The following is a 72,089-nucleotide window of genomic DNA, read 5'->3' as shown; positions in this document are numbered from 1 at the left end:
CATTATACTTGCTATTTCCATGCTTTTTGGTATCAAGAAAACATTTTCCAAAGTAGTTAGGTTTTCTTCCTTGAAGGCTTTTAAGCATTCAATTTCTTTTCACCTCAAAACCGTCTCTAATCTTTCTTTTTCTTCATTTTTCTTTGTCACACTTCAAAATTGGGATTAGGAGTTTTGGGGGTATTTTAGGGATTTGTTAGAGTATGCCCAAAGATCAATCATGAGATGGTTGTAAAAACATATTTGATTTATCATGTTTATTAATATAAGGCGTTACCATTATTATTTCAGTTTCTTTTCTGTGTGTATAAATAAACTGTTTTATAATAATGTCCTGATAATAATATGATTATTCTCAAAAGGTCCTTAGTCAAGTATTAATGTTGGAAAGGACGACAATAATGCATTAAGACTAACATGTAGTTGATTGATGATAAAGAGTTGTCATTGATATGAAATGTCAAAATCAATGCATGAATATGTTTGTTAGAGAACAACATATTGGACTGGCCCGTTATGAGTATGTTTCTTGGATTATTATCTAATTGTCACAACATTACTCATAGTGATTAATATGTATATGATCCTCAGACTTGAGATCATCATAATCTCAACATCGTGAGTTTATATTTTGATACAGTCAAACATACACCGTAACTGGTTGTTCCATAAAGGCTGATGTTGGATATACCACGATCTATGTAAAGGGATATGGTTGATCGAGATAGGATAAGCCCCTCCTACATAATGGGAGTAATATCTTAGGCCACTTGATTGAGTGAGATTAGAAATGCATGGCCATGCTCAAATAAGTTGATATGAGATGTCATACTTATTTGTATATCATAGTCTACTTAAGATATCAAGGAACATGGAATGGACTATGCAAGTGTGACTATTCCATAACTTGTGTCCAATCCAGATATAAAGGACTTAAGGATTATTACATAAAAGGTTAATCATAAAAGGTTATGTCGAATCATGATTTCTTGTGACTTAGGTAACAATGATGCATTGCTAGATGTCACTCATTGTTTGTAACATTGGAATCGTTCTAGTATTACTGCTAACGTTATAGGAACCTATAGGGTCACACCCTATAGTTGAAATGGACGGAATAAAATATAGTTGGTGTTGTTTTTGGTTGTCGCTTGAATTAAATTAATTGTAGAATTAATTTAATTGGGTAATCAAATATCGAACACATTATGTACAAGGTTGTTGTACACATAATGAGAACATGAATTTGGGTAGTATATAAATTCAAATAAATATATGGTTTACCGAAATTATATTATAATTAATGTAATTATAATTTTCGATTTAAAATATTATTATATTTATTTAATTTATAGAAACCCTTAAAAAAGTGATATAAGTATCCCGTTTTTCTTTAATTTAGGTCTAGCAGCCGTCAAAGAAAACTTCCTTTCAAAACTGTTTTGGGGATTCCTTCCGTTCATAACCAACTGGGTGGATTACATAGAGGCTGGGGTCAAATAGATTGCGGCTAGGTTCGACAGCAAAATATACTACTCGTTGTTAAGACGTCATTGTTTACTCAGAATAAATATTAGGTAATTTCGTAACCTTTTTCACCCCGATTTGTTCCTCACACATGGATTCGTGGTTAGGGTCGCCGAATTTTTAATTTTTTTCGTTGCGCCGTAGGGGTGCCGGCGATCCAATAGGATTTTAGCTCTAGTGTACTTGGGAATTTCGTAGCATGGTAAATCGAAAATGATTTAGTTTATGGCTTTTTGAAAATCAAATCAACTTTTGAAAATGATACTGAAAAGACTTTCAATTTTGAAATAAGGACTGATTTGTAAAATGGGCTAAATTTTTAGTGTTTATACGGCAGTTACACCAAAACTGTAATACCCGAAAGTTACTACAGTAAGAAAGTAAGATAATATCCTTGATATAGTAAAATAAGGAAATAAAGTGATAAAAAGGGTACTATTGAGTTATGTCAACATTGGGAAGTATATTATGACATATTAATTCAAGAAAGGATTAAATTGCAAAAGTGAGAAAAGTTTTGTTGCCCAAGAGCAAATACTCAAAATTTGAGGGGTTAAAGTGTAAATACAAAAAAGTTGAAGGACCAATAGTGTAAATATTTTAAAGGTGGAATAATCTGGAAACTAAGGAAAAAGGGATAAATTAGGACCAAATTGAAAAGGTGAAAAACTTTAAGGGACTAAATTATAATTTTACCAAATTAAGTGATGACTTAAGGATGAAATTTCAAAATATTATAAAGGGCAAAATGGTCAAATAGATAGAGAGAATTCTAGAAGGTAATGATGATGTTTGTGATATTTTTAATTAATTAATTAGATCAATGTTATTAAATTAATATTTTATTAAGATTTTTAGTATTATTTTATTATTAAATGATTAATATAAAAGGGAGGAAAGATGATGAAAAATAATCATCATCTTTCCATGCAACCAATGTTAGAAGAGAAGAGAAGAAGGAAAGTTTTGATTTCTTTACAATTTGGTCCTTTCACCAAAAATTCACTATTTTCACCTAGAAATCAAAAGAATTTCCATAGCTTCCAAGAGAGAAAAATAATAAGGAGACAATAGGGAGCTAGAATTTCAAGTTAGATTCAAGAAATAGAAGCTTGAGGAGAGATGAAATCAAGTTAAAGATTGAAATCAATAGCACAAGGTAAGAACATCAAGATTTCAATATAATTTTTCAGTTTGTTCTTGTTGAAACAGCAAGGAAATGATGTTATAGTAGAGTTTTTTTAAAAATAAATTCTTATGTTCTTGATATATTAGTGAAGGGAAATAAGAGAAAATGATGGGAAATATTATAGAGAAAGGGAATTAGGGAGTTATAAACTTAGTAATCAACATCTTGCACTAAAATTGTTTTGGACAGCAGCAGTAGGTTAACTTTGAAAAATCACCACAAATTGTGGAAATCGAATTAGAGGATGAAAAAAATATGGAATTAAATCTTATTAAGTCTAGTTTCTCATAGAAGAAATGGTGTAAGTAATTGAATTGTAAATCATGAGATATAATAAATTTTGCGAGATAAGGTCAGAATGAATTTGGGTTCCCCTGTTCTGACTTTGAAAATTCATCAAAAATTTAATTTAAATAATTAGAGGCCTAAATTTATATGTTTAAAATGATGAATGAGTCTATTTCCAATAGAAACAAACAAAAACATCATTAAAATTCTGTAAAAAGAGATAATTAATTTTTAGTAAAGAGGGGTCTGAACTGTCAAACAGTGAAACAGGAGAAGTTTAAAGAATAAAATGTACTTATTGGCTAAACAAAAAATTTTGAAAATTTTATGGTAAGAAGATATGTGAGTCTAGTTTTAGAAAAAAATCTTGGACCTGAATTCGGAGTTCTGTAGCTTAAGATATAATTGATTTTGTGACTGTGACTCAAGTGGACAACTTTGAATGAACAAATAAATAAATAGTGAAATTATAGATAATGTTACATATAAGAATGTTATAAACATTAAGGATGTGAAATGGAGAGGAGGAGGAGGAAAATATATGATTATTCAACTAGCATGATGTTTTCATTAAAAATGGCTAATTTGCATGTTTTAGGTTCAGGGACTAAATTGAATAAAAGTAAAATTTTAAGGGTAATTTTGTAAAAATGTCAAAATGACCGAATTGCATGAAATGAATTTTTTTATTATTTAAATTAATAAATTGAATGAAATATTAATTTATATTAAGATTGGGTGGAAATTCGAGGAAAATAGAAAAATTACCAAAATGTTCCTAAATTTTAGTATTTCTGTAATTTAGCCTGGTAAGTTCGTGTAACTTGAATTATATTCTTAGATGATTAAAATATATATATTGGATTGAGAAATTGATTTGAATTGTGAACATGAGAAATTGTGAATTGAATGAAATGGAAATGAAGCTTTGAATTACATGAGTAAATATCGAGTCTTGTAGGCCTTATTTGTTATGAATATAATATTTCGAGGATATGTTGTAAATAATTATAAAAGCACGTTAATAATTTAAAAGTTTTAATTCGGATGAAATTTGTAACTCGGTTTAATACGTATACAAATGTATGTCTTCTAGTAATGCCTCGCACGCTATTCCGGCGTCGAATACGGGTAAGGGGTGTTACAATGTGACATCGCCAGATCTAGTCATAACGTTTAGACAAAAACTTTAAAATCAACCAAATATCTTCCCCCCACCTACCGGTTTCATGATAGTTTTCTCCATTTTCTTTTGATTGTCGTCCCTTGTTCTCTATAGCTTTTCCCACCCAAATTTTGATTCCTAAACTCCATTCCTTGATTTCTTTCATTCTCAAAACATTAAACCTTCATAGAATTTTAAGAAAAACATCTAAGACACCATTGAATTTATAATCTCTCAATCTTGTGGGATTTTCAGATTTTCAACTAAAGCTTTGTTTTTCTTTCATCGAAGGTAACAATTCATCTTTCTCTTAGTTTTAGATGTTATCTAGTCTTTTAAATTGAGTTTTTAGCCATTAAATCGCATGTTTTGAATAAAAGCCAAAAATTAGGTCGTTAATACTGGATTTTAGGATTTTGGATAAAAATGTGGTTTCAAAGTGTTTTTTAATTAGTTTTGATATGAATAGAAGGTTTCTAAACCAAGTTTAAAGTTTCATTAAAGATTTCTTGAATTTTAATGAATTTTCATGAAAATTTTCATAACATGTCAAAAACTTTTGATACCATGAATTGGGTAGTTTTGCATAGTTTAAAAGTTGAGAATTAGTCGTAGGTGAATAATTAGATGAATGGAATTAATTTTAGGCAAAAAGATTAAGTATAGATCGAGATAATTGAGTTTTAATTTTGCAACGTCGAAGGTTTCTATTCCAAGAGAATCTAACTTAAGCTTGTGTTTTTTTTTATTTAATAGAGTCTTTGAATGTATGTTGATTGTGATTTTTGTGTGATTTACTTGTTGAAATTTTAGAATCATTGGAACCTTCTTCGAGTTAAGAAAAAGCTAGTTTGAGTTTTTGACAATTAGGTGAAAGCATGATCAGTAAGTGTTTGGAATCGCTACTTGTAGACACGATTCATTTTGTTAATTGAGAATTTAGAAGTAGCCTAAACCCTACTTTAAATTCCGAGTGTAAGTTTTCTCATACCCATGTTTAATTTGTGAAATATGTGCTTATGTGATTATGAAAATGAGAACAAAGATGTGATGATATGACATGTGCTATATGCTTGTGATGACTATTGTGAAAGTGTAAATGTGGGTATAATATGCATGTCGAATGACAATGATAATGTTGTGCTAATTATGCTAATATGCAGTGATAGTGAGTGGAAAATTGGTAAGTAAATGTGTGTTATAATGTGGATATTTTGGCCTTGTGACTTTATGAGACTATTTGATATAGTTGGTATGTCATAGAATTGTGAGTACGCACCTTTGCGTTGTGTTTTTGGGGCATTGAGCCCCGGGACAAATTTGGAGAGATAAGGGAATATGAGATAATCTCCATTCACTGGGACATGCTTGGTGTGTTGGAGAGTGCTAGCTATATGCTACACTTTTGGGATATGTTTGACTCTACGAGTCACTTGGTGTGCTGGAGATCCATGTATCTAATATGTGGTGGTAGATCTCACTTTTATGTTTCATAGCTCAAGTGCCAAATTATCAATAAATGTGATTATGTAGAATGTGATATATGCTTAAACGATTATGTGATTATAATGTAAATGAACCAATAAATAATGCATGAATAAGTATAATATGACACTAAAGTTGAAAATGTTGTAAATGTGCTAATGGTTGCTTCGTTAATGCATGATGACATGTTTGTATGGTAGTTATTCTGATCATTCCTTGAGCTTGTTAAGCTCCCTCATTCCTTTTTAAAACCATTGCAGATTAGTTGTGTTCCGGTGTGAGCGGTGTGGTTCCGAGGGAGTGATCGAATCAAGACTTTAGCATTATTTTGTAGGTGCTTATTTATTCGTTTATGTTTTAGGGAAATAAAGACAACGTGGTAGACTTTTTGCTGATTTTTGCCATGATATTTAGGATGTCTTCATGACTTTATTGCTCTAGATTTTATGGACACTGGTTTTGATATTTTGATTTCTTGCTCGATCTTATTTATGATGTTATGAACTACTATTATGGACATTTTGACGATGGTTTGATGAGTTATTAGTTATTAGTTATATGTTGATTAGTTTATGGTTAGAATGGATTATATGCCTTATTATGTTATATTTTTGTTGTCTGGCGCAGATATATTGATATTCAGGTTTTAAAAATGATACCTCCATGATTTTTGAAAGTGCAGGAAGTCAGTAACGTAATTTGATATTGATACCATAGCACGAGCATCAATACTTGGGGTAAATTGATATTCAGGTTTTAAAAATGATACCTTCATGATTTTTGAAAGTGCAGGAAGTCAGTATCATAATTTGATATTGATACCATAGCACGAGTATCAATACTTGGGGTAAAATAATCGATACTTTATGAAAGGCACTGATAATTTCTGAGATTTTGATTTTAAACAAGAAACAAAATGTTGTTTTAGTATCGATTTTCCAAGTAATATTAATACCATTTGAGAGAAATATCGATACCTTTGATTCAGTATCGATACTTGAATGAATAATTCAAAATTTTTGTTTGGTGGTCTAAAAGCATGTCTAACTCTCATTTTAAGTTCGCTAGATGAATTTTTAGCATGTTTTAATTATATTCAGAAATGTATTTCTTGAAAATTCTTGCAAATGCTAAAATGGAAGGTGTTTGCTTAATAATGAGATCAATTTTAATGAGTGTGATGTGTGACGATGGTGTGGCATCCTAATATTCGAGCTCGGTGACCAGGCCAAGTATAGGATAGTAAATTCTTAGTCTTTTCTTTGCTTCATTGTTGTTATTAATTCACCTTTTTCCATTTGTTATTTCAGGCATAAAACTCCCTTGCTTGCTTCCCCGCAAACCATAGGAATCGATTTTGAGCCTCTTGAATAAAAAATGAGTCCTATAAATCTGGAAACAACTTCTAATCATCTTGGGACTTTTGGGCCTTCGTGAACGCTACCCTAATATCACTCTTCATTCTAGTTTATGAATTTCAATTTTTTTATTCTTCCAGTTTGTGAAATCTAATTGATTTTCCTACTTCGTTCTTTGATATTTACTAATACGTGGGTTTGTTGATGGTAGGTATCATGTTCAATAGCTTAGAATTTTTTTCATATAAATTACAATTCTTAAATATGTCATTATTTAATTAGTTTAAACTTGTGACGAGCTAACATGATTAGGTATAAGCTATGCAGGTAATTCATGTTTCGTGGATATCTAAACCCCGCTTATGTGTGCTATTTGGCTAGAATTGGGATTCTTTAGATTTTGTTGACACTAACAAATTAAATCTGAGGTACATAACTTTAAGGTTGTTTGTTAATAAGTGAAACAATTTCAACGAGCTTCTTTTAGGGGAGACTTGTTGCTAGCAGTTTTGTTGGTAACTATAACAAATTTATTAAAGAATATTGAATTTATCTTTGCATTGTTGACCGAACTAGTGAATCAAAATTGAGATTTCGCCTTTCACTAGATTCTGATCGTATTGATTTCACAATTTTATTTTGCGATATTTCTTTTACTAGTTTAATTTTTAATTTTTAATTTCAAAACCCTTGTTATTTTAATTTTAATTTATCTTGGATCAGTTCTTTTTGTTTGGACCAAATTTTAGTTTGTTTTGGTTCTGCTTCAGTTTATTTCGACTTATCCTAGCACATAAGATTTTCACACTTTCAATAAAAATTTTACGTTATTTTGTCTTAAAAAGTAAGATTTTTATTTTATAGTTGCATTTAGAAATAAAATATAATCATTGGATGCAATTAATATTTTTAAAAATATATACTTTTCAATAAATTGTTCAAATGTATATTGTTATGGTATATGTGCATATATAATATATTTTATCAAGAAACTAAGAATTAGACTATATATAAAAACAAGAAAATATATTTAAGAAACAACAATAAGCTTGAAACAAAAACTTAAAATACACTAGTACAGTTACCTATTAGTACCAAAACAAAAACGTTGCCTCCAAAGAAGTTGGTAAAAGAAAAAGTATTTAAGCTTTGAGCAAGAGATGGGAAGTTGAGCTATTGACAAATCAAGAAAAAATAAGTTACTGACATATTTTGATAATCGTTTAAGCACATGGATTGGGAAATTGTGTAATTTTAACAAACGAAAAGAAACTTTCATTAAAGTAAAAGTTGTTGCATAAGCATTTGACAAGGTGCTAGAATGCATCGAAAATCCAACAAAATAACTCTAGGAAACATAAGTTTTCCTTTACTAATTTATTGAAAGCTGAATTGGTTCACAAGCCTTTCTCTTGCATGCAACGTGATCGTATTTCTTGACTACAACCCAAGGGCTAAAGCAAAACTAAAATTTAAAAGAGAAGGGAATCACAGAGACGCTAGAGTCGAACAAAAGAACTAGGACAAAGAAAGGCCAAGACACAACAAACTTGAAGGCCATTTGTTGTCCACCCCAGTGTGCCATAAAAGCACACTCATCTTCTTCTGTGATGTTTCCACGAGATAGCCAAATTTGTAATGAAAACAAGCACCCTAATGCAGGAGATGAGACAGCAACTATGAAACAAGCTCAATCGTGTTGCTTCCCGAAATTGTTGCTCCAAAACCACCCCGAGGGAGGCCTTTATATTTTTCAAAGACAAGGGGTAACGAAGGAAATCAAAAAATGTAAAATAAAGAGAGAAGTAATAGAAGGGAGAAGGTGCTGGCCAATCACACAGTAATGCAAATCTAAGGTTAAGTTTTCTTTTGTAGGAGAGTTAAAGGAAAAAGGGTTTTGCGTACATATTGTGATCGTCTTTTATAATAAGCACTACGCAAATGTACTACTCCATCTTTTTTTCTTAATTATTTATATAATACACTTATGATCAAGAAACTATAAGAAATTGCTATTGACATTGTTTTAGAGTATGTATCTAATATATTCAAATATACAAAATGCATATAAAAAATTACAAAAGGTGTTTGAAAAGGTTCAAGCAAACCCTAACATTAGAAAACAAAATCTTGTTTCAAATGGATCAATAAAAAATTGTTACACATATTGGGTTGAGTTCTCTTTATTTGTTAATTTCATGTATGAAATTTGAAAAAAAAATTGATTCATGATTTTATTAAAATAATAATTATTTGTTAAATATTAAATTATTTAAATAATTATATTATTGCATAATAGAAAATTTTATGATGTCCATGCATCATAAAATAATACATATCAGCACAATAAATTATTACAACAACAAGTCTTATTATGGTGAATGATGGATTCAACATGAATCATGATTGTCTGCTCCATAAGTTTCATCACCAATCCTCAATGCATCCAATTAATTGTGAAATTTGAGAAAATAGAAAAAGCTTGTGATGGTCGAGAAGATGAAACATGATGATTACCTCCCTTCACCGTCTAGAATTTTAGTAAGTCTCCAAATTCATACTTCAACCCTCCTTCCTGTTAAATTTATAAATATAAATAGTGTTATATCAGGAAAAAAACCGATTTCATCATTCAATATATATGAAATAGTGCAAAATTATTTTCTTCTAATTTTTTTATTTTTTTATGATTAAGTTTTAAAAAAAATTCAAGTACTACATCTTAGCTCGAGCCAATCTATTGGCTCGACTAACTATTTAGTAAATATAAAATATTTTTACATTAATAATTTCATATTTAAATAAAAATTCAGGACGAGTTGCCTAAAATTTGTGAAAAATCTTGTTCACGGCCTAGCACATATTGGTCAAGCCCATTAAACTAGGTAAGTAGTGTGAGCTTGACTTGAATGTGCTAATCAAGCCAATCGAGTCAACACTTAAAATTTCTTGTTCAAGTTTAGATCCAAATTGGTAATCATATCGGACGGATAATTTGATGCTTAAATATATCTAATCATAATATAAAAAAAGCTAATATATAACTAAATGTGTAAACATAAAACCTTGGTTCTAAAACTCCATGTTTCCTCTGTTGTTAACTTGATGTTCAACTCCTCAACTAACTTTTTCAAATGTTGTAATAAGGTTCCCTCTATCGGTAGTATACCATCTTGATCTCCACTATAACATTGTAATCATATTAATAAAACAAAAAATCAGTCAAATGGCATAATTTCTTTTCAAAATCGCTCACTTTGATTCTTCATACTTATTTAACTTATTTCAAGAAAGTATTGGAAAAAAAAGTATGGCATACAAATACAATACCAACCTGAATATTGTAATGGGAACGGATTGTTGAAGAAGGTTTTTAAGTGCAGGAAGCATGTCAAGGTCCTTATCATCTTCGTTGTATTTAAAATTAGCTCTAAATAAATAAGAGTGACATATAATGAAAATTTTAAGGTTAACAATTTTTACACAACATTCACATCAATAAATAAGTAATTTATTTATTTTACCTAAACAATAGACGACAACATGGAGATAGAAAATTTGACCGCGAGTCTTAAAACTTGAATTTAAAATAATTTCTAAAAAGTAATTATATGAACATATTAGGAAAAAAATCAATTATTTTCAAATTTTAAAGGAGAACTTACGTGAAACAACCCTTCCATCTATATGACAAGTTTGTTTGATTTCCATGGAAAGCTTTTTGAACTTCCGGGAGATTAAAGTAAAATTGCACCCTTAATGGATGGCACATGTCTACTTCTGTGCTAACTATAGGAACCTGGTCCAAAAAATAAAGTTTTATGCTTTTGATTTGACCAATAAAAGAAAAATAACACAAATTAGTTCTACTCAGTTGATCAATTAATTCGATTCTATACAAACATATGTTATTTGTAGTCTCGAATTGAAGTAAAGTAAGAGGAATGTAAAGAAATAAATGAAAACCTGTTTTCCTAAGTTCAAATCTTGCTCAGTTTCAGGACAAGGAGGGGGAAAGACATCAAATAGCTTCTGTGGGGAGTAATTATGAGCATCGGTGTTAAAAGCAGCCAAATCGGCCTCAAACACAAAGTTTTTACATTTTGCGCTCCAAGTGGTTTTGATGCTAGAAAAGTAATTATTTTCATCAATGGCATTGCATTCTTTCTTGATTTTGTTATACAACGAGCTGTTTATCATCTCCCGAGAGAAAAAGAAATCAATTTTTGCAATATTGTCTAGCTTTTTACGAAACATTGGGTTTCCCAGCTGTTCAAAATAGTTACAATTAAAAAAATAAAATAAAATTCACAATAAAATATTTAAATTAACGTTGAATTGAACCAAACCATGTTGAATTGAAGTACCATGATTGAACTCCTTATTGTATACTCTTTACGAAAGTAATTCATCCAACTGATTTGCCCAATGACCTCGTCATGTGTGTTACCCTCATATGATATCCTTGATTCCTTTGAGTTAAATTCGTTCACTCAATACAATCCTATTTTATCTCATTGCTACCTTTGTCTCCTCTTAATTATAAGTATGATCACCATTAACAAATAACTATGATAAAATGCTCGTTTGAGAACAAGCAACTTGTGGCCACGTTCTATATTTATCAATTTACACAATGCTAATGAGAAGACATCATTAACTCTTTAGTTGAGCTATGAATTCTAATGTTGCTAGTAAAGCCATGCCATACACAAGTTATGTACCCAACATATCAGCTATAAGCTCGATCATCTTTAGAGCATAAGTCTTCACTTATATCAAAGCATATGAGTTACATACGCATGATCAGTGACTAACTCAGGATTTAGGTAAACCACACCATGAATGTCACAAGTGAATTAATTCACAAACGAATTTAGAATTAATTCATCTTAGGTCCAATCCAATGTATCATTCTGCTAATGAATACATCTATGTCTTTACTCGTCGAGTCAATTGTTCTGATAGCCAAGACTAACCATCTCCTCAATTGAAATTGTAGACGACATAATAATCCTTCTCAGTATTTGAATCAAATGCTCGCTTTGATTGTTTTACGGGATTACAGACTCGTTTAGATTATTTACTAAAGTAAGTTGTTTTTCTCGTAATGTAAACGTTTTTACAATGCCACTTATCATCATTTTGAACTTAGACAATCAATGAGCTCATATTTTCTTGTCACAAATTCGCTATGCATGCAAAATATGAAAGATAGAAATAAAAAAGACATAATGGTGAAATGTGAAATTTATATATTTATCATTCAAATACATAGAACACAATTACATGTTTACTATAATATGGACACATTTCCCAAAAATAACCTTAAAAAATTTCTCCATCCGTCTTTCATCCTTTGACACACCCCCAACTTTTTTATTAGCATACAAGATTTCGTTAAAATCACCACACACCATCCAAGCCAGATCTTGATTTCTACCAAGTCCTCTCAATAAGTTCCAAGTATTGATTTTATCCTGTGAAATTGGAGAATCGTAAAAACCAATCATACTCCATTTTTGCTTATCTCCCTTCTCACTAATCTCAACATCAATATGATTTATCAAGAAGCTACGAAGTTGAATAGTAACATCACCTATCCAAGCAAGACATAAACCTCCTCTTGTCTCATTAGCAAGAACATCAATACCATTATGAAAACCCCACCTTCTCCGAACATTCTCCATCCTCTTAGCATTCTATTTCATCTTCATTAAGAAGACAATTTGGAGAATCTATTTCAGGATATGCTAAATTCTATGGACTATCCATAGATTCCTTAAACCATGAATATTTCAACTTAAATTTTTCATTACTTCCGGTCGGCTTGTCTACTGGCAACCGTCGATATCTGTTTGAAACAAGAACTTTCACGCTTATCATTATATTCTAATAAATTAGAAATTCTATAAAAATTGGAACCCGACCTAACCAAACGAGATCTTTTCTTCCCATCAATATTTTCCAATGGGCTTTCCTCCAAATCATGTTCCATTTGAACTTGGGCTGGCCCACCTGAAGATCCCGTCACTCCCACCTCATTTTTATTTGAAGATCCCTCCAAATTAAAACCCAAGATTGGATTTATGGTTTGCCGCGATTCTCACATTTTTTCAGCCTATAGATTCCTCTCAATTGCTTGTTGCCCCTGATTTGCACCTGGAAATTCTGAATCACCTCCGTCTTGGAGCCACATATTGGTAGGGGTGTGCATAATTCGGGTAAAATCGAAAAAATTCGGTTAACCGACCGAATTCGGTTAATCAGTCGGTTAACCGAATTTTTTCGGTCGGGGGTCGGTTAATTTTTTTATGATTTTTTGGTTAACGGTTAATTCGGTTCGAAACCGGTCGGTTAACCGAAAAAATTAATAAATAAAATTATCCAACCCAGCCCAAACTCAATTACCCAACCCAATAAAACTAAAACTAAAGTTTACCCAATTACCCAATCCAATAAAACTAAAACTAAAATACAACCCAATTTACTAAAGTCTAAAACCCAATTTACTTTAATAATTTATAATTTTTTTTAAATTTTAAAAATAAAAAATAAAAAAAATTTGGGTAATTCGGGTATTTTTTGGTAATTCGGTTAATTCGGTCAATTCGGGTAATTCGAGTAATTTGGGTAATTAGGGTAATTTTTAACAAAAAATAAAAAATACATAATTTTCGGTTAATTCGGTTAACCGACCTTATTAACCGAAAAAATTTTGGTTCGGTTACTTTTTTTAAAAAAAAATCGGTTCGGTTAACGGTTAAAATTTTTGGAAGGTCGATTAATTCGGTTATAGTAATTTCGGGTCGGTTAACCGAATGAACACCCCTACATATTGGTCATTGTAGTGGCCCTTCGCGGTTGCGCCTTCAACAAGAGATCCCATCCACACTCTAATTCCTTACTACTTTAATTCAAACGAATAGGACAAAAACTATCACCAGGGCCTAAACAGTCGCACAAAAAGCAAAAGAGAGTGAGTTTTTCATAACAAAAACTTGCATAAAAGAATTTAAACTGATAAATCATAAATTTTTCCTCCTTTTCAACGGTTTACGAATATCCAACTGTACTCAAATACACAAATAATTCTGAAAACCTTTACTCGCTTGCTTTTGCATCATACTCAATGAAATTTCCAATGAAATCCCCAAACTACTTTGCCACATTCTCTAAAAAATAATCTGGTGGTGAATCATGGATTTGAACCCAGAAGAAAGAGTAAACTAATGGGATCTACATTGGATCCTCATTTTCTTGTAAACGATGAATAACCAAGAGATGGTTATTAAACGTCCACGGGGCTCCATTAACCACTCGTTCCACATCAATTTCATGATAAAACTTAAACATATAATGTTTCCCCCCTAGATCTGTAATCTGAACCCCCCAAGAGGGTGCCATAAATTCGAGATCGTATTTCTCATGGCTGGGAAGTGGACAATACTCGCTGTTAAAAAACATCCTACTAAACAGAATTCATACATCAAGCGTTGAGTATTCACATCACTCGGGAGGCTCCAGGCCTCATCTTCACCATCGTAAATATTCAGATTTGCCATTCCTCTCTCCATAGGCTTCAAAAACAAATCCAAACACCTAGAACAAGCGAATCCCAATAAGAATGAAACAGAATATTAGATCAAACACCAACGACTAAAAAAACAAGAAAAAGAACCAAAGATGTGCCACAAGAGCAGACTAAATTTACTTATTTATAAATTTTAATTGGTGTATAATTTTAATATTAATAAAGCGATAATTGAGATAATTGGAAATCTATTCAAAGAATAATTCTATTTTACATTAATAAAATTAATAAAATTAAAAAGAAAAGAGTAAAATTAACATAACTCATTCATGTCAAAGTTTTATTAACTAATAATTATAAATTATAATTATCATAATTTTTTTATCATTTTAAAATTAAAATATAATTAATTAATTGAATAATATGAAGGAAAATAAAAGAGGTTGTGCTGAGACATGATGTAAATAGTGTTGATTTAATTGACATGTCCTTCTTCTGACTTTCATTATTTATGCTTGTTTAGATATCCAAACTCGTTTTCAACAAGAAAATAGAAACACGTAATAATAATTACTACTTTCTGCTGTTCTCACTTCAACCATCCAACTTCTCCTTCTACAATTTTCAAATTTAAAGTCAAACTCGCCAATTCTTGCATCAATACGGATTAACCCCGCAACCTACAGCGTGGCTCCATCATTGCATCACTGCCAACCAAAATGGATTAATACATATTATGGGAACAACACACAAATGACAGCACTACAAATTAGGTTCCTTGGTAGGTTTCCAATGGAAGGACGAGGTGGGAGACTAGCTTCCTTGGTAGGTTTCCAACGAAACACAAGTTGACTTTTTTTTTAATTATATACCATACTTGTAAACCCTAACTTTAGAGTTTAAAATTTTATTTGATAATTTATCAAATATTTTTTTTAAGAGTGAGTATTTAATCGGGTCGAATGAAAAATTTCCGAGTTAACGAGTCATATTTTATAATTCTAACTCGATTTGAATTTTTTTCAAATTGAGTAAAATTATTTGAATTAAAAAATTAAACATGTCAAATTAAAATCTTATTACAGTATAACTAATTAAAATAATTCAATTTTTTGGGGTTAAATCTAAATTTTTTTGAATCTGTGAAGATTCGAATGGTGTTATCAATTATCATAGAAAATTAAAAATAATAATTAAAATTTTGGATGATCTAATCATTGAAATATTTCACATATTTTTAGAGAGGACAATCAAGAGACCGACAGTCTGATTAAACTGGCACATGGGGAAAGCCATGGATTGCGAATTTTTGAAGTGTCCCTGTTTGGGGGATTGAACTAGATTATGTAATCTCTACTTATTTTCTTTTTATCAACTTTATAGGTTAGTTACCCTTTAATTTAGCAATTTTATAATAATTTTTTTATTAAATTCCGCGACTTAACCACATTATAGGAAACACCAACCTATTAACATACAAGTACTGGAAATAAGAATAGTGTGAACTTGAAATCAATAACATTGAAATCATCAAATTGTTCAACGATGCAGAAAATAAAGTCCCAAATCACATCCAGCTCTTAGAGACAAATATATACACACGACACAATGTGAACACAAAAAGAGTTACAAGCACCACACCATATTACAAGCTCATAGAAGTATGCAGCATAAAGGTGTGCCTCTAGGCAATTGTAATGGAAGCATGGTAAGGACTCGGAACTAGGACAAGATCATTTTCCCTCTTCATAGATACGCCGAACTTCTCAGTCATGTCCATATCTTCTTGCTTCATTCCCCCCGGAAATTTCCAATCAAAATGGAACAACAGTTGGGCAAGTGGCAGCTCTACATTTGGCAGTGCGAATAATATGCCTGGACATATCCTCCTTCCTGCCCCAAATGGGATGAGCTCGAAATTTGTCCCCATGAAATCAACTGAACTGTTGACAAACCTTTCAGGCTCAAACTTTTCAGGCTCAACCCAATGATTAGGATCTCTCCCGATTGCCCATGCATTCACAATGACTCTGGTCTTTGCAGGTATTTCAAATCCATTAACCACACAATTCTTGCTACTTTCTCTTGGAATCAATAAAGGTACAACAGGGTGCAGTCTTAAGGTTTCTTTTATAACACACTTGAGATATTTAAGTTGATGAACGCCTGTTTCATTCACATTTCCTTTGCCTTCAAACACCTGCCTTACCTCTGCTTGTGCTTTTGTCATAACTCTTGGGTTTTTAATCATTTCCGACATTGCCCATTCTACGGCTGTTGCTGATGTCTCACTTCCGGCAGTGAAAACGTCCTAAAACAATGTAATAAATAACATTATGGCCATTAACATTTGTGAACAACTACCAAATTCCAAGTCAATGTAATGAAAGGAAATCGACTTACAAGGAGGACAGCTTTGATGTTGTTGTCAGTTAAGGGAAATTCGCCATCCTCCTGAAGCCTTAAAAGAACATCAACCAAATCTTCCTGGTCTTCATCTTCACTTCTGCCTTTTGCTCTACTTTCTTTGTGATCATTAACAATGTTCCCAACTATCCTGTCGGTTTCTCCATGAATCTTTTCAACTCTATGCTTTAGACCAGAAACAACATCCAAGAATTTAAGTGAAGGAAAAAATTCGGAAACAAAGAAACCCGAGTTCACCTTGCTTTCCTCAGCAGCAGCTGATATGAAAGCTTCTTGATCTTTGCATTTCTTGCCAAAGGCTGCCCTCGCTGTTATTGCATAACTCATTGAAAAAACTTTTTCGGTCAGATTCACAGCCAACCCTTCATTTGATTTTATGGTTTCGACAAGATTCAACACTTCCTCTTCTCTTATGGATCGGAAGGAAGCGACCCGAGCTGCACTCAGAAGCTCCGATGTGCAAATTTTCCGCAGATTTCTCCAATAGGTTCCATATGGTGCAAAGACAATATCAGTGCACTCATAAGTTGTCATCTTGGCCACAACGAGAAAAGGCCTATTAGCAAAGACGATATCATGTGTTTTCATAATCTCTTCAGCCATTTCTGGAGAAGAAACGACCACGGTGGAAACTTGACCGAGTTGCAGATGCATGAAGCCACCATGTTTCGTAGCCAAGTCACGTAAGGTGCGATGGGGTAGACCAGAAGCGGCGAGCTGGTGCAGATTTCCTATCAATGGTAATTTCCATGGCCCTGGAATCAACTTTTGAGTTAAATTCTTAGCTTTTGATCTCCTTACACTTGTGATTACCATAAACAAAAACAGGAGGAAGCTGATGAGGAGCTGGAATAAGGATATCTGGAACTCCATTATTGGTAATAGCTTAAAGAAGCCGAGTTTCCAAAGAAAGAAATTGAAAGAAGTGATTTTTCTTTTCTTTTCTTAATGAACCTCAAACTTTACTTGACTTTTCTCGGCTACTAATACAATTTAATAATTATTTATGAATAAGATAAGAATTAATAGCCGACAACAATAACTGGACTCTCACTTTTTTTGTTCAATTTTTTAAAGTTTATGGATTTTTATTTAAATTTTTAATTTCCCCGAAAATTACTCCGTGTTTTGCACGAGATGGATTTTTATCATTCCCAGCTTTCAACCGCTATTTTTGTACTCCAAATTTATTTGAGTATGGACTTAAACAATACGAATCAAACACATATCTAGAAAAGATTTAATCACTTTCAGACAAATAGAAACGGATAGAAATGGTTATTTGCAAAATATAAAATTTATTATTTAAAAATAAATTCTCATTATTTTTTTACAGATGATTTTTAAGTCTCTCTCGTAGTAATTCTTATATTTTTTAACTCTGCATTTTATAATTTAATCTAATCAAATATTTATTTTCTATTTATCAAAATAAATATGATTTATTTAGTTTATTCAATTAATCAATTTAATTTTCAATAGCCCAATTTTAATTTTATTAAAGTCGTGGCAACTTTATCATATTAAGAAGGGTTGCACTTCCCTCATACGCCCACCATGTTATTTTTATTTGCTTTTGCATTTTATAAAATAGATAATTTTCAATTTTAGTCCCTTTGATATAAATAAATTTGAAATTTAATCTTTATATTTTAATTCTAACATAAGTTGCTCTCTATATTTTTTATAATATCATTAATTAGTTTAAATAGTTAATATCATTAACTTTTCAATTAAATTATTATATTGTTATATATAATTTAAAAATGGATTTTTAAATTAAAAAAGTAGAAGGATTAAATTTCAAATGCATGAAGTGTAGAAACTTAGAGTCATGGTTGTTTGAACCGGATCAGAAGGATTGAAATATCAGTTCGAAGAGGACATCAGACCTATTTACTTACAAATTGATAGAATAAAAATCTATTGAATCGATTTTTTATTTTTTATTATAATTTATTTAATCAAATTATACAATTAGTAATCTGATCAATTCGACCGTACATCCGATTATAATGTAAAACAAACAAATAAATAACTGATCGCAGAGCGTAAAACAACCATTGTAGTGATAATAATAAGACGAGCATTTGCTTGCATCAGCGCTTTATCTTAATACATTTTTTTTTTTTGATGTTTTCAGATCTTGGCAGACAGTGAATTATATATTTATATACATATATTATTATTACTGAAGTTCAGATTAGATGTGAAGTCAGAGTAAAAATAAAGTTTTATTATTTTAATAGTTTATATTTTTATAATTTTTTAAAAAATAAATTAAAATTTTATTATTTTAGGGGATTAAAATTTAAAATTTTATAAATTATAAAATAAATTAATATTTCATTATTCATATGACATTAATATTTCCCTCTCTTTTTTTTTCCTAATAACCTATTTTTCTCAACAAATAAAATTTTATTTATAAAGGTACAAAAGCACCAAAGAAAAGTACAAAACTCCAAAAATTAGTAACAGAATCAAGCAATACAATAAAACAAAACCTAATAAAAGACGCTGTCAACGCCTCGGATCTCTTAGGGCCAGTTCTTCATTACTTTTAAAAAGTATTATGAAAAAGTGTTTTTAAGAATAAAATATTCATTTTAGAAATGATATTATAAAGTAACAAATATGTATTTAAATAATGTTCAAATTAGTTAATATTATGATATTTTAGCAAAAATATAAAAAATAATTTATTATAACTTATTGTTAATATTTTAATATATAATATTAATTTTAAATATTTTTAAGTAATTAATATTAATTATTTATAAAATTTAATTAGAATATATAAACTATATTTAAATATTTGTAATTAGATATTGACACAATTGTATTATTATAAAAATTATGAAGTATTATTGATTATCAAAGTAATGGCATTAAAGGCATGACTTCCCCACTCCACCGGTCCAGCTGCAACTGCATTAATGGAGTAAAAAAGACACATACCTAGTTACAAAACTCAATTATGGCTTGTTTCCAAACCTTACCAAACCATGAACTCAACATGATACTTCAAACCTGGGAATATATATATAGAAAGGCAAAAGCTGAAGCAAAAAAGAAAACAAAAAAGCCAGTGTAACCTCCAGAGAGAAGCTCAAAAGAATGGACATGCTAGCATTTACCAACCAGAATTAAGTCGAAAAAAAGAACTTTGCAAATGAAGAAGAAGAGAACAAATCCATCAACCACCTCTCTGAAAACTATCCATTTGCCAACATGAGAATGACTTCTTACCCATTTTCAGCCTCCAGGTTCAGGATAAGAAAAACTGGGTTCTTTTGTAAAAATTAAAAATATTAAATAAATTTTACAACTTAGCGGAAATTTTTTCAACGGTTAGAAAACGGCTTAGGGTCAGTTCTTTGGTGTTATCTTTACATTTGTGTTGTTACTGAATTTGAAGTGGAGAAAATATACAGAAGAAATAATGATAAAAACCAATCCCATAATAAAGACAAATAAAAATATACAGAAGAAGAGAAGAAAAAGATAAACTCACCGGTGATGGATGTTTACACCATTTTTTTGTGAAAACGAGGTCGACTTGTATTTTAAAAACGAAAACGGAAGTCGCCGCCAATCCTTTTTTAATGAGGTGTGATTGGATCACCTCAAAAAGTGGTTGTTTTTAATAAACGATTTAATTTTATTAAAACAACGATTTTGATCCATGAAATTCAGAAAAACAGGTTCGGGAGTCGATTACGTACAAGGAAGGATTAGCACCCTCGTAACGCCCAAAATTAGTACCTAGTTGATTAGTTAACGTCTTAATGTCGAAAATTGAAAACTTTAAAGAGATTTAAAGTACGATCCTTAAAAAACTCGAATGACATGGATTAAAATTTAAGAGGATATTTGGCTATTTGGTCAAACGAAAAATCGAAACACAGCACATTAGGGCACGTTTTCTCGAATTTCCAAACGCAAAACATTGCCTTTTTTTGAAATTTTTAAAAGGATATTTGGCTATTTGGCTATTTGGTCGAACGAGAAAAATCGAAACCTAGCACATTGGGGTACGTTTTTTCGAATTTCCAAACGCAAAACATTGCCTTATTTTGAATTTTTTTAAAAGGATATTAATATGCGTAACAAAATGTTAATGAATACGATGTGTAGCATAAATAATACGAAAAATAGCAATGAAATTAAATTAGATAAAAGAGCAAATTAATGACATACAAAATAACAATACATATAAGCAAATAAAATCAAAACATTCTTTAAAATAATAATGAAAATGTAAATAAAGAAATAAACAAAGAAAATGAATAGAACTATAAAAATATAAAAGATATATATATATATGTATATACATAAATTTATGGAAATATGAAAAATATATGTATGTATATATTTCAAAATTATTGTATAAAATATATATATAAATATAAGTAAGCATACACATACATATATACGTATGTAAATTAAAATATGTATACGTACATGCATGTATATAAAGATTATAGAAGGTATATAAAAGTATATATATATGAAAATAGAATATGTACGTAGATATATAGATATGCATATAAGTTATAAAATATAAAGGATGTATAAGTATATATATATGTAGACAATGTATAAAAATGAGTATATGTATATGAATTATAAAAAAACGCATTTATGTATATATATATATAAAACAAAATTTAAAAATTAAAAAGTATAAATGATTAAATAATAATAATGGTATAATATGATAATGATAATAACATTGAAATAATTAACTGAATAATAAAATTGCTAAAAAACACAGACTAAATTGAAATAAAAATGAAAATATGGGGCGAATTCGAAATAAAAAAAACGTAAAGGATTAAATTGTGACACGCGCAATAGAAGGGGGACCAAAACAGGAAATAAACCAAGCCCCAAAAACGCAGCGCTGCAATGGACTAAAATGAAACAAAAATAAAACTATGCAGCTAATTTAAAATAAAAGAAAAGAAAGAAAAAAGGGCCAAATTGCAACGCCCTGCAGAATCAGAGGGACCACACGCGTAAATAACCCTTTTTAAGAAACCACGCGGGTCCTGGAGAGGGTCGGGTCAGTTTTCGGGTCGGCCTTAAAACGGTGCCGTTTTGGTGCCTGAGTGGCTTGCCCAAAACGACGTCGTTTTGGGGGCCTATAAAAGTCAAGTTTTTAAGAAAAAAATCATTTGGCCTTGTTGTTTCAGAAAAAAAAAACGTTAAAACTCTCTCAACTCCCCCTTCTTCCCCAGAAACCGGCCTGGGAACCGGCCGTTGGCCACCGCGCTGGCCGCCGGCATCGGCTTTGACGTGCACGGCTGTGGGGAACAAAAAAATTCCCTTTTTTTCTCCGATGCAGCCCTCTAACCTCTGGCACTCCGGTGATGGCGAAAAGGTAAGAAAAGAGCTCCCTTTTTTTGTGTTTTTATTGTTATTTCGAAATAAAAAATAAAAATAAAAATAATAAAATAATAAAACGTAATAAGAACAAGAAAGTTACTTTTATTTCTTTTTTGAATCTTTGTTTGTTTGTTTTTTTTTTGAATTGGCTTTTCCTTTTTTCTCGAAATTTTTTTTTACAAAAGATTTACATGGCTCTTATAGCCATTTACAACTTATTTTTTAATCTATTTGTCACTTCTGCTGCAGGCACGTGGGCGGTACGGCGCTGACGTGAGAGGAACGGTAGAGCAGGTGGCGGTAGGTAGCAATGAAGGGCAGCGGCAAATTAGAGGACCCTAGGTGCGGTTAGGGTTTTCAGAATTTTTGAAAATAGTTTAAGTTGTGGGCTAGAGTTTTGATTATTTTGGGCCTGGGTTAATTTGGTTGGGCCATGGGGATTTTGGGCTTGTAATTGGGTTAAAATTTTGTAAATGGACTGGTGGAGAAGAGGAACAAAGAACCAGTAGAGGAACAAAGAACCAGCACCAGCAGAGGAACAAAGAAAGCACCAGCAGAGGAACAAAGAACCAGCACCAGTAGAGGAGATGAGAGCAAAGAACCAGTGTTGTGTGTGTGGCTAAAAAAGTAAAAGACCAGCCCAAAAGCACTTTTTGGCTGAAAAGGCTAAAAAATTCTGCTTTTTCATCTACCCAAAAGCACTTCAAATAAGCTAGAAATTTGCTACCAAATAAACTATGTTCTTCATTGCTTTTAGAGAAAAAGCATTTTTCCACATAAAAGCTCATCTATTAAGCAATGAAGAACACAGCCTTAGTCTCTCACATGGAGTCATACTCAAATCATAATCTCTTCAAAATCTTCACCAAATAACTCAACTCCAAAGCCTACCATCTCCCATTTGAGGGTTTTTTTCATTCAAAACTGATTTAAATAAATTGATTATTTATTAAAATGTCCTGGATACAAAATTTTATATTAAAATAAATTGCTTTCTACTGTGCATATTGGTGTCGGTCATCTCATCGCCGACACCACCCTCCATTATCTCGTAATGATTGCCTGGTCTATAAAAAATTATTTTTTTATAGCGACACTATGTTCACCGGCACCAATATGTGTTTTTTCAAATACACTTTAAAAATATTGATATTCCGAGATTTAAAAAAATATATATTTTAATAGGTGTCGACGTTCACGTTGCTAGCACAGGTTCATTTTTTTTGCTTTTTTGACGACATTGGTTCAAATTTTCAAAAGAAATTGATTTTTGCTTTTTTGGGGTTGGCATTCTCATTGCTGGCACCAATGTGGTTTTTGATTTTTTTTTTGTTGACATGCTCTGATTGTCAAGATCGATGACCATTTTTAAAAAAAGTCAAAGACACTTTATTGTTGATAGAAGACTGCGGCGTTGCCATATTTATTGCTGCTGTTGGACAAAACACGTTAGCGAACAAAATATATAAATATAAATAAACAATTATTTTTATATAAAAATAAAACATAAATAGAATAATTTATATTTAAAATTTAAAATACAGAAATCAATAAAAATCGTAACAAAAAGTTGAAATAGAAAAGAAGAATAGAGATTTACTAAACGTTGAGGCCTGTTTAACACAGTTTCCTTAAAACAGATTTGGTCACTCCTTCAGTACTTGGAGAAACGTTGGTCGAATGTCTCCCATGATACAAAAACACAATGATCAAAGCAATAACACCTCTGCAGCGATCAACGAACAAACGTTGCCTTTTTCTATCACTGAAACGTTTGAAAATAAGAGAGGAAAAAAAGAATTTTGAAAGCAAAATAAATTTGGTATGAGAGAGTATGGGTGTAGAAAAATTCTTCAGAATTCATAACTTTTTATAGGCATTTAGTATGGTGGAATTTTTGAAAAATTTCACAAAATCTGCCATTAAAGGAGTCAACAAATCAATTTGATTAAAAATTAAATCAAATTGATTGGAATTAAATAAAATAAGAAAAATGTCATTTTATAAAAAGATCATGTCTACTAAGGAAAAATAATTTCGTGTTGGGCTAAAATATCTATTGACCTATTTTGGGTTTGACCAGTCCGAACATTTCGCGTCGTCCACCTCGTGCGGGTGTGCCCCAACCCCGACAGGTTTGGACTTGCACCTCCCTGCGCGTGAGGTAGGGTTCCAAGCTTAGTTATTCAATCACTTTTTAAGAGGGTTCCCATATATATATACACATTTCACACTTAGTGTTTAACCAATGTGGGATTTAAGCTTTTACTTTTCCTTTGTAATACCTCAAAAATTTCTACAGTAAGGAAAGGAAGATAATATTTCTGATATAGTAAAATAAGGAAATAAAGTGGTAAAAAGGGTAATTTTGAGTTATGTCAACATTGGGAAGTATATTATGACATATTAATTGAAGAAAGGATTAAATCGCAAAAGTGAGAAAAGTTTTGTTGCCCAAGAGTAAATACTTAAAATTTAAGGGGTTAAAGTGTAAATATGAAAAGTTAAAGGACCAAAGGTGTAAATATTTTAAGGGTGGAATAATCTAGAAACTAAGTAAAATGGATGAATTAGGACCAAATTGAATAGGTGAAGGATTATGAGGGACTAAATTGTAATTTTATCAAATTTAGTGATGACTCAAGGATGAAATTTTAAAAGATCATTAAGGACAAAATGGTCATTTAGAAGAGAGAGAAATCTAGAAGATAATGATGATGTTGGAGATATTTTAGATTAATTAAATAAATATTAGTTTATTAGTATTTTAATTTGATTTTTAAATGATATTTTATTATTTTATTGTTTAGTATATATATGTGGAAAGAAAGATGAAAAGCCACCATCCCACCATTTTTCCATGCATCAACGTGAGAAGAAGAGAGAAATGAAGAAAGTTTTGCTTTATTTAAAATTTAGTCCTTCCACCAAAAATTTATCATTTTCACCTAGAAATCAAAAGAATTTCCTTAGCCATCAAGAGAGAAAAATAACAAAAAGACTATGGGGAGCTAGAATATCAAGTTAGATTCAAGTAATAGAAGCTGGAGGAGAGAGAAAATCAAGTTAAAAGTTGAAACCAATAGGACAAGGTAAGAACATCAAGATTTCAACATATTTTTAAGTGTAATATTATTGAAAAAGCATGGAAATGATGTTATAGTAGAGTTTTCTTATATAATGTCTTATGTTTTTGATATATTAGTGAAGGAAAATAAGAGAAAGTGATAGGAAATATTATAGAGAAAGGGAATAAGAGTGTTATAAACTTAGTAATCAATATTTTGCACTAAAACAGTTTTGGATAGCAGCAGTAGGTTAAATTTAAAAAATCACCATAAATTGTGGAAATCTAATTAGAGGATTAATAAAACATTAAATCAAATCTTATTGAGTCTAGTTTCTCATAGAAGAAATAGTGTAAGCAATGGAATTGTAAATCATGAGATATAATAAATTTTGTGAGAGAAGGTCAGAATGAATTCGGGTTTCCCTGTCCTGATTTTGGAAAATCATAAAAATTGAAGAAAAATAATTAGGGGCTGAAATTTATAGGTTTAAAATTATGAATGAGTCTATTTTCAAGATAAATAAATAGGAACATCATCCGAATCCCATACGAGGAGATAATTAATTTTTAGTTAAGAAGGGTCGAAACTGTCAGACAGCAGAATAGGGGTAACTTTAAAGAATAAACTGTACTTATTGGCTAAACCAAAAATTCTGAAAATTTTATGGTAAGAAGATAAGTGAGTTTTGTTTTTAGAGAAAATTAGTAGATCCTAATTTTGAGTTTTGTAGCTCAAGATAAAAATGATTTAATGACTATGACACGGATGGATAGCTTTGAATAAATTTATAAGTAAATAGTGAAATCATAGATAATGTTACTTATAAGCATGTTATATAAATTAAGGATATGGAATGGAGAGGAGGAGGAGAAAAATAAATATATATAAATATTCTGTCAGCATGGATTTGCATTAAAAATGGTTAATTTGTATGATTTGGGCTCAAGGACTAAATTAAATAAAAAGTAAAACTTTAGGGGTAATTTTATAAAAATGTCAAAGAAAGATCAAATTGCATGAAATGAGTTGTTGTATTATTTAAATTAATAAATTGAATGAAATATTAATTTAGATCAAGATCGGGTAGAAAATCGAGGGAAATGAAAAATTACCAAAATGCCCATGTATCTTGGTATTTCTGCAAATTAGTCTGGTAAGCTCGTATGAACTATATTTTGTACAATTTTTGTAACACCCCTAACCCGTATCCGTCACCGAATTAGGGTTACGAGGCATTACCAAACAAACACAACCATCTCAAAATCAATACATATATTATATTTATATTTAAAAATAATACGCTTGGTCTAATATAAAACAAAATGCAAAATTTTAAACTTCTCTCTTCTAACCATTTTTAAATTAAAAAAAACATTAAAATCTAACTAATAAAGACATTGCAAACTAACAAATCCATAAGAAAATAAATCATTTTAGTATGGCTATTATAATCATATACAATACAACAAAATACAACCTTCAAAACATTTATCTAGTCTATACATGCCATAGTTAGAATTTAATATTTTAAATACCAAAATAATAGATAGGGTGATGAACTTGTTGACAATCCCTGAGCTTGAAGCTTGATCTTTAAGTCTATAAAATAGGAAGACATAAGTAAACAAAGTAAGCTTTTATAGTTTAGTAAGTCTATAGCAAAACTATAAATATATATATAAATATATATAAAAATTATAGAATTTCCTGGTACACTAAATGAATTCACAAACACTGTGTATATTAACAAATACTTATAGATAAATGCATACATAATTATCAACAATTTAAACCGAATGTATATACACATTTACGTAAATATCCGATTGCATATATATATAAACATATGTTTAACAATTTTTATAACCGAATGTGTATAGATCTTTATTACCTGCATACATCCGAATGCACATATATACCAATCACATTATATAATCGTTTGTATATATATATACTCATTATAAATTTATACCTGAATGCATAGCTAATATCTACATTCGAATATATATATTCTTCATATACATATAAATGAGAAAATTTATATATATATCTCAAATGCATACATAAATAATTATCAAACACATAGGCTCAATATATATATTTAACAACCGCATATCACCATATGTAATTATAAATTCAACAATCGCATATTACCTAATATACATATGCTTTTATTAATTGTATATACCGAAAGCATACAATTATATTTAACCAATGCAAAACCCGAATGTAGGTGTATACTTACCAAGTATGTAAAAACTGAATGTTTATGTATTCATCAATTTCATATAATCAAAATCATAGATATATCAATTGCATATTCTCACATAATTTAAACAGATTCACCGGCACTTAGCCTGCTAGGTTTTAAAACCTGATTCAGTACACCGGCTCCTAGCCTGCTAGACCTATAGTCTGAAATGTATCACCGGCATTAAGCCTGCTAGACGTAAAGTCTGAATTATTTCACCGGCATTAAGCCTGCTAGGCACATAGCCTGAATAACTGAGATACAAAGTTAATCTTTCATATAAATCTTTATAATACACATAAATCTTTCTCAATAACTATATCTCGATAAGAATTGTTTTATATTCAACTCTTCATAGCAACCTCACATTCGAACCACATATACATGATTCATAACATTAAATTCAACTCAAGAAACTCAAATCCTATTTTCGATTCACATGTATAATTATATATAATTATTAACATTAAATTCAACTCAAAGAAACTTGTATCTTACATTCTAACCTCTTTTATATATATATATATATATTTCATAACATTACATTCAATTCAAAACATTGCATCATTTATTCGAACCACATACATACATACAATTTATATCATTAAATTCAACTCAAAGAATTTGTATTATACATTCGAACATCATCATATATTTATATAATTTATGCTATTAATTTCATCTTATTAAACTCAAACATGCATGATATAACATATACAATATTTGTAAAATAAAATTTCAACCTACCAATTTCAACTTGTATATTCGGCTAACAATATGAAAATAACAAAGTTAATTCAACTTATTAAATGAATGATAGATTTCCATATATATATATATATATATATTCTAGTTTAATAACATTATTTTGCTAATAGACTTACCTCGGATGTCGTCGACCATTAAATCAGCTACTCGACCACCTTTGTCTTTTCCCGATCCAAATCTGTTTTCTTTAATTCTTGATCTAAACATATTCAATTTAAGCTTATTTCAACACCATTCTATTCAATTTAGCCTAAAAACACATAAATGGGCAAATTACAATTTTACCCCAACATTTCACACTTTTTACAATTTAGTTCTTTTTGCTCAAAACACAAAATACACAAAATTTGACTACAGTCCTTTAGGGCCAAATATTCCTAGTATCTTTACAACCCCACACATTTCATTTAGTTCACATTTTAACCCCTCAAAAATTTATTTTTACAATTTAACCCTAATTACTCAAATTCATCAAAAATTCAAAGACAAAACATATTAATCTTTCACATATCTTTCATATTTCATCATCAAGTATCACAAAGCTCAAGCATTCATCAATGGTACATTTCAAAATCAACAACAATTCATAAAATTAAGGCATGGGTTTTAAAGTATTCGAAGCAACGATCTCAAAAACGTAAAAATTATCGAAAACCGAACAAAAACGAACCTTGAATTTAAGCTTGAATATGGCCGAAACTTGACTAAGCTTTAATGGCTTTCTTCCTTCTTGGTTTCGGCTAAGAAAGATGATAATAATCCAATGTTTTTATGCTTTTAACTATCTTATATTATAATATTTGTTAATTATTAATTTAGCCTTATTTAAATAAATATAACTTATATATATAATAAGGTTAGTTTTGTCCTTAGCCATCCACTAACTATTTAGTGGTCTAATTGCATGTTTAAACCTTCCAAATAAAAAGACAACAACAAATAGATACTTTAGCTTTAACCTCTAAATTTTTATTTTTACGTGATTAAGTCCTTTTTATTTAATCAGTTACTCAAACAACAAAATTTAAACACGAAAATTTCACACAATCAAATTCACATATAGTAAACTCCAAAAGTAATATTAAAATATTTTTTGACTCAGATTTGTGGTCCCGAAACCACTATGTCCGATTAGGGTCGAAATCGGGCTGTCACAATTTTGATTAAAGTGAATGTTATTTGGTGATCAATAATATATATGTATATGTGTTAGTATTGAATTGAATTTAGCAAATTGAATTGAATAAGAAATATGTGTTTAGTAAAATAAAAATTTATGATTGGGTATTGAAATTGACACTGATACTGAACTGAATTATGGAATACTAAATATTGTTTTGTGTACTGCATTGAACTGTGAAATTACTGAAGTAATGAATTACTGCATTACTGTGAAACTGAACGAAATAAGGAATTATAAGATGGAAATTGTACTGAAAGGTGAATTAAATACCCTATTAACTAGTCGAGCTAGTCGGATATAGTTGGCATGCCAGAGGATATAGAAGAGTACGGGTTTTTGCCGGCTTACTGATCAGACATTTATATACCGACTACTGTTACTGTTACTGATTCGACACTTTGTGTCTCAAATACTGTTACTGTTACTATTACCGATTCGACACTTTGTGTGTCGAATACTGTTACCATTACTGTTATCGATTCGGCACTTTATGTGGCGAATACTGTTAACGTTATTGTTACAGATTCAACACTTTGTGTGTTGAATACTGTTACTGTTACTGTCACTACTACCGTTATTGATTACTGATCAGGTACTATGTGCCATTTTAGGCACAATGTGCCGTACTGGTGTGTTTGGTTGGATCCGTGTATCCACCAAAGCCCAAGTCTGTTAATAGGGGTAATTAAATGAAAAGTTAAATCAAACGAAATGAAATAGTTGAGCTATTGAAAGGAAACGTGATTGTAGAATATAATTTGAAAATGTGAATTGAATATGAAAATGTGAATAGAAAGCATGAACTAATTGTTCATGAGATAAATAAAGGCTCAATGTAATAGTAAATGATGTTAACAAATGAAAGCCAAATTGAATTATAAATATTGAGAAATGAATTATTATTGGAAATATATTATCGAATTTAATACTCAATTTGGTTTGAACGCGGGATTGAGTATAATCGTTTTGTGGCAGAGGATGAATTGACGGATAAGACCATAACTGGGTTATGGCACTATGAATGTAAGACCATGGTCAGACCATGGCAGTGTTTATATGTGCAAGACCATAGTTGGACTATGGCACCAAAGAACGATGTACTTATATCCGTAAATCGTTCTTCGATACAAAAAAACGGTAAAAGACTTATGTGGTTGAATTGAAAGGTTGATAGATTATTATTGGTATTGATCTAAAATAAATGTAACCATTGATATTTAAATGATATAACGAGTAAAGTCCTGAAGTGAGATAACATGAGTTTGAAATGACCTATCATGTGATCAATTTGTAAAAGGCTATAGTTAAATGCACTAGCTTGTGACTATGATTGAATGATATGTTTATGACTTGTGTGTCACGCATATGGAATAAGTGTGGAAAGTAAAGAAATGCAAGTGAAAATAAAGAAATTATGAAGAGTTAAAGTTATATAAAGTCCTACTAAGCTTGGGATAATATGTAATTGATACTGTGAATTTATTCACCTTGTGAGTTGATGAATATAGCTTCATGAGTACTATTGTATTAATATTGGATTATTCTTGATATGTATAGATTTCATATTTTAAATGAACTAATATGATTAAAGACTACACGAGCTTACTAAGCATTCATTGCTTATGTATTTGTTTTTATTTATTTACCCTACAGATTATCGGAAGCCCGATTGGGTTGGAAGCTGGTCAGAGATATATCACACTATCCATTGGTTCTATCGGTAATTTTGGATGATTTGATTCTAGTTATAATGGCATGTATAAGTTAATTTTAGCCAACATTGGCTCATTAATGTTTTAATTTTGATTGGTTTCAAATATGAATGCTAGATGAAATGAAACGTCTGAAAATTAATCTGTAAATTTTGGTAATGCTTCGTAACCCTATTTTGGCGACGGATTCGGGTTAGGGGCGTTACATCCTTAACAAATATTTCCAAGTAGCTTACTTTGAGCATCAATTTCTCATTCATCACTCAACCATTTTAAGCATATAATATATCGTTGTAAAGGTCTCATGGAGTAGAATATGAAACCATAATTTTATAATTCAACTCTCCACCTTTACCTATCAAGAATATACCTTAAATTTCCCATAAAATGCAACTTTTCCAACATAATCGCACCTCCTCTACTGACAGTGTCTTCTTCCTCTGCTTGCTACTATTACCACACAATGCTTTCTGTAGCTTGCTTCTTGTTCTTGAAGTGACCAGCATCAACTTATTCAACATTGTGGTTTGATTCGGAAAAAACTAAAAAAATGAAAAAAAAAAGAGAAAGAGATGAAGACAAGGCAAATGCATAAGCAAAAAATATATAGACTTAAATATAACATTTAATGATAATAATAAGATTAATTAGCTGTAAAATAAATAAGAGGCCAGCAGGATCAAATGAAAGGACAAATTAGAAACAAGAAAAAAGATAGTGACATAATTATTCCTGAAAAGAAAAAGAAGTTGAATTGATAAATTTGGTTTCAATGTACTTTACTTACTATAAAAGATATTTTTATACTCTAAAAAATTTGTATATGAAGAGTTTGAAATGAAATTTTTATTGTAATTAAATTTCATTAACTGCTGCAATTAAAGTTGTATAAGGGCATAAAAGTGCCATTGGAAAGGCATAATGAGTCATTAATTGCAGAAGGGTTTTTAATTGTCATTGGAATCTAAAATTGAAAGTCAAATATCTTTAATTAAGTACAACAAAACAACCTTAAGACGATACTTTTGGGCTGACAATTTCCTAAGTGTCGGGATAGACTTATCGACATATGTTTTGGTTAACTCTTTGTATAAGGGTTGGGATATGCATGCCTGAAATTCCTAATTTTCCTGTTTACGTGACCAAATTCCTAAGTCTAGCAGCTATCGTGCCCATGACCTGTACATGCAAAGTTGAAAAATAAATAAGGGGGAGTTTATTTGATAAAGAAAAAAATAAAATGAAATAATAACAGAATGATATTTGTGAAAATAAAATTGAGTAATTTAAATTAAGTCGGTAAATCAATGTGTGAATGCTTAGCCTTAGTCTCGGTACACTCCAAACTCGAACTGATCATTGAAAATGGATTTCCTTTCTCTTAACGATAAGTTGGTTATAGCGATCAAGGACGCCCCAACCGCCAACTCTTCTTTGTGCAGTTGGTTCTGGTATGACCTGCAAACTAACACTTACCTATTATTTAATCAAGTAACTTGTGTTTGCGATTTAAGATCTCGACATTCTTACGATCAAGAAAAGCCCAACTCGAATCAACGGCCTCAACCACGTGGTTCGTTTAAATCTGATTACCATCTCCCTTGACGGAGGTCCAACAAGCCCTTACCCACCTGGACAGACCAATTTGTTCGCTGGAACTGGAACTGGAACTTGGCAAACGACCGACTCGTTTTCCCAACTGTACACCAAACAACTCCAACCCAAAGTGCGCTTTTTGAATTGAAATTGCATTAACTTTAAAAGACGATTGTAACTATCCTATATATCGGATAAATAACGAATATCGTGTGGAAAGGTTTTAGTATGGGTTCATATCTCACGATTTTTTATAGGAATGATAACCGGACTAAAGTTAAATGAGGTTTTAATTGAGCATGAAATTAATCATGCTTGATGGATTATGGGAATGAATTTAAATGAAATGGTAATAAGTGGAAAAAAAGGGATAAACTTAAGGAGCAATTACACCAAAAGAAAGTAGAAGAAAGAAAATGGCATAAAGCTTTGCCAATGCTACAAACGTGGGAAAAATAAAGGAAAAATTATATTCAATCCAATTTCAAGTGTAAAATCAAGTCTGTTTTTCCAAGCCACCGATAGGTATTTATATATTTTTTATGTGCTAAATTTAGCATGATTCCTCTAAGATTATGTCAACAGAAATCACATTTTTTTCTATATATAGAGTTTGACAATTTCTAAATCTGACTTTTAATCAACCACTAATTTTGTAACTCTTCAACTTGGCCTTTATTTTTGCTTTTCATTCCAATTTAGCCCATTTTGCTTGATTTCAAATTTCGGCACTTTAATTTCATCCTTGATAAGATTTAAGTAAGAAACCACAAGTTTAGTAATATTCTATTAAAAATTAGCCAAAAATAGATGCATTAAAAGCACAAAATTAACTTACTATCAATATCAAATTGATTAATAATCATTATTGTTGTTTTAAATCGATTCTTTAATGCCCTAGCACGCTTTGGTCTGCCACCGCTGGCAAGAGTTTTGTCTTGTTTTTCTATTCGTTTGTGTTTTGTTTTATCAATTGATTTCTATGCTTCAGGTTCTCTTGTTCTGAAGTCTAGGATAAGTGGTGTTTGTGTTATCTGGTAATCAAATCTACAGTCATGGAGAATGAATTAGCACAATTATCGATTAATGAGGAAGAAGAAAAAATTTTACAGATTCAAGTAGATCCGGGTATTCAAAGTGAAGTGGGAGATTTCCAGCTTGTAGGATGTTTCTTAATAGCAAGTGTTATTCACTTTCCAGCCATGAAAAGTACTATAGCAAACTTGTGGCATCCTGTTTATGGGGTCCAAATTAGATATTTGGGGGAAAAAAGGCATTTATTTCAGTTTTATCATAATATGGATATAGAGAGGGTTTTGAAAGGTTTACCATGGACTTTTAATAATCACCTATTATTATTGAGCAAGTTGGAAAGAGGCGAAGATCCATTAAAAGTACCGCTAATTTTTACTCCCTTTTGGGTCCAAATTCATGATGTTCCTATTGGATTATTCTCTGAAAAGTTGGCAATTCAACTTGGTAATTTTATAAGTGTCTTCCTGGAATATGATACTTCAAATCTAGGACAGGAAAATCGTAATTACATGAGGGTAAGAGTACAGATCGATGTTAGGAAGCCTTTGAAAAAGAAGAAGCAGGTTTTATGCAATGGGGTTAGGTCATATGTTAAGTTTAAATCGGTTATCGCTTTTCTGTTTCTACTGTGGAAGATTGGGGCATAATGATTCTTTCTGTGAGATAAAAATGATGACACGACCATATATAGATGAATTGGGTTGGGATTTATCATTGCGAGCGTAATCTCAAAGAGCCCTTTCAATGAATAGTATATGGCTACGAGAAGAGGAAGAAGGAAAATGGATGGAAAATCGATCCGGAGGATTAAGACATAGGGATGGAAATATAAAAGAACGAAAGGGAAAAATTATTGATCCAATTTTGGGGTTTAGTATTGAAGGAGGGGTGTCATCTGTTGAGCGGCGAAAGGGTAAATTTGGATCGAGTCAGATGAATATTACAATGGAACACGATTTAGAAGACAAGACCTTAGTTGGGGAGGAAGGGAAAAAGTAAAACAATGGGGAAATAGAAGATATTTTTGATAACGCAGAGAGGGCTAATGCAATTACAATAAATAGGAAAATGGTGGAATTCGACCTTTTATCATCGACAGCTGCCAAGAGGCAAGCCGACCGGGCACAATTAAAATAATAAGCTGGAACGTTCGTGGTTTGGGGAGACTACGGACAGTTAAAAGACTTCGGCAGATGCTGAAGTTACATAATCCCCAAATTGTCTTCTTTATGGAGACAAAACTTGGTAGTCAGTAGATTGAACGAGCTCGTAGAAGATGTGGTTATACGAATGGCATTGAAGTCGAATCAGAAGGTACGAGAGGAGGATTGTGCTTAGCATGGGGAATTGATGTTGATATTACGCTAAGTAGATTCTTTAAAAGACACATTGATGTGTTCATAGATGATAAGGAAAAATGACGCAAATAGAGATTTACAGGTTTCGATGGATCCCCATATGTGCAGGATAGAAATGATTCATGGGATGTTCTGAAAAGTTTGGCTACTAATGTGGATTTCCCATGGTTTGTTGTTGGAGATTTCAATGAAATTATGTATGGTTTTGAAAAGAAAGGAGAATTGTCCAGAGATGAGAGGAGGATGGAATTGTTTTGAAGAACACTTAAGGAATGTCATTTGTACGATGTGGGCTACGAAGGTAGCTGGTTCACTTGGAAAAGGGGAAATTTATCGGAGATGAACATACAAGAAAGATTAGACAGAGGAGTTGCTAATACGAAATGGATTAATATGTTTCAAGAGGTGAGAGTTCAGCATTTAGTGCACTCGTTCTCAGATCATTGTCCACTTCTTATTAACACAGGTGGCATGAAGGACGAAGAAGGAGCTATAATTTTAAAAGCTTGGTGGTCATTGGAAGAGTCTTTTGTTAATGAAGTTGAGAGTTTCTGGGAGAAATCATCAGGAGAGCTGGTATAGAAACTGGATTTTTTAAAAAAAAGATTAAAAAAGTTGGCTAAGCAAATTCAAAATGAAAGGAAAAAGACAAAACAGGTTCTCATAAGGAAACTAACGGAGTTGGCTGAGGAAGAAAGAGATGATAAGACTTTGGCTGAACTGATTGATACGAAAATCAATTTAAATTTTGAGCTTGAAAAAGAAGAATGTTACTGGAAACAGAGGGCTCGAATAGATTGGATAAAATATGGGGACAGAAATACAACTATTTTTCATGGTTAAGCATCACAGAGGAGGAAAAAGAATCTCATTCGTAAGTTAGAAAAATGAAGATGGAAGAGAGATAGGGGACTTACAAGACATGAAAGGTGTTGCACGGTCTTATTTCAAAAGATTGTTTTCAACAGAAGGAAGGGGGAAGTATGAACACATATTAGAAAGGGTTGAACATTGTATCTTTGAGGAAGACAACTGAAAGCTGACAGCAGTATATACTAAAGATGAAGTTATAGAAGCTGTTTTTGCCATGGGACCCACGAAGGCACTAAGAGAAGATGGTTTTCCAGCCCTCTTTTATCAAAAGTGTTGGCAAACAATCGGGGATGATGTTCCCACCTTTTGTTTACAGATATTAAACGGCGTTAGGGAGGTAAGTCCAATTACTCTACAAATATAGTACTTATCCCAAAAGTTCCTAGCCCCTCTAATATGTCGCAATTCAGGCCAATTAGCCTATGTAATGTTCTCTATAAAATAATTGCAAAGATTATAGCAAATCAATTAAGTGGAGTCATTGGAAAATGTGTTGATGAGGCGCAAAGTGCTTTTGTACCAGGTCGGCTTATTTCAGATAATGTGCTGTTAGCCTACGAAATATTGCACAAGTTAAAACAGAAGAGATTGGGGAAAAATCGTATATGGCTGTTAAATTTGATATGAGTAAAGCATATGACAGAGTAGAATGGGATTTCTTAAACAGGATAATGTTACAGATGGGATTTGATCAAAGTTGGGTAAATACTATCATGAATTGTGTTACTACGGTTTCTTATTCAGTAATTATCAATGGACATATCGAAGAAAAATTCTGCCCAGCTAGAGGACTTAGACAAGGGGATCCACTTAGCCCATTTTTATTCCTTTTATGTGGTGAAGGGTTGTCAAGCCTACTGAGACTAGCAACAAATAGAGGTCTTCTGAAAGGTGTTAGGATCAGTAGGAACAACCCGCAGATATCCCATCTATTATTTACTGATGATTGCATTCTGTTTGGAGAGGCAACAAGCATGGGAGCTAATCTTTTCAAGAACATTCTATGCGAATACAAGTCTTGCTCAGGACAATGTGTAAATTTTGATAAATCAACTATTTTTTTCAGCAAGAATACAATGGAGGAGGATAAGAAATTAGTTGTCAATATTTTGGCGGTCAAAGCTCTAATGAACCAAAACGTTATTTAGGATTTCCTATAATGGTGGGTCGGAGGAAAAAAGAATCTTTTTAGAATTTAAAGGATAGACTCAAAAAATGTATTGATAACTGGAGCATTAAGTTCTTATCGCAGGGAGGGAAAGAAGTATTCATAAAGGCTATTCTTCATGCTCTTTCAACTTATACAATGGCCTATTTTTTATTACCTAAAGCACTATGTGACGATATGGAGAGTATCATAGCCAAGTTCTGGTGGCAGAAGGGATGTGGGAAAAGGGGAATCCATTGGTGCACTTGGAAAAATCTTTGTTCCTTAAAAGAAAACGGTGGTTTAGGTTTTAGAAATCTTGCTTAATTTAATATTTCGTTATTGGAAAGACAAATATGACGACTTCTTGATAATCCAAATTCGTTATTAGCCAGAGTTCTAAAAGCAAAATATTATCCATGATCATGTTTTCTTAAGGTAGAGTTGGGGAATTTACCTTCACTCACCTGGAGGAGTATTTGGGCAGCAAAAGGTCTTCTCCAAAAAGGATTGTGTTGGAAAGTGGGTAGGGGGACAAAATCTCTATTTGGGAGGACAGTTGGATACAGGGAATCGACAGAGTTGAAGGACAAAGCAGATTAAATAATGGGGAACTACAATTAGTCTCGGATCTTATTGATAATTCAAATAGGAGATGGAGGGAGGACTTGATTAATATTACCTTTCAAGCGAAAACAGCTCAGAAAATTGTACAGATGTCGTTAGTTGAGACAGAGCATGAAGACGTCCAAGTCTGGAAGGGAGAATTATTCGACTAATTTTCTGTACGTAGCGCTTATAAACTATTACAATAGGCTACTCTAAATCCTACTGATTATTTATTACAGACCGAATCTAAGGAATTTTATAGGAAACTATGGGGCTTACAGCTTCCCCAAAAATTACAATGACTATTTGGAGAATCTCTTGGGACTATATTCCCAATTTTGTTAATATCAGATGCAGGAAAGTCATTACTAATGATGAATGTCCTCGTTGCCGGTCCTGGTTTGAAGAAAGGCTCCATGTATTCTGAGAGTGCCCTATAACAAAAGAAGTTTGGAACTCGTTAAATCTGACCTTGGTCATGGATAACACAAATCAAAGCCTTTGGGAGTGGCTAACCTGGGTTTTTAAGAAAGGAAATGATGCTGAGTGACGACTTTTTTGTTATGCTTTATGGTCGATTTGGGTCTCCAGAAACCAATTTATACATGAAGGGAAAAAAACGGGACAGGCTTTAGCACAAAGTATTCAAAGACAAATGGCAGAGAATGAAGGAGTAAGAGCAATGAAGATAAAAAAAGCTATGATCAGAAATTGCAGGGCTCAGAAGGAATTACCAAAAGCAGCGATACAGTTCGACGCAGTGTTTGACAGAAGAAGTTCCAAGTCAGCAACAGGAATCGCAGCAGAGGCGTACGCTTGTTTGGAAAGTATAAAGTTAGGAATCTCACTAAGAAGGCCATCAATCAAAATCATGGGGATTCCAAAACAGTCGTAAAAAAATGTCGAAAGAATTCACTAGATAAATCAGTGATTGGGGCTATTATCAATGATATCCACAATCAGAAATCATGTTTCCAGGAACTAAATTTTCAATACATTCATCGATTAGAGAACTCGCATGCGCATAAGTTGGCAAAAAGTGCTCTTGACAGAGAGGAAAAGTTTACCTGATGGGAGAAGATCTAGATCGGCATGTTCTTGACTGGAAGAGGAGAGGACCAAGAAACCCGGATTGAAGGAGAGAATGAAGGAAATGTTTTCAAAAGCAGATAGCAAACTTAGGGCGTGTTTGGTTCGCCGTATTACCCAATCCATTACGCCCCGATTACGCGCGTATTACATTACGCCCCTAATCCGGCGTTTGGTTCGCTGTATTAGCCATTACGCGCGTATTACATTACGCCCCTAATCCCCAAATTCCCGTGTTTTACAATCCATTCCCAAATCGTTGTATTAGCCATTACGCCCGGCCTCCCTCCCCATCTCTCTGTTTTACCCTCCCTCCCTACCCGACCCTCTCCTCTTCCGTCCTAATCATTTTCTCCTCCCATTTCCCACTGATTCCGTTGATTAATCTGTCGTCATCGTTTCTTCTCGTCTCGGCATCAAATTTCCCTTCCCCATTTCCTCCCAACACTATCTGCTCCGCACACCAAAACCCTCTCTTTTTCTCTTCAATATATTCACAAAATTGGAAATTGTAGCTTAATCCATTGAAGAAATAGTGAAGCGTTTTTTCTTTGATTTTTCCATTCTTTTTAACATTTCTATTCTGTGTTTTTTGTCGGTTTTTTAGCCATGCTTGGTTCTACTCACTACTCCACCTCCGTCGACATGTGGTCTGTTGGATGCATCTTCGCCGAAATGGTTAGAAGGCAAGCATTGTTCCCGGGGGATTCTGAATTCCAGCAATTGCTCCACATTTTCAGGTATATTTGTTTCTTCCCAATGTATCTCTTCCTAGCTACCGCCCTTTTTCTCGTTCTTTTTTCTTAATTGGGTGAAAATTGAAAAGGTTACTGGGCACCCCAACTGAGAAGCAATGGCCTAGGGTTACCTCTCTAAGGGATTGGCACGTGTACCCACGGTGGGAGCCTCAGAACTTGGAACGCGCTGTTCCTTCCCTTTCTCCTGAAGGGGTTGATCTCCTCTCTGTAAGTCCTCATTCTTTTACTAAACATCAACAAACTGTTCAAATCAAAGCATCATAATATAGTCATGTTTTCTAATGTAGATTTATTCTTTGTTTCAAACAAATATCCGTTGATATAGTCTCATTTCAGCAGCAACCATTCTACATATTAGAGTTTAAGAAGAAAATTAAGTACCGTTGAATTTTTTTTTTTTACTTCTATTAAGCTGCCAACAAGCAAACTCCCAAAAAGTTCAAATTATATAGTCATGGATTAATTTAAAAAATCCAAAATGATTGTGAAAAAAATTGTTAGTTTACAATCATAGTAAATTAAATACATTACAATAGTATGAATAATTCATATGATTCTCAAAATGCATGAAAAAAAAACTAAGCATATTTGAGTCGGACAATACTTGTATTTGACACTTATCCAAGTGCAGGTCGTCTTCAACTCACAATTGCAGTCTTGCCATGGGGAAGAATTTTGAGAGAAAAAAATAAAGTCTAGCATGATTAACATTTAGGCCATGTGAATAGGACTAAGAGGGTAGAGAATACTGATAGAAAAAGCATCGAAGCTATTTAGAATTCACTTGGAATTTCGTTGCATGTTATACTAGGATTATAGCAATGGTCAGAGTGATTCAAGTCAATAAAAGCTTTTTAATCTATGATCATATGTTCAAAGTCAAATATTTAAAGAATAGAAAGGAACAAGTAGTGATATACATGAAATTTATCAGTTCTATATGTCCACTGACCTTAATGCATAGGTATATGCACAGCAAAAGAAGGAACTGAAAGTAGTCTGTTTGGTGCCTTTTACTCTTTTAATTCCGATTTCCTTAGCCTTTTTGCAAGGATGCCAATTTCAAGTCATACAACATGATCATTGCCAAATAATTTCGGAATGATATAACACATAAAAAGGGTTTACCGTCTGTGACAATGACAACATTTAGTTCATGCTCATGATTTACTGATTTACTTCTCTATTACTTGCACATTTTGGAGGCTAATAGCTTCTTGTTTTTGGTTATTGCAGAAGATGCTTAAATATGACCCTGCAGAGAGAATATCAGCAAAAGCAGCTATGGATCATCCTTATTTTGACAGCCTTGATAAGTCCCAATTCTGAATTTGCATTGTATGGTTATAGTATTATATGGATTTTTTCTTTTCTCGCTTAGAATGGTACATTGCTTTTCACTAGGTGCTCGCTTCCTTGAGCCTAAACTCTAAAGCACCAACTTCTGAGCTTCAAAATATGTGTCGGGAGATTAGTTGTCATCAACTAGGTGATCCACAGTCTCTGACAAGTTGTTTTTTTATTCGTGTGTAACCTTTTACAAGTTTGTAATGATACAAATATCAACCAGTTCACTTTGAAACTTCTCTTGATATCTAATTTAATGCGGTTTTAATCTTTTCATTGAGCATCTTCGGGTAACTTCAAATTTCGGTTTTTTAACTTTTATTGATCTGTTTATGTTTTTTTTTTGTTGAAAAACCAATGATGATGAGTAATGGATGTTTGGTTCTGGAACATCTTGTTTGAAGAAATTGTAATGACAGTTGAAGAGGACGTGAAAGGAGACATTGATGTGATGATTTTGCAATTATATATTTGTCATTGAACCATATTTGACTATGATCTTAAGTTTTGGTGCTAAATCGTCGTTGGTACAACAGTCTAATAGATTTCTACTTCAAATTAGACTGTGTTTCTAGTTTGGATTGTTTGTCACTTTTAGAAGGAAATCTGATTATAAGCATAGAACATATGTGCAGACCTTGAGAGAAAATTGCAAAATTTTACTGCTGTATACTTCCTTGGCCTCAAAGTAGATGGTTAAAATGCTTAAAACCCCCACAGTTTAATCCTTGAAATTGTTGAGTTTACGATTTTCCTTTGAAATGATTGGAAAGTTAGGCTATCTAAATTTTAGTTTTGACAAAATTCTTTTATTTTTTCTATTAAATACTTCTTTCAGCTCATGGTGACAAATTTGCTGCGAAAAGAATGAGAAGGCTGATCCAAAGGAGAGCTGTTGATTATACTAGTACTGTTGTGCGATATATGCAGGTATTTTTTCATGTTTAGTTGTTTTCATAAGCGTTTTTTTCTATATCTTTCTATAAGTTGTTGCATGGTCAAAATGGTGAATCTGATTAACATGGATGCTTATGTTTTTTCTTAGATGGCTTAAATGTCTCTTTATTATTGTGGTTGTTGGCCTTCTCTTTATCAATACGGGCATTGATTTCTCTATCATAGAAATCAGTTTGCTTTTTTCTTCTGCAGCCTTTTGCTCAAGTTTATTATTCAATGTACTTGGCTGCTATATTTTAAAGTTTATAAAGGTCCACTATTATAGCCATAATTGTATCTTTATGATAGCTTAACTTATGGAGTTGTGTTTCAGATTGCTGCTAGAAAATCCATTAATATAGAGGCAAAATGACTTGGTCTTGCTTGCCACTGATGTATGGTGTTAAGATGTTCTTTTTTTGCTTCATGGGAAAAATAAGTTGATGTCTTTTTATGTCATATTTTTCCTAGTTACTAAGAGTAACTCCTCTTTATCATAGTTGTATGCTTGTTGAATCATATTGAAATGCTAGATACTTAACCGACTGAACTTGTTTGAATGTAGGAACTATAGTTCCATCAAACACCACTACTGCAATTCTTGCTACTCCCAATTTGTCGAATCCCATGGCTACAGTTGTTGGTGCTGCTTCAAACCCATTAACCTATAATTTGTAGTTGAATTTGAATTATGATCCAAAATGCAACATATCAATGATGAAATACGGCGATGCATCTGCTTGAATTTCTCTGTCTAGTTGGCCTTTTAAGTCCCTTCTGATCTGGTATCCTTGGAAAATTATTTGTTTTGCACTCTTGGCATTTTAATATCATATTAGAATAACTAGTTTATAACTTTGGAGTAATGATTCATTGTAATTTTACCCATTTTTATATATTTCTTTAATTTTTTAATTCATCACAAGGTTCATGCCATAGGGGCAAAGCTAAAATCAAAAAATAAAAAAAGAACCTCATTGAGGAAGAAAATTCAGAGAATAAGGTAAGAAAACCAAAAAATATAGCAACTGAGAGAATATACAGAGCTATGTTTCTCCGACTTTTCATTTTGCTTGAAGTATCCCTTTTTTATACCCCTGTCAGAGTATTCATTTTTCTTAAAGTATCTGGTTTCAACACCCATGCCCGACGATGAAAGAACCTCTTTGAGAAAGTTATACAATAGATTTATTATATAAATTATTTTAAATTATATAAATTCATATAAGAAAATTTATTATCAATAATTTTATGAAATTATATCTTATTAAATTATATGTAATAATAATTATTTTAAATTATACAAATTCATATAAGATAATTTATTAGTTATAATTATTTTAAATTTTATTAAATCATATATTTTAATTAAAATATATTTAATATTAATCATTTCAAATTATCTTTTATAGTATCATATATTATGATTTGAGTAAATTCATATAAGAATATTAATTATTAAGAATTTTATTAAATTATATATTTTAATTATAATATATTTAATATATTTAATAATAATTATGTTTAAATATGATTAAATTATTTATTTTTTATAATAAATAATCTTATTAAAATTTAAATAACAATAACAATAATCATTTACCAAAACAAATTTATGCTAAGGGTATTCTGGTCATTTTAGTTTTCTCCATTATGCTATTACACCTCTATTACATTCAACCAAACACAGTTTTACTATTACGCCTCTATTCCATTACATTCAACCAAACAGTTGATTTGCTATTACACCTCTAATCCAATACACCTCTAATCCAATACAGCGAACCAAACGTGACCTTAATCTTATCTCTTGGGAATTGCTATCGTCAGAAGGTTGGATTACAATTTGACTAAACGGTAGAAAATGGATGCTAACCGTTTTGGATTTGATTGGGTAGATTTTCTGTTTATTTTTCATTAAATGCTTTGTTTCCTTTTAATTATTAGGAAGCTGTCATTTTAAAAACAGTGAGGCTGAATTTCCCATTTTTCATTTGGTTTGTGACCGGGCCTAAAATTCTGGGCTTTGTTCGCTATTTGTTTAATTCAATACAGTACCCAATCATTTTATCAAAAAAAAAATCGATTCTTTGATCGATTCTTTGCTTCTTTGAATCGATTGCTTGTTAGTTTTATTTATTAAATCGATTCTTTAATTGAATCTTTGCTTCTTTGTTTTTTTAATAAAATTAATTAACAATGTTCATCATTTAAATTAATTAAGAATTTTATAAAAATAAAAAAATCATATCAAATTAAAATATAAAGATTAAATTTCAAATTTAATCATAATAAATTATTAAACTCTTAATTTAATATTTTCAAAAATGCCCTTCCAAAATGACACAATCAACAGTAGGGGTGAGTAAAACTCGATTTAATTCGATTCGAAAAAATCGAAAAAAAGTTTAAATTTCGAGTTGTTTGATTCGAGTTATTCGAGTTAAATGAATCAACTCAAATTGTTTTTTAAATTTTAAGTTCTAATCGAGTTGAATTTTCAAATTCGAATAACTTGAATAAATTAAATATATTATTTTAATAAATTAAAATTATATTATTTTTTTTCATCTCCCCCCCAAACCCTTTTGGCTTTTATTTTCCCCGCCTGCCCACCATTTTCCCCAAATCAAATCCTATTTCATTTCTCCCAAAATCAAACCCCTCGACCCTCATTCCTAAATCAAAATCTCTAAATCAAAAGTATCAAACCCTCCTTCCTTCTTCAGTCTTCTTCTGTTCTTTATCATTCTCTGGGTTTATTCATTTCCTTGTGGGTTGTTTCTCACCTGTTTTCTCTGGGTTGTACTTGTTTCATCAAGTAAGTTCTTTTTTTTTTGTTCTATTAATCCTTTTAGGGCTTTTTGAACTTTTTTTTGTTCATTTTTTGCCATTTTTACAAGTTTGATTATTCCTTTCTTCTTCCTTTAACCATTAATTTTTTTTTGTTCTATTGACTGTAGTACATTCTTAATTTGTGAATTCCATTGGAAAATCTATCTGGATTTTCCTTAAAATATAATTTCCATTGAATATCTATACACAATTTTCCTTTATATATATGAGCTCAACCAGAACCATTTGAAGTATTTTTTCTTCTTAATTTTTGGTGAGTATTTTTTTTGTTGTTTTAAGCTTTTAGGGTTTGTGTTTAAAATCGACTTTGTTAGAGGTTTTTAACATTGAAAAGAAGAGAAATTTTGTCTTCCACCATTAATGGCATGTGTTGATGTTATTCTGGATTGTATTGGAGCAGCCTACCTCCAAAGAAACCTTGTCTACTTAAATGTCGATGGTAGACTTTTCATCATTGGGTCCATAACTGAATTTGTTGCAGAACTAAACATCGCAGCTATGTTCGAAAAACGATTTTCAATCCAAGGTATTAATCATGTTATAAACAATTGCAAACCAAACCCTTTACTATATATTAATATGTTGCAAGACAATTGAAAGTGGGAAGCCTTAAAAATGAATGCATCCTTTTAGGGAAAGTCACCTTCTCTAAGCGACGAAATGGGTTGTTGAAGAAGGCTTATGATGGATGCTCGTAAGAAGAAGTATAAGGCTCTCCTCAACGATTGTATGGTAAACGGGACTTCGAGTAAGTGAAATACTTACTAATAGAACTAGATTGTCAATAAGTTTCCTGATGGTTTAATATAGATTGATTGTTGTTATTTGGCTATTTGTTTGTGTTGTAACTGAACGTTAGCTTCTTATTTGATGTCTTCATTGTTTTCTCAACCAATAATTAATGGATATACTGATGAAAATTGTTGATTTAGCTTCAATTTATGATTCTTTGGCTATTACTGAAATATTCTTCCCATGTGTTCATGTTGTTTCTCATCTAACTCATTTAAATAGAAAAATTACATTGTTATTTTTGCACTTGTTAATGTAGTTGAATTTTAAACAAGAAGGCTTGATGATGAGGCATTTAATTTGGATGATGATTGTCGAAACCATTTTTTTGAAAACCAAAATTAGTTGTCGACTTAAAAATAAAAATTGGATTTGCCACCAATCTTGTATTGAAGCGTGATTGGATCGCCTAAAAACGATTTTGGTCTACGAGATTTAGAAAAATGGGTTCGAGAGTCAATTACGTACGAGGAATGATCACCATTTTTGAATTCTTAAGAGAGCTTTGGTTTGAAATTGCTTTTTTTACCTTTTGATTACAAAAGGGATACACAATTTCTTAAATTCCACAAGGAAAATATAGGCCCAGTAAATTAGGGTACAATTTCCTCGAGGAACCCGGATTTCGAGTATCACATTATTCTTGGAAAACTTTTGTATAAAATGACTTAGACATTTATATTAAACGCAATCTTTTGAACGAAAAACGATGGAATAATGATGTGTAATGCGAAATGATAATTCGAAAATAAAATGTACACTAATGAAGAATGAATAATAAATAAGTATAAACCAGCATAACAACAATAATTACATTATACCAATACCAATATCAATATTTAAAAGCTAATAAAAAAACAAGCCAATTAATGCTTACAAGTTTTAAAATAACTAAAAAACAAATGGCATTAAGGAAAGGGAATTATTATTAATAAAGTATATAAAAAAATCTAGGATGAACAATGTATGAACATTTTAAACTAATAGATTATACATGAAATAATAATGCACTATTGAGCTTTTAAAATAAAAAAAAAGACATAAAAAAATGCAATACCTATGTACACTAATTTTAAAGAAATAATACAAGAGAAGTGAAAAATTTCATAAAATATTATATATAATATATGTAGAAGTTGGAATAAATTAAAGATATTAACACATTTGAAAGATATGAAATTTACAATAGATTATGTATGTATGTATGAATATATAATGAAAATATTTAATATGAAATATGTATGTATATATAATAATATTATGTAGTAGTATTATGTAAGAAAAAATATTTATGCGAATCTAAAAAAAAATGTAATGAGTGAATTTAGAGAAGATATATTATAGAATAAAAATATTAAAGAATGTATATAAAACATATCGAACTTGCATAAAAAAAAGACTAACCTAGTGGTGATGAGGATATAACAGTGAATAATACATAATAAATTTCAAAACAATAATACATAATAGATTTTAAAACAAATAATCTAAAATGGTTATTTATAACAAGTGAAATGAGACACTAATATATAATAATATAAAACTTAAAATATTAATACACAATAAAACGATGTATATGTATAAAAAGGCAAATAAATGTATGTAAACTGGTGCAAATAACATCATCAACAATTACAAGGATAGTAACATTAAAATAAAAATAATAAGAAGAAGAACATTTAATTAATAGAAAGAAAACAGTGTATATAAAAGGGCCAATTAAAATAGAAAGTCAAGGGCTGTATTGAAATCCATTTAAAATCCAAGGGGCTTGCACAGCAATTAACGCATAAGTTTCCCTTTGGCAAATAACTCAAAACATTGGAAACGGCGCCGTTTCAAAAGTCAGTCTCCTTTAATGGTAAATGGACCAAATTAAAAACAAAGTGAAATTAAGTAACAAAATTTAAAAAACGAAAAAATATTAAATTGGAACAAGCTAAAAACAAAAGGACTTAATGCGCAAAAATACCCTTGAGACAAAATGCGTGGATCCTTCCCAAGTCAAGTCACCGCGCGGGTCAGAGGGGAATAAAGGTCAAAACGGCGTCGTTTTGGCCTCTGAGCTTAAAACTCAAAACGGCGCGATTTTGATATGGGTATTTAAGCCCAAAATTTTTTAAAACCTTCATTTCAGCCTTTGCTTTTTTAAAAAAACAAATAGGCCGAGAAAACAACTACCTTTGAAAAAGATCTATACTTGAATTGATTTTTTCCCACTTTTCTTTGATTCATTCGTGTGTGTTGAAATACATAAATTCGGGGCCTTTTATAGCCTGAAATTTCCTATTTTCTCTACTTTTACACTGTTTGTGTTGTTGTTGGGCTCTCCTAGTCCTTTTACAGGTACAAACGTGGCGGCACGTACGGGGAAGGCGGCGCGCACGGAGGTTGTCGTTGGGGTGCGGCGACTGAACTTGGCTGCTGCCTAGGGTTCTATTTTTCTTTTGTTTTGGGCTAGGGTTAGGTTTTAGGCCGTTGGGCCTATTTTTGGGTTTGGCAATTTGGGCCTGTTTCATTTATTTTGGTTTTAGTTTAAATTTGGTTTTATTATTTGTATATGGGCTGGGCAAATTTTGGGTTTGTACAATGATGAATGAGGCCTGCTGCATATTATGTATGTATATATATGTTATAGCAGTTGATGAATGCAATTGTCCCAGAATGTTTTGATGTCAGTGGAAACAGGTAGACAACATGTTGGCAACATATTCACTGAATGCAATTACCAAGTGATGTAATGGACAACAAACTAATACCATGTTGTCAACGTGTTGACTGCTTCTATTAGGATTTTGTTTATAAACTAATAAGTTTATTATTCAATGGTAATTTTGTATTAATATGATTAGTTTATGTTGATTAACTATTCAATTAATATCGTCTCAAACTTATCCAAACTCAACACACAAATTTGCTTATATTCCACCAAAATAGGCTCTTCAAAAGTCGGGAAAAAAAGTCGTAAAAAACATGGGACCTGAACCAACAATGTAAGGTGTTGGCGCATGTAAGGCCTATCCCAACCTGTTTAAAGTTGCCTTAGATGAGTTAATCCCAACCTTTTTAAGGTTGGCATAGAGTGGTCTATCCCAACTCTTTAAAAGTAGGTATATGAATGCTTAATTCCGACCTTTTTTGGGTCACCTATTTCCTCCTATCTCAACCTTTTTTAAAGGTCGGCCTTGACTAGATCTTTGCCAACCTTTCAATAAAGGTCGACCTATGTTGAATTATGCCAATGCTTTTTTCAAAGCATTGCGGTACCTATACCAATGGTGCTAACAACGATGTTTTCGGAATCGTCAAGATAATCTATGCCAACTTTTTTTACGTCGTCCTAAGTAAAAAAAAATGTCATCGTTGGCCTATACAATAAAAATTGTTGCATATAGGCATAAAATTGCAGAATGGGTTTTATTATAATTAAATTTCATTAATTAATGCAATTAAAGTTGCATATGGGCATAGAATTGCGGTTGGATAGGCAGAATGAGTTTTAATTGCAGCAGTTAAATACACTATTACACCATGTTTGGTTGGGTGTATTGGCATAGCCAATACACCCCTAATCGGTGAGCCCCACTTAAGCTCCCTTTATTCCGTTGTTTGGTTCATGGTAATGCTATTACGGGTGTAATCCATTACTGCCCTAATCGGTGAAATCCACCGATTTGTAATACAGCCATTTTGCTCAGATTAGGTGCTGCATCCAAATCCCTCCCTGTTTTACCCTCCCAATTGGCTTCCCCATTCCGTCGCCTCTTCCTTCGTTCTACCTTCGTTCTACATTTGCCTCCCGATTGGCTTCCCCATTCCTTCGCCTCTTCCTCTGTCTCTCAACCTCTTCTTTTCTTTTCTTTACAACCAGTCACTCTTTCGTTTTGCCTTCTCAACCAGTCGACCTTTTTCTTTTCTTTTTCTCTGTGTCACTCCTTCGATTGCTCTCAATTGATGGGTTTCCAGGTTACTGCTACTGAAAGGTAAAGGTTTCTAACTCTCTTTTGCTCTCAATTATCCTGTAATTGTTCTAACTCTCTTCTTCTCTCTGTACTGAGTTTTAATGGCTGTCTTGTTAGTGTCTTCTTCATTGCACTTTCAGGGCCTGATCATATAAACTTCATCGAAACACGGAATCTTTTGTTTCTTCTTCTCTTTTGCTGGAGTTTTTTCTTTAATTTTCGGTAAAAATTTCTTACTAATCTTTGATTTTGGTTGTTTTCTCATTGGTTGATCTTTACGGCCCTCATGGAATCAAAGACCTGAAAGTTTAAAGGGAATTTTCCTTACTTTCTTGATAAAATTCAATTTAAAACATTCCAATAATTTTTTCCACCTTGTGATTGGTAATTTTCCACTTCTTAATTCTTTTTGAATAATTGAGTTATCTACTTCGTTATTAGATGATTATTGTTATGATTATTTGAAGAACAGCAACTTGTGTACATGGAGTTTATTTTGTTCTAATTGCGTGACAGGTTTTCGATGCTTAGTTGCATGTTAAACAGAAATCCAGAATGATCCTATCAATGCAAGAAAAGTCACAGTTTATTCCAATTTACAATCATTTTTTTCTTTTTCTATGTGTGTTTTTATCTTGTTAGGATTAGACTTGCTCATATTCATTTTCGTTCAGTATGTTGTTTTTGCTATTAGATTTTCATTTTTCTGGATTGTTCTTTTAAAAAATGAATGATTTTGCCTAGTAATCTAATTTAATTTGTGTTTTTATGTTATGGGGGGCTAAAATGATTAGTATTCTTCTCCAGCAAAGAGAATGAAGCCAGAGGTTTCTTCGTTGAATCCCTGTGCAGCATCATACATACCACTTGCCAAAAGGGAGGGTTCCATAGCTAAAGATATTAAGGCTGGAAATGAGTCTGCTTGGTTTGATCCTTCCTCACGTAGCAATGCTTCACTTGAATCTGCAATCCCTGGCATTGGAAACCACCTGGTTGCACTGAAAAGCGACCCTGGTCATGGTTCTTTGATGAAAAATCAGGGTGAAATGAGTGGCGAGCAGATTATGGATGAGGAATTCGACATGGATTTGGAGTATCTTCCCATGATGTTCCCCGGTTTGTCCAATGACTCTGTTCTGGATGTCTACATGGCTAATAATGGAGACTTAGAAGCCACTATTGACATGCTGAACCAACTTGAGGTAAATTTTGCCTATCTTTATTTTATAATTTATATAACTTGATTGTCTAAGTGGTCTTGCTGGATTCGTTTTCTATATTATTTTCATCTCGAATGTTTCCTATATTATTAGCTCCTCTTACTGTTCCATCCTGCAGATTTCCAAATGTCCCTCTATGAAAGTGCTAGTAGTGAAGTAATTGAATTTATGAATAATTTTCTGATGTTGTGGGTAACATATTTCACTTGTTTTAACTGTATGACATCAAAGAGTTAAGGATGTTAGTCTGCATTCAGGCCTATTTCAGCATAACCATGGTTTTTCTTCATTTGTTTTAATCCTCCCTGTGCAAATGATAGAGATTTTTCCACCTGTTTTTGTCTCCCACCTTTTGAACTTTCATATGATTTTATACATTGATTTATGTCAATGATTTCCCCACATATTTTGTTCTTATGGATCGTATACCTTCAGATGCTTTTATTGTTTTTATTCACCTCACTTTCAGTTGAATATATTATAACTAAGGGTTGTGTAGTGTTATCTTGTTCATATAAATTTGTTTGGAAATTTACCTATTCTATAATGCCATTAATAATGTATGCTAATTTGAATATTGGGGATAGGATGTTTTCCTCATGCTGCTTGCTTCTTGTTTACTCATTGTACGGCAAGTTCTTTCTTTGGTTTCATTGGAAGTGATTTCTGGAGTATTTGTGATTTTGATTCTTGAATTAGTTTATGGTTGGGATTAAAAAATGCACCTTTTTGCCCTTATTTCAGTATTCATGTACATTGGATAGTTCTCTTTGTTAGATGTACACTGTTGAGTCCTCTGACACTCTTCCCGACACATTAGATATCGGTGATATCTCTGAATTTATCTTTTCAGCAAACTGTGGTACTCTTAAACTGAAGAATGTGGCAGGTGAAACCGGCGCGTCTTCATCAGGCTCTACAGAATCAGCTGTTACCTCCTGACTGACATTATCAAAGGGGTTTCAGTGTTTCTAGTTTTAGTTGTATCTCTCAGTGGATAAGAAGTGTACACAAGTAGGGTTCTTCTTCAAGTTTGAGAAATGTAGTACTTTGCTTTTAACACTTGAAGGGTTTAACATTGGATGTGTAGTTGTATGCTGTAACATTTGTTTGGTCGCTCAACTTTTTCTACATTTGTTTGGCGATGGAAGAGTATTTGTTTTGTTTATGCCTTTGCTGGGGGTTCATTTTCTCTATATAATATAATAACTTATATTAGAAGTAAAATTGTATTTTGCTTTCTACTAAAAGAATGGGCAAATTAGTTCGTGTACGTAAGATTAAAGAGCAAACTAATCTTTTTGTTAAAAATTTCATCCATTTTTATAATTAAAACCGGTCTTTATATGTCGGCATGAGGTACACGTGGTACATTACATGTAATTGTCTGATTATTTTTATTGTTAACAATTGATCTTTTTACATAGTTTGTGATATATGCACAAATGAGGTGAAATTTATTAAATTTTATTCACTGAATCTATCAATTTTCAAATTTGGAAAATCAGTCGACTTGCAACGACTTTTTGGATAGGATCAAACATTCTTGGATTGAGATATTTTCATAGTGTTTGGAGATCTCTTAATATAAGAATATTAATTATTAAGAATTTTATTAAATTATATATTTTAATTATAATATATTTAATAATAATTATGTTTAAATATGATTAAAATATTTATTATTGATATTAATAATCTTATTAAAATTTAAATAACAATAACAATAATAATTTACCAAAACAAATTTCTGCTAATTATTAAGAATTTTATTAAATTATATATTTTAATTAAAATATATTTAAAAATAATTATTTTTAAATATGATTAAATTATTTATTATTGATAATAATAATCTTATTAAAATTTAAATAATAATAACAATAATCATTTACCAAAACAAATTTATGCTAAGGGTATTCTAGTCATTTTAGTTTTTTCCATTATGTTATTACACCTCTATTCCATTCAACCAAACACAAGATTACTATTACGCCTCTATTCCATTACATTCAACCAAACAGTTGATTTGCTATTACACCTCTAATCCAATACACCTCTAATCCAATACAGCTCTAATCCAATACACCTCTAATCCAATACAGCGAACCAAACGCACCCTTAAGATTGAAATAGATATTTAAAAATATAAATAGTGTTGCAATAAATTCATCAGTAATCACAATCTACATTCAATAATTAACCATTAAAATTAAGTTAGAAATTATATATAAAATTATATTTTAAAATATTATTTATTCAAATTCAATCTAATATCAATTATCATGTTTTAATTAAACTTATATATTATTATGTCTTAATTTCATAACCATAATTTAGTGAAACGCTATAAAATTTATGAAAATTTAAGAAATAATTAAATATACAATACTAGTGTGATGAACAGGGTAAAAAATTAGTTTCACTTATTTCAATATATTGAAAATTAACCTCTGTATGCAACGAACAAGTAAATTAAATAGAATTGAAAAGATCGAACACACAAAATTTAACGTGAAAAAACTCCTCAAATAAGGATAAAGAACTATAGGCAAAAGGAGAGTATAAAAGATGGAGAGAATTAAATGAAAACTCAAAGCTCCGCAAGAAAAATCCTTCGAAACAAAGAACAAAATTCTCTTAATCTAAATATTTCTGTTGTTGTAAAACCTGAAGTAACTAAATAGGTTGAAATTCGTAGCATATATGACTACAAGAACGCTAGTATAATCAGAATTTAAGTGGGATACTAAAACAAAGTTTAACTGGGAGAAAAAAGTTGAAAATTTTGGACTACACGTCGTGACGTGGCTTGATATGTCATTGGGACGAAGCCTTGTTGCTCACTGGGACAAGGAATACTGTTTGATCAAAATAAGAGGCACTCTCCCACACAATAGAAGATTTAAATTTATAAAATTTTGTAATATATATTTGGTTTAATTTAAAAAAAATAAACATATTATAACATAATACGAAGCGATGACACTAACAAGTGTTTATGAAATTGGTAACAGGAAGAAGCACATTAACCCAACATGCTCAACATGCAGATAAGAAAAGGAAAAAGCAAGCTGCCTCCAAAGCTAAAATTTTCATGTGGAAATGCACATATGAAGTTTTACCAGCACCTACCCACCTTAATCATAGAGGATTGAATCTCCCTTTTTGCCAAAGCCACCAAGAGAGCATAGAACACATGTTGAAATACATCCAAAACATGCATGATGATGGGATTCGTGGTGGATGGAAAGATGGGATTTGTGGCAATATAAAATTGAAGATAAGGCATAAGCTTATTTTATGTAACATATAAATGATGCTTTGGTGTTTGAATCATGTATACGTAATTTGCGTGTTAAATACATCCAAAACCTGAATGTTACTTAAATATGATTTAGCTAAGGCTTCTAATTTCTTTCGGTTATTTGCATATACAACCCTACAGTTTCATTAATGTTCTTAAGTATATATCACTTAACTTGATAAACTTAGAGATCTAATATTAGAATTTTAATGTCAAACTCTCTCGATAGTTTTAGTAATTCTAATACAACTCTTTCGCTTTTTGCCTCTATTGAATTCCACAATCTAATCACGCTAAGAATGTGATTGGTTGAGTGAAAACATGGAAAGATAAAAGAAAAGACTAAAATATATAGTGAAAAGAAAATAAATTTTGACAATCACAAAATGAAACTTAGAACTCAGTAGACGAACTTTGAACAATAGATAAAAACCGATACATTGATTTAAGCTCTTTTTACATCAAGAGTATTTATACATACCATTTCAGATATAATTAACTCAAACTAATTATAACAAGCCAGCTTACTAACACAATTGCCTCTGTCGAGTCACGTTGCTAAATCACTAACATTCACCCATCATCTTTATGTTTTTGTTCACTCATCAGGAACCTCCTTTACTCGCAATCGGTCTCACTTTGTTGACTCCAAAATTGATATTCGTAGGGAAAAAACAAGCAGTATTAAGATTAGTTTCAACTGCTTCAAACACTAAAAAAGAACAAGGCAAAAATATTCACTATGTTAACACATTGTACAACAAGTGATTTTAACCTCTAACAGACACCACCTCTAAATTTCCCCCCTTGAAAAATGAACAAAATAAAGTGCTCTTAATTTAGCGTACAACTTATACAAGTCTCAACAATATATAAGTAATTTAGACATGCTAGTATATCATATCAATTACAATCAATCTGTTATTCAATTCTGTTATTCAATTCCACACAATAAGAGGCACTCAAATTTGATCTACAATTCTGTTATTCAATTCCACGACTTAAGCACGTTAAAGGCAAAAAAGGGGAAAGAAACTATAGGGTGGTAACGGAGAGGAGTAAAGACCAAGCGATTAACATAGAACTGTTGGAAACGCGAATTAAGTCAACAAAGGAAATTAACCCCCTCTATGTATTGAAATGAATAATGATCCACAAAAATAAACTCCCTCCACCAACCCTCCTTCTGCTTTCAGAGAATAACAATATAAAAGGAAAATACGAGCACAACACAAATACTGCTACCAACATTAAACAAATATAGAAATAATAATGTTATTGTCGAAACCTTTATTTTAAAACGAAGACAGAGTCGCCACCAATGCTTTTTATCAAGGTGTGATTGGATCACCTCGAAATTTAATCATTTTAATAAAATAGTAAAATTACTAAAACTGTGATTTTCGGCCTACAAAATCCAAGAAGTAGGTTTGGGAGTCGATTACGTATGAGGAAGGATTAACACTTATAATGTCCAAAATTGGTACCTAATTGATTACTTGATGTCCTAGTGTCGAAAATTGAAAATTTAAGAAGAATTTAAAATGCCACCTCTTATATTTCGAATCAACTAAGAATAAGGGTCGTGTCCCGTAAGTTAGGGGCACAGCATCATGAATCCTCAAGAATAAAGAGTATTTGTCGTCTAATTATTATTTAAACCTTATAAATTTTGATCTTATTTAATAAGGATGTTCAATTACATTGGTTCAAGAAAAATGTCATACCCAGTGAGTTAGGGGCACAACTTCTCGAGTCCCCTAGATAAAGAACATTGCCTCGGTTTTAAAGACTACTTATGCATTGCGCAAAAACCGATGCTACTCTAATGCTACATGCGATTAACTTATTTGAGCGTGGTACAAAATAAACAAGTGTATGTAAGCATAATATACAATAAAATAAAATAGCTACATAGATACAAATGAAATAATATTATAATAAAAGAATAAAATGATTGTAGTAATAGTAATGAGGGTAAAATAGTCAATGACGATAATAATAACATGATAGTAATAATAGTAATTATAACCATGACATAATTAACACCATATTTAATGACAAAAATTTAAAAATATAACCACTCAAGGATGAAAATAAAAATTGCATAGATTAAAGGGGCAAAAATGTAAATATTCATAAATTAAAAGTGCTGAAAATTAAAAAGCAGAAAATAAAGGGGGTGAATTAAATAAATAAAAGACTAAATTGAGACTAAATGAAACTGAAAGTATAAATGACAAGAAAAACAAAAAAAGGATAAATTAAAATAAATTAAAATGTAGGGATTAAAAGGACAATTATCCTAATCCTCTATACACGTGTCACTCCCCAAAGGGTCAACGGTAAGAGGACCAAAAATAAAAAAAATTAAATTAAATGGTGGAATTTAAAAAGAAAAAAATCAAATTCAAGACAATATTAAAAGTGCCTAAAAGTGGAAGGACCTAGGCAAAAATTATCTCATCCTAAAAAAAGCACGCAGATCCTGAGGGGATCCGGGTCGAGTCGTCGGGTTACATCAAAATAACGTCTTTTTGGGACTTCTGAGACCAAGTCAAAACGGCGTCGTGTCACACACCCTATTTAAGTTTAAAAAATTTGAAAAAAAAAAATTTGTGCTCTGTTCTTTTTTTTTTAACTTCCTTCGTTTTTTCTTTTCTCTCATTATCCCCAGGTCGGTCATAGGGGCGGTGTGGCTTCACCTTGACCGTCGGTCATTGGCAACAGAGACCGCCGCCTCTGATAGCCGGATGAAATTGGCCCTTACAGTTACATTTACCATGCACAAGAAGCATGAACACTGATAGCGTCGGCTATAAATACAAATCTAAAGTGGTGGGCTATTAGGCTAAATAACAATACATATATAAGCAAACAAACAAGCTTGAGATTCAATCCCAACCTAATAGAATAATGCAGTATAAGCTAAGGTTGTTCCTGCCTCTAGGCAACAGTAGTGGAAGCACGGTAAAGACTTGGAACTACGACAAGATCGTTTTTCCTTCTCACAGATACACCAAACACCTCAGTCATGTCTATATCTTCCTGCTTCATTCCCCTTGGTAGCTTCCAATCAAAATGGAACAACAGTTGAGCAAGCGGTAGCTCTGCAGTTGGCAGAGCAAATAATATGCCTGGACATACCCTCCTTCCTGCCCCAAATGGGATGAACTCGAAATTTGTCCCTATGAAATCAACTGAACTGTTGACAAACCTTTCAGGCTCAACTTTTCAGGCTCAACCCAATGATTAGGATCTCTCCCGATTGCCCATGCATTCACAATGACTCTGGTCTTTGCAGGTATTTCAAATCCATTAACCACACAATTCTTCATACTTTCTCTTGGAATCAATAAAGGTATAACAGGGTGCAGTCTTAAGGTTTCTTTTATAACACACTTGAGATATTTAAGTTGATGAATGCCTGTTTCATCTACATTTCCTTTGCCTTGGAATACCTGCCTTACCTCTGCTTGTGCTTTTGTCATAACTCTTGGGTTTTTAATCATTTCCGACAATGCCCACTCTACAGCTCCTGCTGATGTCTCACTTCCGGCACTGAAAATGTCCTAAAACAACATAATAAATAACATCATGGCCATTAAAATTTGTGAACAACTACCAAAATCCAGGTGAATGTAATAAAAGAAAATGGACTCACTAAGATGACGGCTTTGACGTTGTTGTCAGTCAAGGGAAATTCACCATCCTCCTGAATCCTTAAAAGAACATCAACCAGATTTTCCTTGTTTTCATCTTTACTTCTGCCTTTTGCTCTACTTTCTTTGTGATCGTTAACAATATTCCCAAGTATCATGTCAGCTTCTCCATGAATCTTTTCAACTTTATGCTTTAGACCCAAAACAGTATCCAGAAATTTAAGTGAAGGAAAAAGTTCGGAAACAAAGAAACTAGAATTCACCTTGGTTTCCTCTGTAACAACTGATATGAAGGCTTCTTGATCTTTGCATTTCTTGCCAAAGGCTGCCCTCGCTGTTATGCCATAACTCAGTGAAAAGACTTTGTGGCTCAGATTCACAGCCGATCCTTCATTTGGTTTTATGGTTTCGACGAGATTCAGCACTTCCTCTTCTCTTATGGATTGGAAGGAAGCGACCCGAGTCGCATTCAGAAGCTCCGATGTGCAAATTTTTCGCAGATTTCTCCAATAGTTTCCATATGGTGTAAAGGCAATATCAGTGCACCCGTAAGTTAGAATCTTAGCCGAAGCGAGAACAGGCCTATTAGCAAAGACAATATCATGGGTTTTCATAATATCTTTAGCCATTTCTGCAGAAGAAACGACGACAGTGGAAATTTGACCGAGTTGCAGGTGCATGATGGCGCCATATTTCGTAGCCAAGTCACGTAGGGTGTGATGGGGTAGACCAGGACCGGCGAGCTGGTGCAGATTTCCGATCAAAGGTAATTCCTAGCTTTAGATTTCCTTATACTAGTGATTGCTGCCATAAACAAAACCAGGAAGAAGGTGATGAGGACCTGGAATAAGGATATCTGCAACTCCATTGTTAGTTAGTAACATAAAGAAGACAAGCTCGAAAGGAAGATATCAAATGAACTGATTTGTTCTTCTTCTTCTCTGGGGGAAATAAGGCGAAAATTACAGGTGACGTGTCTTTTCATTTACCGGTATGATTTCAAATTATTTCCACATTTTTTGTAATAAAATGATATTTCCATGTTTAAAAAATGTCATGTATTTTACTATTACATATAATTATTATTAAAAATTAAAATAAATTTTAAAACTTTAAAATAAATAAATTACACTTAAAAACATACCGTCAAACTGAATTTCCATTCAATATTTTCGGCTTTTAAAAATGGAAATCCAATCTGACTATGTCTAAAAAAACAAAACAAAAACTGTGTTCAATTCGATTCGAAAAACTCGAAAGAAAAAATTTAAATTTTGAGTTGTTTGATTCAAGTTATTTGAATTAAATGAATCAACTCGAAATTTTTTTAAATTTTAAGTTCAAGTTGAATTTTTAAATTCGAATAATTTAATTAAATCGAATATATTATTTTAATAAATTAAAATTATATTATTATTTTTCATCTACCCAAAACCCTTTTGGTCCTATTTCATTTCTTCTCCCAAAATCAAACCCCTCGACCCCCTAAATTAAAGTATCAAACCCTCCTTCCTTCTTTAGTCTTCTTCTGTTCTTTATCATTCTCTGGGTTTATTCATTTCCTTGTGGGCTGTTTCTCACCTGTTTTCTCTGGGTTGTACTTGTTTCATCAGGTAATTTCTTTTTTTTTGTTCTGTTAATCCTTTTAGGGCTTTTTGAATTTTTTTTTGTTCATTTGTTGCCATTTTTACAACTTTGATTATTCCTGTCTTCTTCCTTTAACCATAAATTTTTTGTTCTATTGACTGTAGTATATTCTTAATTTGTGAATTCCATTGGAAAATCTATCTGGATTTTCCTTAAAATATAATTTCCATTGAATATCTATACACAATTTTCCTTTATATATATGAGCTCAACCAGAACCATTTGAAGTATTTTTCTTCTTAATTTTTGGTGAGTATTTTTTTGTTGTTTTAAGCTTTTAGGGTTTGTGTTTAAAATCGACTTTGTTAGAGGTTTTTAACATTGAAAAGAAGAGAAATTTTGTCTTCCACCATTAATGGCATGTGTTGATGTTGTTCTGGATTGTGTTGGAGCAGCCTACCTCCAAAGAAACCTTGTCTACTTAAATGTCGATGGTAGACTTTTCATCATTGGGTCCATAACTGAATTTGTTGCAGAACTAAACATCGCAGCTATGTTCGAAAAACGATTTTCAATACAAGGTATTAATCATGTTATAAACAACTGCCGACCAAACCCTTTACTGTATATTAATATGTTGCAAGACAATTGAAAGTGGGAAGCCTTAAAAATGAATGCATCCTTTTAGGGAAAGTCACCTTCTCTAAGCGACGAAACGGGTTGTTGAAGAAGGCTTATGATGGATGCTCGTGAGAAGAAGTATAAGGCTCTCCTCAACGATTGTATGGTAAACGGGACATCGAGTAAGTGAAATACTTACTAATAGAACTAGATTGTCAATAAGTTTCCTGATGGTTTAATATAGATCGATTGTTGTTATTTGGCTATTTGTTTGTGTTGTAACTGAACGTTAGCTTCTTATTTGATGTCTTCATTGTTTTCTCAACCAATAATTAATGGATATACTGATGAAAATTGTTGATTTAGCTTCAATTTATGATTCTTTGGCTATTACTGAAATATTCTTCCCATGTGTTCATGTTGTTTCTCATCTAACTCATTTAAATAGAAAAATTACATTGTTACTTTAGCACTTGTTAATGTAGTTGAATTTTAAACTAGAAGGCCTGATGATGAGGCATTTAGTTCGGATGATGATGAATGAGGCTTGCTGCATATTATATATGTTAGAGCAGTTGATGAATGCAATTGTCCCAGAATTTTTTGATGTCATTGGAAACAGGTAAACAACATGTTGGCAACACATTCACTGAATGCAAATTACCAAGTGATGTAATGGACAACAAACTAATACCATGTTGTCAACGTGTTGACTGCTTCTATTAGGATTTTGTATATAAACTAATAAGTTCATTATTCAGTGGTAATTTTGTATTAATATGATTAGTTTATGTTAGTTAACTATTCAATTAATATCGTCTCGAACTTATCCAAACTCAACACATACAAATTTGCTTATATTTCACCAAAATAGGCTCTTCAAAAGTCGGGAAAAAAAGTCATAAAAAAATGGGACCTAAACCAACTATGTAAGGTGTTGGCACAGGTAAGGCTTATCCTAACCTGTTTAAAGTTTCCTTAGACGAGTCAATCTCAATCTTTTTAAGGTGGCATAGAGTGGTCTATCCCAACTCTTTAAAAGTAGGTATATGAATGCTTTATTCCGACCTTTTTTGGGTCACTTATTTCCTCCTATCCCAACCTTTTTTAAAGGTTGGCATTGACTAGATCTTTGCCAACCTTTCAAAAAGGTCGACACCCTATATTGAATTATGCTAACGCTTTTTTCAAAGCGTTGCGGTACCTATACTAACGGTGCTAACAACGATGTTTTTGGAATCGTCGAGATAATCTATGTCAATTTTTTCTACGTCGTCCTAAGTAAAAAAAATGTCATCGTTGGCCTATTTTGTTGTAGTGATTACAATAAAAATTGTTGCATATGGCATAGAATTGCAGAATGAGTTTTAATTGCAGCAGTCACATACACTAATAAGATTGAAATAGATATTTAAAAATATAAATAGTGTTGCAATAAATTCATTAGTAATTACAATATTTAAATTTAATCAACAATTTACATTCAATAATTAACAATTAAAATTAAGTTAGAAATTATATATAAAATTATATTTTAAAATATTATTTATTCAAATTCAATCTAATATCAATTATCATGTTTTTAATTAAACTTATATATTATTATGTCTTAATTTCATAACCATAATTTTAGTGAAACGTTATAAAATTTATGAAAATTTTAAGAAATAATTAAATATACAATACTAGTGTGATGAACAGGGTAAAAAAATTAGTTTTCACTTATTTCAATATATTGGAAATTAACCTCTGTATGCAACGAACAAGTAAATTAAATAGAATTGAAAAGATCGAACACGCAAAATTTAACGTGAAAAAACTCCTTAAATAAGGATAAAGAACTATAGGCAAAAGGAGATTTCACTATAATAAAGGAGAGTATAAAAAATGGAGAGAATTAAAAAAAAAACCCGAAGCTCCGCAAGAAAAATCTTTTGAAACAAAGAACAAAATTCTCTCAATCTAAATATTTTTGTTGTTGTAAAACCTGAAGTAACTAAATAGGTTGAAATTCGTAGCATATATGACTACAAGAACACTAGGATAATCAGAATTTAAATGGGATACTAAAACAAAATTTAACTGGGAAAAAAAAAGTCAAAAAATTTAGACTACACGTCGTGACATGGCTTGATATGTCATCGTGACGAAGCCTTGTTGCTCACCGGGACGAGGTGTACTGTTTGATCAAAATAAGAGGCACTCTCCCACACAATAGAAGACTTAAATTTATAAAATTTTATAATATATATTTGGTTTAATTTTAAAAAATAAACATATTATAACATAATACGGAGCGTTGACAGTAACAAGTGTTTATGAAATTGGTAACAGGAAGAAGCACATTAACCCAACATGCTCAACATGCAGATAAGAAAAGGAAAAGCAAGCTGCCTCCAAAGCTAAAATTTTCATGTGGAAATGCACATATGAAGTTTTACCAGCACCTACCCACCTTAATCATAGAGGATTGAATCTCCCTTTTCGCCAAAGCCACCAAGAGAGCATAGAACAGATGTTGAAATACATCCAAAACATGCATGATGATGGGATTCGTGGTGAATGGAAAGATGGATTTGTGGCAATATAAAATTGAAGATAAGGCATAAGCTTATTTTATATAACATATAAATGATGCTTTGGTGTTTGAATCATGTATACGTAATTTGCGTGTTAAAATACATCCAAAACATGCATGTTACTTAAATATGATTTAGCTAAGGCTTCTAATTTCTTTCGGTTATTTGCATATACAACCCTACAGTTTCATTAATGTTCTTAAGTATATATCACCTAACTTGATAAACTTAGAGATCTAATATTAGAATTTTAATGTCAAACTCTCTCGATATTTTTAGTAATTCTAATACAACTCTTTCGCTTTTTGCCTCTATTGAATTCCGCAATCTAATCACGCTAAGAATGTGATTGGTTGAGTGAAAAGATGGAAATAAAAGAAAAGACTAAAATATGTAGTGAAAAGAAAATAAATTTTGACAATCACAAAATGAAACTTAGAACTCAGTAGAAGAACTTTGAACAATAGATAAAAACCGATACATTGATTTAAGCTCTTTTTACATCAAGAGTATTTATACATACTATTTCAGATATAATTAACTCAAACTAATTATAACAAGCCAGCTAACTAACACAATTGCCTCTGTCAAGTCACGTTGCTAAATCACTAACATTCACCCATCATCTTTATGTTTTTGTTCACTCATCAGGAACCTCCTTTACTCGCAATCGGTCTCACTTTGTTGACTCCAAAATTGATATTTGTAGGGAAAAAACAAGCAGTATTAAGATTAGTTTCAACTGCATCAAGCACTGAAAAAGAACAAGGCAAAAAAAAACGATGAATACATTATATATTTTATGTAGTTCGTTTTCCCTACATCTTTAGGGCCTTGCTCAAAAAGAATATTCACTATGTTAACACATTGTACAACAAGTGATTTCAACCTCTAACATACACCAAATTAGACTTTTCATTTTTGTACTTAAGATCCAAACAACTCTCCTCTAAGTTTTCCCCCTTAAAAAATGAACAAAATAAAGTGCTCTTAATTTAGTGTACAACTTATACACGTCACAACAATATATAAGTAATTTAGACATGCTGGTATATCACATCAATTACAATCAATCTTTTCTTGAAACTAGCATAATAATATACATAAATAATACCTTCAAAATTGCTTAAGATAAGTCTTGAATCTTCAGTAAATACTTTCAACTTCTACCTAAATTTAAGAAGTTGATTCCTTTTATTCAAATTCAAATAAATCTCTAAGATTTGTTGCTATCTTTCATTTAAATATTAAGAATGGACTAATTGTCATCCAAGATATAGTTAATTTTAACGATGGCAAGTTTTCTAAGTAAATAGTACCAATCAGTTGACATTGGTCCAGCCACTACTTAAAATCTGTCTCAACAAAAATATTCAAATTTAAATATTATTTCAATCACATTAAATTTAAAATTTTTTAATTTGCGATATTATCACCTATTATCCCAAAATAAAAATGATTTAGCTTTACCGATTGAGTTTTAATTCGATTGATTTAGGCATTAATACTAGTGTAAGAGTACATGGATTGAAAATGCGCCGAAACATTATACAAAAAAAGAAAAAAAAACATATATGATAATAACCTATTTAAAAAAATTATCTTTATAAGTTATACTTTTATTTAGCAACTTCATATTTCAGTACTCAATTCTGATCTACAAGTCTTTTATTCAATTCCACGACTTAAGCACGTTAAAGGCAAAAAAGGGGAAAGAAACTATAAGGTGGTAACGGAGAGGAGGAAAGACCAAGCGATTAACATAGCACTGTTGGAAACGCGAATTAAGTCAACAAAGGAATTAACCCCCTCTATGTATTGAAATGAATAATGATCCACAAAAATAAACTCCTTCCACCAACCCTCCTTCTGCTTTCAGAGAATAACAAATATAAAAGGAAAATACGAGCACAACACAAATACTGCTACCAACATTAAACAAATATAGAAATAATAATGTTATTGTCGAAACCTTTTCCTTGCCTCCCAACTTTTATTTTAATACGAAGACAGAGTCGCCACCAATCTTTTTATCGAGGTGTGATTGGATTACTTCGAAATTTAATCATTTTAATAAAATAGTAAAATTACTAAAACAGTGATTTTCGGTCTACAAAATCTAGGAAGTAGGTTCGGGAGTCAATTACGTATGAGGAAGGATTAGTACCCTCATAATGCCCAAAATTGGTACCTAGTTGATTGATGTCTTACTGTCGAAAATTGAGAATTTGAAAAGAATTTAAAATGCGACCTCTTATATTTCGAGTCAACTAAGAATAAGGGTTGTGTCCCGTAAGTTAGGGGCACAACATCATGAATCCCCGAGAATAAAGAGTATTTATCGTCTAATTTTTATTTAAACCTTATAAATTTTGATCTTAATAAGGATGTTCAATTACATTGGTTTGAGGAAAATGTCATACCCCATGAGTTAGGGGCACAACTTCTCGGGTCCTCTAGATAAAGAACATTGCCTCGATTTTAAAGACTACTTATGCATTGTTCAAAAACTGATGCTACACTAATGCTACATGCGATTAACTTATTTGAGCGTGGTACAAAATAAACAAGTGTATGTAAGCATAATATACAATAAAATAAAGGCAAAAATAAAATAGCTACATAGATACAAATGAAATAATATTATAATAAAAGAATAAAATGAATGTAGTAATGGTAATGAGGGTAAAATAGTCAATGACGATAATAATAACATGATATTAATAATAGTAATAATAGTAATTATAACCATGACATAATTAACACCATATTTAATGACAAAAATTTAAAAATATAACCACTCAAGGATGAAAATAAAAATTGCATAATTTAAAGGGGCCAAAATGTAAATAGTCATAATTTAAAAGTGCTGGAAATTAAAAAGCCGAAAATAAAGGGGGTGAATTAAATAAATAAAAAACTAAATTGAGACTAAATGAAACTGAAAGTATAAATGACAAGAAAAACAAAAAAAGGATAAATTAAAATAAATTAAAATGTAGGGATTAAAAGGACAATTATCCTAATCCTCTATACATGTGTCACTCCCCAAAGGGTCAACGGTAAGAGGACCAAAAATAAAAAAAATTAAATTAAATTGTGGAATTTAAAAAGAAAAAGAAAATCAAATTCAAGACAACATTGAAAGTGCCTAAAAGTGGAAGGACTTAGGCAGAAATTATCCCGTCCTTAAAAAAGCACGCGGGTTGAGTCTTCAGGCTATATAAAAACGACATTTTTTTGGGGCTTTTGAGACCAAATGGCGTCGTGTCGCACACTGTGATATCCCGAAATAGGGCCTAACCGGAATAGTAGTTTCGTAACCACAAATCCGAAGTGAAATGGTTTAATTTTATAAATTTTTATTAGTTAGTGATTGATTGGAATATTGTGTGAAAATATGGATTGGAAATTTTAATGATTTAGTGCCTAATTGAATTTTTAGGATTAAATTGAGAAAAATGTAAAGTGTGTCTAATTAGTGATTAAATGACTTAATTGAATTATTGCATGAAATTGGAAGTGTTTATGTGACAACTAGACAATAAATTAGTGCTATGGACACAAAAGGGTAATTCTAGGAAAATATCTAAGTAATGGGTCAAGGGCATTTTTGTCCAAATTGAGAAAAAGACAAAATAAAGTGAAAATAAGTGTCCATCTTCTTCAAAATCAGACGCTTTCTGCCAAAAAAAAATTCATGTCACCATAGCTAGGGTTCTTGATTTTCTAAGCTCAATTGTAAGTGATTTCTTGCCCCGTTTTTAATTATTTTCGTATTTTTATGCTTATTGAAGCTTGAATTTCATGTTTCTACCATTTAATTTAAATGAAATTAAAGTTTAAAAATTGACCCATTCATGATATAATTGTAAATTGATTAGTGATGTTAGATAATGATTGTTTGAAGTGTTAATTACAAGTTTTACTAGATGAATTTCAATGAAAATGTTGAAAATGGACTAAATTGTGAAAGATGGTAAAGTGTGCATGAAGTTGTGATTTTATGAAATTGGGGGCTGTTATGAGCATGAAATTGATTTAGTGAAGTTTGAAATTTAAGAATTTAGTGAATTTTATTTTTACGAGCTTTGGGACAAAAGTAGAATTTTTAAAAAGTTATGGAAAAAAATGTAAGTTCGTCAAAATATTGTGTATGAGTTGTATTTGAATGAAATATTGATAAAATGCATTAAATTGGGTTAATATAGATCAAGAAAGAAGAAATAGTGGAAGTGATCGGGGAAAAGAGAAGGTTATCGACTAATTTACAAAAATAGTCATTTTGCATCCGAGGTAAGTTATGTGTAGATAATAGCAATATATTTTTATAAATTGTGAATTACATTGATATGTGAATCAATATTGAATGTGGAAGGAAAATTGTTCATGAATTATTCAAGTGATAAAGTGTTAAGTGTAAATTCCCGGTTGAACTTATGAATAGAAGTGGATACAAGTGACATGTCACTAGAGATCAGTGTTACAGTGTTACAGTGAGTCCCGGGTGCTGGGTGATCTAACATGTGTTGCAGACACCTGACAGCTTGTGTGAGCAGGCCCGTGGACATTTCCAGTGTTATTGATCAGTGGTAGCTTCGGCTACATTTCAGTGGTAGCTGCGGCTACATATCAGTGGTAGCTTCGGCTACATATTAGTGTGGCACTTATGTGCTAATTCTCTACGTATCCGTGTATATTTCGAGTATTCAACGGGATTAATAATGAGTTAAAGTGAATATGAAATGAAGTGTGTATGCTGGTACAATTGAAAAAATGAGCATATGTGATAAAGGTTAAGTGTGAAAATGTATATGCAAGTGAATTGGTAATATTGTGCATGTGTAAGTGATTGAAATTGCTAAGAAATGTTTTGATTAGTTATATGTTAAAAGTGTTAATTATTAAATGAGTACCTATTATTTACATGTAACTTACTAAGCTATTAGTAGCTTACACCTTTTTCTTTTCCTTTGTTTTATAGTGTTTCGAGCTTGCTCGAATTGGAGATCGTCGAAGCTCGTATCACACTATCAACAGATATCTAGGTATTATGTGTTTTTAAAACATTTAAAGCTATGGCATGTATAGAGTCTTAATCATTTTGAGTATGTTCATATGATATGGCTAAGATTAGTTATTGAAATGGTTAGTAAAGACTATGTTTTGGTGTTATGTATGGGTAAATGATAACTATAAATAGTAGAAATGGAATTAGAGAGTGAATGATATATAGAATTAAAGCTTATCAAGTCTATTTTTACATGAAAGAAACGGTGTAGGCAAAGGAATTTTATATTTTGAGATATTTGAATTTAAGTGAGACAGGGTCAGAATGGTTTTTGAAGTCCCCTGTTCTGAATTTAAAAAATCATTATAAATTGTACAGAAATAATTATAGGTCATAATTTATATGTCTAGATTCCTTAATGAGTCTATTTTCAAAAGAAACAAATGATAACCTTATATTAATTCTTTACAATGATATACTTTATTTTTAGTGCCAAGAGGTCAGAACTGTCAAGTAGTGAAACAGGGGAGATTTTAATGAATAAACTGTACTAATTGGCTAAACCAAAAATTCTAAAAATTTTATGGTAAGAAGGTATATGAGTTTAGTTTCAGGAAAAATTTACGGATTTAAATTTTGGGTTTTGTAACTCAAGATATAATTAAATTAGCGACAGTCGCGCAGGTGGACAGTTTTGTTGTGAATAGTAAATTTAATTTTAAAAGCAAATTTTTATGCTCCAATTTGGTAAGTTAAATTGGATGACATCTCGTACTCGATTCCGGTGACAGTCTCGGGTAAGGGGTGTTATACACACCCTATTTAAGTGAAAAAAATTTGAAAAAAAAAATTTGTGCTCTGTTCTTTTTTTTTTTTAACTTCCTTCGTTTTTTCTTTTCTCTCATTATCCCCAGGTCGGTCATAGGGGCGGTGGGGCTTCACCTTGACCGTCGGTCATTGGCAACAGAGACCGCCGCCTCTGATAGCCGGACGAAATTGGCCCTTACAGTTACATTTACCATGCACAAGAAGCATGAACACTGATAGCGTCGGCTATAAATACAAATATAAAGTGGTGGGCTATTAGGCTAAATAACAATACATATATAAGCAAACAAACAAGCTTGAGATTCAATCCCAACCTAATAGAATAATGCAGTATAAGCTAAGGTTGTTCCTGCCTCTAGGCAACAGTAGTGGAAGCACGGTAAAGACTTGGAACTACGACAAGATCGTTTTTCCTTCTCACAGATACACCAAACACCTCAGTCATGTCTATATCTTCCTGCTTCATTCCCCTTGGTAGCTTCCAATCAAAATGGAACAACAGTTGAGCAAGCGGTAGCTCTACAGTTGGCAGAGCAAATAATATGCCTGGACATACCCTCCTTCCTGCCCCAAATGGGATGAACTCGAAATTTGTCCCTATGAAATCAACTGAACTGTTGACAAACCTTTCAGGCTCAAACTTTTCAGGCTCAACCCAATGATTAGGATCTCTCCCGATTGCCCATGCATTCACAATGACTCTGGTCTTTGCAGGTATTTCAAATCCATTAACCACACAATTCTTCATACTTTCTCTTGGAATCAATAAAGGTATAACAGGGTGCAGTCTTAAGGTTTCTTTTATAACACACTTGAGATATTTAAGTTGATGAATGCCTGTTTCATCTACATTTCCTTTGCCTTGGAATACCTGCCTTACCTCTGCTTGTGCTTTTGTCATAACTCTTGGGTTTTTAATCATTTCCGACAATGCCCACTCTACAGCTCCTGCTGATGTCTCACTTCCGGCACTGAAAATGTCCTAAAACAACATAATAAATAACATCATGGCCATTAAAATTTGTGAACAACTACCAAAATCCAGGTGAATGTAATAAAAGAAAATGGACTCACTAAGATGACGGCTTTGACGTTGTTGTCAGTCAAGGGAAATTCACCATCCTCCTGAATCCTTAAAAGAACATCAACCAGATTTTCCTTGTTTTCATCTTTACTTCTGCCTTTTGCTCTACTTTCTTTGTGATCGTTAACAATATTCCCAAGTATCATGTCAGCTTCTCCATGAATCTTTTCAACTTTATGCTTTAGACCCAAAACAGTATCCAGAAATTTAAGTGAAGGAAAAAGTTCGGAAACAAAGAAACTAGAATTCACCTTGGTTTCCTCTGTAACAACTGATATGAAGGCTTCTTGATCTTTGCATTTCTTGCCAAAGGCTGCCCTCGCTGTTATGCCATAACTCAGTGAAAAGACTTTGCGGCTCAGATTTACAGCCGATCCTTCATTTGATTTTATGGTTTCGACGAGATTCAGCACTTCCTCTTCTCTTATGGATTGGAAGGAAGCGACCCGAGTCGCATTCAGAAGCTCCGATGTGCAAATTTTTCGCAGATTTCTCCAATAGTTTCCATATGGTGAAAAGACAATATCAGTGCACCCGTAAGTTATAATCTTAGCTGAAGCGAGAACAGGCCTATTAGCAAAGACAATATCATGGGTTTTCATAATCTCTTTAGCCATTTCTGCAGAAGAAACGACGACAGTGGAAATTTGACCGAGTTGCAGGTGCATGATGGCGCCATATTTCGTAGCCAAGTCACGTAGGGTGTGATGGGGTAAACCAGGACCGGCGAGCTGGTGCAGATTTCCGATCAAAGGTAATTTCCGTGGCCCTGGAATCAACCCTTGAGTTAAATTCCTAGCTTTAGATTTCCTCATACTAGTGATTGCTGCCATAAACAAAACCAGGAAGAAGGTGATGAGGACCTGGAATAAGGATATCTGCAACTCCATTGTTAGTTAGTAACATAAAGAAGACAAGCTCGAAAGAAAGATATCGAATGAACTGATTTGTTCTTCTTCTTTGGGGGAATAAGGCTAAAATTACAGGTGACGTGTATTTTCATTTACCGGTATGATTTCAAATTATTTCCACATTTTTTGTAATAAAATGATATTTCCATGTTTAAAAAAAGTCATGTGTTTTACTATTATGTATAATTATCATTATTAAAAATTAAAATAAATTTTTGTCATGGGACACACTTAAAAACATAAAGTCAAACTGAATTTCCATTCAATATTTTCGGCTTCTAAAAAAACCAAAACAAAAACTGTGTGGTTAGATTTCATTTTGGCCAAGGTTTTTGAATTAAATTATGCATATTTCATAGTACTTGTTTACATGTAACAAGAATAGTTTTCCACAAGAAAAAAGCCGTAATTTACATGATTATCTAAACTTACTACAAATTTATATGATCCAAATCTCAAATCCATTTATTATGTTGGTTTCCAAACACATAATTTGTGTGTTTAAATACATCCAAAATTTATCTATTTCATATAACTAAGCTCATATATGATTTAGCTATATGGGTTTAAGCTTTTATTTTCTTTTGGTTACTATTTTAGAAAATTGTACTACCAAGCTCAGAACAAGTAGTAACATTGTTTCATTCAAAATAACAATTGTGCGAGAATAGCTATATCCGAAACAACTATTTTCAAAATAGGGTTTCAATTAAGAGCAAGTGCCATCTAGTGTAGATGTCATTTGAAAATAGCTCATTTTTTGGATAACGAAGATTTGGAACAACTCTTGTTTCGAACAATTGTTATGTTCATAACAACTATGGTTTGGAACAATTTCTATTTAGAACAATTATGTTTCTAAGAAGAGTCATTATTTAGAGTAAGCTCTTCCAAGAAAAGCATCACCACAGAACAACTCTTGTTAAAATAAACTCTATGTTGCGAACAATTCATGTTTTGAACAAGCTAAAATGATCCTTATTCAGAAACAACTCTCGTTCAAGGACAACTCTTCTTTAAGAATACATTGTGTTCTAAAAGATGTTTTGCATATGTGTTATAGGGTACTACTTCACCAAAGTAGAAGATGTGAAAATAATCCTATAACATGGCCGGGTTCATAAGTAGTCTTTACTCTTGGAATATTCCAGAGGGCCTGGATTGGTGGACCAGATATGGAGGAAGTTAAGAGGTTTCCTCTTAACCTTTTCCTTAGCATTGAGGGCTTTTTCCTTCTTTCAAAAACATAGTGAACTCTTATTCTATCACACCCTATGTTGACACCATTTTTTGGGATGAAAAATGGGGTCGACTTGGGTTTTGAAAAATGAAAACGAAAATGGGAGTCGCCACCGATCCTTTTTGATGAGGTGTGATCGGATCACCTTGAAAAGATGGTTGTTTTTAATAAACTATTTAATTTTATTAAAACAACGAGTTTGGTCCATGAAATTTAGAAAACGGCTTCGGGAGTCGGTTACGTACGAGGAAGGATTAGCACCCTCGTTACGCCTAAAATTGGTACCTAGTTGATTACTTAACGTCTTAGTGTCGAAAAACTGAAAACTT

General features: G+C 31.8%; 4 protein-coding genes, 2 long non-coding RNA genes and 1 pseudogene across 10 annotated transcripts; 4 read left to right on the top strand and 3 right to left on the bottom strand.

The window, feature by feature from the left end:
- Positions 1-16,042: 16,042 nt before the first annotated feature.
- LOC107903999 (cytochrome P450 71D10) lies at positions 16,043-18,086 on the bottom strand. Its single transcript, XM_041092175.1, has 2 exons — positions 16,950-18,086; positions 16,043-16,857 (listed from the first exon to the last, which is right to left on the bottom strand). The coding sequence occupies exons 1-2, from the start codon at positions 17,844-17,846 to the stop codon at positions 16,231-16,233; spliced, it is 1,524 nt and encodes a 507-aa protein (XP_040948109.1). The 5' UTR covers positions 17,847-18,086; the 3' UTR covers positions 16,043-16,230.
- A 21,567-nt stretch (positions 18,087-39,653) lies between these two features.
- LOC107903998 (cyclin-dependent kinase B1-2) lies at positions 39,654-41,440 on the top strand. Its single transcript, XM_016830238.2, has 3 exons — positions 39,654-39,799; positions 39,886-40,024; positions 41,054-41,440. The coding sequence occupies exons 1-3, from the start codon at positions 39,669-39,671 to the stop codon at positions 41,144-41,146; spliced, it is 363 nt and encodes a 120-aa protein (XP_016685727.1). The 5' UTR covers positions 39,654-39,668; the 3' UTR covers positions 41,147-41,440.
- Positions 41,441-44,695: 3,255 nt separating this feature from the next.
- Positions 44,696-45,894, top strand: LOC107903997 (uncharacterized). Its single transcript, XR_001686056.2, has 2 exons — positions 44,696-45,482; positions 45,590-45,894. It is a non-coding gene; the product is annotated as an uncharacterized lncRNA (long non-coding RNA).
- Positions 45,895-49,287: 3,393 nt separating this feature from the next.
- LOC107916382 (polyadenylate-binding protein-interacting protein 5) lies at positions 49,288-52,098 on the top strand. Of its 3 annotated transcripts, none has more exons than XM_041092173.1 (3): positions 49,338-49,731; positions 50,505-50,912; positions 51,708-51,872. In XM_041092173.1, the coding sequence occupies exons 2-3, from the start codon at positions 50,526-50,528 to the stop codon at positions 51,870-51,872; spliced, it is 552 nt and encodes a 183-aa protein (XP_040948107.1). In that variant the 5' UTR covers positions 49,338-49,731; positions 50,505-50,525. The 3 variants fall into 3 exon arrangements, 2 of the variants coding, with proteins under 2 accessions (XP_040948107.1, XP_040948108.1); XM_041092174.1 differs by having other exon boundaries at positions 49,350-49,731; positions 51,784-52,098; XR_005912945.1 differs by lacking the exons at positions 50,505-50,912; positions 51,708-51,872 and adding an exon at positions 49,851-49,919 and having other exon boundaries at positions 49,288-49,731.
- A 5,009-nt stretch (positions 52,099-57,107) lies between these two features.
- Positions 57,108-58,815, bottom strand: LOC107903995 (desmethyl-deoxy-podophyllotoxin synthase-like; annotated as a pseudogene).
- Positions 58,816-59,315: 500 nt separating this feature from the next.
- Positions 59,316-62,692, top strand: LOC107903996 (uncharacterized). 3 transcript variants are annotated; one of them, XR_005912943.1, is made up of 4 exons: positions 59,316-59,512; positions 59,942-60,067; positions 60,175-60,289; positions 62,442-62,692. It is a non-coding gene; the product is annotated as an uncharacterized lncRNA (long non-coding RNA). The 3 variants fall into 3 exon arrangements; XR_001686055.2 differs by lacking the exon at positions 62,442-62,692 and adding an exon at positions 60,609-60,981; XR_001686054.2 differs by lacking the exon at positions 62,442-62,692 and having other exon boundaries at positions 60,175-60,472.
- A 6,061-nt stretch (positions 62,693-68,753) lies between these two features.
- On the bottom strand, positions 68,754-70,580 carry LOC121216762 (desmethyl-deoxy-podophyllotoxin synthase). The gene is made up of 2 exons (XM_041092172.1): positions 69,600-70,580; positions 68,754-69,507 (listed from the first exon to the last, which is right to left on the bottom strand). Exons 1-2 carry the CDS (start codon positions 70,497-70,499, stop codon positions 68,881-68,883), a joined length of 1,527 nt encoding a protein of 508 aa, XP_040948106.1. The 5' UTR covers positions 70,500-70,580; the 3' UTR covers positions 68,754-68,880.
- Positions 70,581-72,089: the final 1,509 nt, after the last annotated feature.

Source organism: Gossypium hirsutum, chromosome D05, assembly GCF_007990345.1.
Source record: "Gossypium hirsutum isolate 1008001.06 chromosome D05, Gossypium_hirsutum_v2.1, whole genome shotgun sequence".
Classification (NCBI taxonomy): domain Eukaryota; kingdom Viridiplantae; phylum Streptophyta; class Magnoliopsida; order Malvales; family Malvaceae; genus Gossypium; species Gossypium hirsutum.
Note: the sequence above shows the minus strand (reverse complement) of the source record. Positions and strands in the feature narration are given on the sequence as shown.

Bases quoted from the DNA above. Each gene is read 5' to 3' on its own strand.
- LOC121216762 (XM_041092172.1), bottom strand. From the start codon at position 70,499: ATGGAGTTGCAGATATCCTTATTCCAGGTCCTCATCACCTTCTTCCTG. The intron at 69,508-69,599 runs GTGAGTCCATTT...ATGTTGTTTTAG, and splicing joins ACGTCAAAGCCGTCATCTTA to GACATTTTCAGTGCCGGAAG.
- LOC107903999 (XM_041092175.1), bottom strand. From the start codon at position 17,846: ATGGAGTTCCAGATATCCTTATTCCAGCTCCTCATCAGCTTCCTCCTG. The intron at 16,858-16,949 runs GTAAGTCGATTT...ACATTGTTTTAG, and splicing joins ACATCAAAGCTGTCCTCCTT to GACGTTTTCACTGCCGGAAG.
- LOC107916382 (XM_041092173.1), top strand. From the start codon at position 50,526: ATGAAGCCAGAGGTTTCTTCGTTGAATCCCTGTGCAGCATCATACATA. The intron at 50,913-51,707 runs GTAAATTTTGCC...TCTCTTTGTTAG, and splicing joins ACATGCTGAACCAACTTGAG to ATGTACACTGTTGAGTCCTC.
- LOC107903998 (XM_016830238.2), top strand. From the start codon at position 39,669: ATGCTTGGTTCTACTCACTACTCCACCTCCGTCGACATGTGGTCTGTT. The intron at 39,800-39,885 runs GTATATTTGTTT...AAAATTGAAAAG, and splicing joins CAATTGCTCCACATTTTCAG to GTTACTGGGCACCCCAACTG. The intron at 40,025-41,053 runs GTAAGTCCTCAT...TGGTTATTGCAG, and splicing joins AAGGGGTTGATCTCCTCTCT to AAGATGCTTAAATATGACCC.